The 72,089-nt window shown below is 40.5% G+C and overlaps 1 long non-coding RNA gene across 1 annotated transcript; it reads left to right on the top strand.

Moving 5' to 3' along the window:
* The first annotated feature begins 27,657 nt into the window (after positions 1-27,657).
* Positions 27,658-54,950, top strand: LOC133239161 (uncharacterized). Its single transcript, XR_009733746.1, has 4 exons — positions 27,658-28,011; positions 42,383-42,495; positions 50,817-51,720; positions 54,404-54,950. It is a non-coding gene; the product is annotated as an uncharacterized LOC133239161 (long non-coding RNA).
* The last annotated feature ends 17,139 nt before the right edge of the window (positions 54,951-72,089 follow it).

The raw sequence follows: 72,089 nt of genomic DNA, 5'->3' as shown, positions 1-72,089 counted from the left end.
CACTACGAACAAAGCTAGTGGAGTTGATGGAATTCCAGTTGAGCTATTCCAAATCCTGAAAGATGATGCTGTGAAAGTGCTGCACTCAATATGCCAGCAAATTTGGAAAACTCAGCAGTGGCCACAGGACTGGAAAAGGGCAGTTTTCATTCCAATCCCTAAGAAAGGCAATGCCAAAGAATGCTCAAACTACCACACAATTGCACTCATCTCACACGCTAGTAAAGTAATGCTCAAAATTCTCCAAGCCAGGCTTCAGCAATATGTGAACCGTGAACTTCCTGATGTTCAAGCTGGTTTTAGAAAAGGCAGAGGAACCAGAGATCAAATTGCCAACATCCCCTGGATCATGGAAAAAGCAAGAGAGTTCCAGAAAAACATCTATTTCTGCTTTATGGACTATGCCAAAGCCTTTGACTGTGTGGATCACAATAAACTGTGGAAAATTCTGAAAGAGATGGGCATACCAGACCACCTGACCTGCCTCTTGAGAAATTTGTATGCAGGTCAGGAAGCAACAGTTAGAACTGGACATGGAACAACAGAGTGGTTCCAAATAGGAAAAGGAGTTCGTCAAGGCTGTATCTTGTCACCCTGTTTATTTAACTTATATGCAGAGTACATCATGAGAAACGCTGGGCTGGAAGAAGCACAAGCTGGAATCAAGATTGCCGGGAGAAATATCAGTAACCTCAGATATGCAGATGACACCACCCTTATGGCAGAAAGTGAAGAGGAACTCAAAAGCCTCTTGATGAAAGTGAAAGTGAAGAGTGAAAAAGTTGGCTTAAAGCTCAACTTTCAGAAAATGAAGATCATGGCATCCGGTCCGACCACTTCATGGGAAATAGATGGGGAAACAGTAGAAACAGTGTCAGACTTTATTTTTCTGGGCTCCAAAATCACTGCAGATGGTGACTGCAGCCCTGAAATGAAAAGACACTTACTCCTTGGAAGGAAAGTTATGACCAACCTAGATAGCATATTCAAAAGCAGAGACATTACTTTGCCAACAAAGTTTTATCTAGTCAAGGCTATGGTTTTTCATGTGGTTACAGTTGGACTGTGAAGAAGGCTGAGCGCCAAAGAATTGATGCTTTTGAACTGTGGTGTTGGAGAAGACTCTTGAGAGTCCCTTGGACTGCAAGGAGATCCAACCAGGCCATTCTGAAGGAGATCAGCCCTGGGATTTCTTTGGAAGGAATGATGCTAAAGCTGAAACTCCAGTACTTTGGCCACCTCATGTGAAGAGTTGACTCATTGGAAAAGACTCTGATGCTGGGAGGGATTGGGGGCAGGAGGAGAAGGGGACGACAGAGGAGGAGATGGCTGGATGGCATCACTGACTCGATGGACGTGAGTCTGAGTGAACTCCAGGAGTTGGTGATGGACAGGGAGACCTGGCATGCTGCGATTCATGGGGTCGCAAAGATCCAGACATGACTGAGTGACTGATCTGATCTGACCTGATCTGACTGTTTCCACTGTTTTCCCATCTATTTGCCATAAAGTGACAGGACCAGATGCCATGATTTTAGTTTTCTGAATGTTGAGCTTTAAGCCAACTTTTTCCCTCTCCTCTTTCACACTCGTCAAGAGGCTCTTTAGTTCTTCTTCACTTTCTGCCATAAGGGTGGTGTCATCTGTATATCTGAGGTTATTGATATTTCTCCTGGCAGTCTTGATTCTAGCTTGTGCTTCCTCCAGCCCAGCGTTTCTCATGATATACTCTGTATATAAGTTAAATAAGCAGGATAACAATATACAGCCTTGACGTACTTCTTTCCCTATTTGGAACCAGTCTGTTGTTCCATGTCCAGTTCTAACTGTTGCTTCCTGACCTGCATACAGCCAAACTTAAGGAGTTTCTGGTTAAATATGTCCTTGTAAAGCATTTTTACTCCTCTTTGCTCCCTTAAAACTCATCTAAAGTAGCAAAAGGATGAAAAACAAGGGAAAACAACCCCCTCATATTCAATGAAAGAATAAAATGATCCCAGCTGCAACCTGTCCCAAAATGCCCCAGATTTCTCTCAAATGTCTCAAACCTAAAGACTCATCCTATAATTCTTTAGATTCACAGGATATCTTCTATGCTGTGGTGGTACACAGGTCACCAAATGAGGACTAGCCCATGGAGACCCAGGTTAGTAGTTCTCATTGGTAGGAATGGCATCTCTAACAGAAAAGAGACATCCCTTTTCTAAAAGAAAACTGACATCCCTTTGGGGGGAGGGTGGCGTTAATTTTCTTTGTTGTTGAGATATAGTTGCTTTACAATACAATATAAATTGCAGATGTACAAGATGTGCATGTGTGCATGCTAAGTCGCTGCAGTTGTGTCCAGCTCTTTGCAACCATATGGACTGTAGCCCACCAGGCTCCTCTGTTGGTGGGATTCTCTAAGCAAGAATACTGGAGTGGGTTGTCATGCCCTCCTCCAGGGGATCGTCCAGACCCAGGAATTGAACCCATGTCTCTTATGTCTTCTGCATTGGCAGACAGGTTCTTTACCACCAGCACCACTTGGGAAGCCCAATGTACAGGATAACGATTCAAAAATTTTAAAGATTATCCTCTATTTATAGTTACTATAAAATAGTGGCCGTATTTGCTGTCCACTGTATCTTGGTAGCTTATTTATTTTATGCATAGTAGATTGTACCTCTCACATATGAAGAAACCGAGGTTCAGAGAGGCTAAAGAGTCTAAGCTTACCCTGAGAGTAAGGAAGTAAAAGGTAGAGCTGGGATTAGAGTCTAAGACAGGCTGGATATCACGATTGTCTAAATCTGTCTAAACAACAGCAGAATAAAGGGGAGCAGGGAAGCTCTGTTTTTCACCTACTCATAACCTAGAAAGGACTTGATTGACAGAAGCACTAATCCTCAGAGATGATGGGGGGACGTTTTCCCAGGGCAAAGCATTAAGTCTCCCACCTCTGGACTTGCCCTCTGGCCAATTTCAGCAATCACATCCTCCCTCCCCACCTTGACATTGTCCCCTCCCTCACCCCAACTATGGCTCCTGATCTCCTGGTCTGAGTCAGCTGGGGCTTCTGAATTGCTAGGAATGGCAAGAGGAGGCACTTGGGGAGGAGCAGAGCAATCAGGGCTGTGATTTGAATTGTTCATCTCTTGTTTTTTTTGTGTATAGGTACTAGAAATATGAGTCAGGAGGATAAATGTGGGTAATCAGAACTTCACTGGTTGTCTAACCAGTGGCACAGATCGGTTCTGAAGTTCCGCAGTCCTTAAGCTCTAAATCCCAATATTAGAATTTCTTACACACTTACCTCTGCCTCCTGCATAATTCTGGATGTGAGTCATCCCCTTTCTCCTTCTCCCAAGCATTGCTTTCAGTTACATATCTTTTGGTTCTAACTCATTTTTACCCTGTTTATCCCTGGGTTTATTACTCACCAGCCGTCTTCATTACCATTTCAGTATTTCACTGCGGACTGGAAAATATTCCATTGTGATGCTGAAAGACACTGAGCAGAAGTGTTACCTCCATGTACTTTCTCTCCTAAGGAAGGCTGGACAGTGAGAGAGAGGGGGCTGTCTGTAGCTGAAAGTGAGGGGTCCATACTAGGGGCTGTATATATTCCAATCTCTTTCGTAATCTATATGTTTTACCAGCCAGGAATGTTGGCAGTGGGCACCCTTTTGAAGTGGATGAAGGTGTCCAGACAGCTGTTTCCTTTCATTCTGATGAAAACTGTTAGCTTAACATATGCACCAGAACTCCTAGCCCGCCATATAAATTGTGATAGATTTACCTACCACCATGAACCTGAACTGACTTTGTGGACTGCTCAAGATTGCTCTCCCCTGTCCACATTATTCCTTAGCTAACAGTTGGCTTCATTTAAAGAAGACTCACTATTTTCATTTTAAAGGAAGCAGAAAAAAAAATCATAAAAGTTACCCCAAAACATAGGAAGAGTTTAGACAAATAGGTGTATATATTTTAAAGAAATTACACTGTGTTTTCTAAAGGACTGCTCAGAGGGTTCTGTGAAGACACTATAATAAATCAAGCAGAAAATGAATGGTGTGTCAGTAGAATTTAGGGAAGAACTGCAAGAAAACAAAATCATTACAGAGATGAAGCACACTTCAGAAATGATAAGAGAGGAAAAAGAAGCAGCACAATGCTGAAAAACGCAGCCAGAGGTAAAAGTGCTGAATAGGCTTGAGGAATCATAAAAGCAAAATGGAAAAGACAGAGGTATTGAAAAGGGTATATGGGAATCCCCGGGGGTCCCATGGCTAGGACTCAGTGCTGTCACTGCCTGGGGCCCAGGTTACATTCCTGGTGGGAGAACTAAGATCCTGCAGTGTAGGGGGAAAAAAAGGCGAGGGAGAAGGGGTATAAAAAAGTGGTCAGAGTGGAAGACAGAGAAAAGGCAATGAACAGAAGTATAATTTATTTTCTGAAGAAAAGAACAGAATAAATAGAACAGAAAAAGTATTCCAGCATATCATTTATGCATTCAAGGAATATTGATTGAGTACGTATGTAAATTATGTACTTATGTAGCAAGACTTTTTCTTGGGGATGGTCTTTTTTTTTTTTTGTACATGTATTAGAATTTTTTTTAATTTAATTTTATTTTTAAACTTTACATAATTGTATTAATTTTGCCAAATATCAAAATGAATCTGCCACAGGTATACATGTGTTGGGGATGGTCTTGACCCCTGTCTCCTGTACAATGTCACGAACCTCCATCTACAGATCATCAGGCACTCTGTCTATTGGATCTAGTCCCTTAAATCTATTTCTCACTTCTACTGTATAGTCATAAGGGATTTGATTTAGGCCATACCTAAATGGTCTAGTGGTTTTCCCCACTTTCTTCAATTTCAGTCTGAATTTGGCAATAAGGAGTTCATGGTCTGAACCACAGTTAGCCCCTGGTCTTGTTTTTGCTGACTGTATAGAGCTTCTCCATCTTTGGCTGCAAAGAATATAATCAATCTGATTTTGGTCTTGACCATCTGGTGATGTCCATGTGTAGAGTCTTCTCCTGTGTTGTTGAAAGAGGGTGTTTTGCTATGACCACTGCATTCTCTTGGCAGAACTCTATTAACCTTTGCCCTGCTTCATTCTGTACTCCAAGGCCAAATTTGCCTGTTACTCCAGGTGTTTTTTGACTTCCTAGTTTTGCATTTCAGTCCCCTATAATGAAAAGGACATCTTTTTTGGGTGTTAGTTCTAGAAGGTCTTGTGGGTCTTCATAGAACCATTCAACTTCAGCTTCTTCAGCATTACTGGTTGGGGCATAGACTTGGATTATTGTGATATTGAATAGTTTGCCTTGGAAATGAACAGATCATTCTGTCGTTTTTGAGATTGCATCCAACTACTGCATTTCAGATTCTTTTGTTGATTATGATGGCTACTCCATTTCTTCTAAGGGATTCCTACCCACAATAGTAGATATAATGGTCATCTGAGTTAAATTCACCCATTCCAGTCCATCTTAGTTTGCTAATTCCTAGAATGTTGATGTTCATTCTTGCCATCTCCTGTTTGACCACTTCCAATTTGCCTTGATTCATGGACCTAGCATTCCAGGTTCCTATGCAATATTGTTCTTTACAGCATCAGACCTTGCTTCTATCACAAATGCCATCCACAACTGGGTGTTGTTTTTGCTTTGGTTCTGTCCCTTCATTCTTTCTGGAGTTATTTCTCTACTGATATCCAGTAACATATTGGGCACCTACTGACCTGGGGAGTTCATCTTTCAGTGTCCTGTCTTTTTGCCTTTTCATACTGTTCATGGGGTTCTCAAGGCAAGAATACTGAAGTGGTTTGCCATTTCCTTCTCCAAGGGACCACATTCTATTAGACCTCTCCACCATGACTCATCTTTCTTGGGTGGCCCCACAAGGCATGGCTTAGTTTCATCGAGTTAGACAAGCTGTGGTCCATGCAATCAGATTGGCTAGTTGTCTGTGATTGTGGTTTTAGTCTGTCTGCCTTCTGAAGCTCTCAGGCTTCAGTAATACATGAACCATGAACTTCCAGATGTTCAAGCTGGTTTTAGAAAAGGCAGAGGAACCAGAGATCAAATTGCCAACATCCTCTGGATCATCGAAAAAGCAAGAGAGTTCCAGAAAAACATCTATTTCTGCTTTATTGACTATGCCAAAGCCTTTGACTGTGTGGATCACAATAAACTGTGGAAAATTCTGAAAGAGATGGCCATATCAGACCACCTGACCTGCCTCTTGAGAAACCTGTATGCAGGTCAGGAAGCAACAGTTAGAACTGGACATGGAACAACTGACTGGTTCCAAATAGGAAAAGGAGTACATCAAGGTGGTATATTGTCACCCTGTTTATTTAACTTCTATGCAGAGTACATCATGAGAAACACTGGGCTGGAGGAAGCACAAGCTGGAATGAAGATTGCCGGGAGAAATATCAATAACCTCAGATATGCAGATGACACCACCCTTATGGCAGAAAGTGAAGAAGAACTAAAGAGCCTCCTGATGAAAGTGAAAGAGGAGAGTGAAAAAGTTGGCTTAAAGCTCAACATTTAGAAAACTAAGATCATGGCATCCGGTCCCATCATTTCATGGCAAATAGATGGGGAAATAGTGCCAACAGTGGCTGACTTTATTTTGGGGGGCTCAAAAATCACTGCAGCTGGTGACTGCAGACATGAAATTAAAAGATGCTTACTCCCTGGAAGGAAAGTTATGACCAACCTAGAGAGCATATTCAGAAGCAGAGACATTACTTTGCCAACAAAGGTCCATCTACTCAAGGCTATGGTTTTTCCAGTAGTCATGTATGGCTGTGAGAGATGGACTATAAAGAAAGCTGAGTGCTGAAGAATTGGTGCTTTTGAACTGTGGTGTTGGAGAAGACTCTTGAGAGTCCCTTGGACTGCAAGGAGATCCAACCAGTCCATCCTAAAGGAGATCAGTCCTGGGTGTTCATTGGAAGGACTGATGCTGAAGCTGAAACTCCAATACTTTGGCCACCTGATGTGAAGAGCTGACTTGTTTGAAAAGACCCTGATGCTGGGAAAGATTGAGGGCAGGAGGAGAAGGGGATGACAGAGGATGAGATGGTTCGATGGCATCACCGACTCAATGGACATGAGTTTGGGTGGACTCTGGGAGTTGGTGTTGGACACGGAGGCCTGGCGTGCTGTGGTTCATGGAGTTGCAAAGAGTCGGACATGACTGAGCGACTGAACTGAACTTATGTAACTCTAATACATAAGGGGAAAAGTATCAAGTAAAAATATAACAGAAGACAATTTTCTTAAACTAAATAAAAACATGAATTTGCAGATTAAAAAGGCACAGTTTATCCTAGGAAGAAAAAATCTACAATCTTGATATAGAATAATTAAAATAAGACACCTCTGGCTCAGATGGTAAAGCGTCTGTCTACAATATGAGAGACCTGGGTTCGATCCCTGGGTTGGGAAGATTCCCTGGAGAAGGAAATGGCAACCCACTCTAGTACTCTTGCCTTGAAAATCCCACGGATGGAGGAGCTTGGTGCAGGCTACTATCCATAGGGTTGCAAAGAGTCGGGCACGACTGAGTGACTTCACTTTCACTTTCAGGGGAAATTACTGTTTTAGGAATAAAGGAAAATTTAGTGGTAAGAAAATTTAGATCTTAACAGGGGAAAAATATGTTTGGTGCCATGTTTCTTAATGGGATCAGTCACTGTCTGAAGGCAATGGAACAAGTGTCTACCAATATCAAGTGGATTGGGTATACAAGTGGAAAGTTGTAAAACAGGCATTCTGAATTATATGGTCTCAGTGATACAATCTTGAAAAATCTACGTGATGACAAAATGTAGCACATTAAGAGATAAATGACAATGTCATGATGTATGGAGTAGTGGTGAAACTCATGGAATTAGCAAATGATCTGCGTTCGATCTCTGGGTTGGGAAGATCCCCTGGAAGAGGGCATAGCAACCCACAGCAGTGTTCTTGCCTGGAGAATCCCCATGGACAGAGGAGCCTGGTGGGCTACAGTCCATGGGTTCAGAAAGAGTCAGACCCAAATGAGCGACCAAGTACAGCAGAGCACAGTACGAGGACTATGATCACAATCAGACTGTCACGTTACCAACTTTTACAACGTTAAAATAATTGTGTAATGAATAAAAAGTAGGAATTGAGGGAGGGATGGTGGGAGAAACTATGGTGTTAATTTTCATATCTTTCAAGAAGGGAATGAATAGGCATTCATTATACTTAAAATAAGTAATTAAAAAAGAATCTTGGCATAATTTAAGAAATAACTTTATGTCTTTTTATAAATGAAATCTCATAAATATTACTTGGAGATTTAGTAATTTTTCAGTTGCTCTTTGGTACCCTCTGGCAAATTTTGGGGACACTAAATTTATACTGAAAAATTATATCTTGCTTAAGCAATAGATTTTAAGATGATCCCAGAATGTGAATATTACATGCAATCAACATTTTCTTTGAAAATCTCTTTAGAAAGTTTAATCTCCCACTTTGGAAGAAATTGGTATTTTCTCGTTAGAGTACTAGATAAGGTAGTAAGTTGTGTATGTGGAGGCATACTGTGCAAATGGTATCTCCTTTTGCGTGCCAACTCGCCTATTCAGTTCAATGAGATGCTTGCATTACAGAGATACATTGTGATTGACCATGAGTGAGGAACAGATGGAAATCTCTCTTATGCTCCTTGAATGAAGGGGAAGGTAAGTTGAAGCGTCTGCACTATGTAAATTTTTCCTCTTCCTCTCTCTCTTTATCTAAGTGTGTGGCTCTATCTATGTAAGTTAACTAAATGCTTAGTGTCGACTTAGAAAAAGATAGCATAAGAGTTGTTGTGAGTTTCAGTTTTATTTAGGCTCTTGCTGAGGACTAAAGCCTGAGAGATAGCCACTCAGTAGCTCTGAGGAGACTGCTTTAAAGAGGAGCCAAAGTATATATGGTTTTTGGCTGGGAAATTCATGCAGTCAAGTATGTTGCTGTTGAGTTGCTAAATTATGTCTGACTCTTTTGTGACCCCATGGACTGTAGCCCACCAGGCTTCTCTGTCCATGGGATCTTCCAGGCAAAAATACTGGAGTGGGTTGCCATTTCCTTCTCCAGGGGATCTTCCTGACCCAGGGATTGAACCCTGCGTTAGCAGGTGTTGGCCTGCATTGGTAGGTGGATTCTTTACCACCGAGCCACCTATATATATCTTAGTAAAAGATTACTGCTAATCACAAAGAATAGACATCTCAAATTAATTATTTTAGGGCTTTTCTGTGTATGGGGAGATGCAAGAATCTGGGGTTATTGAAATTCTTCCTGAAGTATGCATCCAACTATGTAAGGGCTTGCTTTCCCAAGGCACAGAGTGCCTCATCTCTTTTCCATCCTGGATTCCTTTCTGGGTGCACTGTTGGGGTCAGCTGCAGTGGATTACAACTTAACCCTTGTAGAACTGAGTGGTGAGTAATGTTCTTTGTCTTAGTGATCTTAGTTTTTAATGTATCCACATTAGATAATGTGACTCTATGGAAATATTTTAATTAAAAGCAGTAGGTTGTGTAAGTTCATTTTGCAAAAGTTTTCATTACTCCTCTCTCTTCTCCTTCCTACCTTCCTTTTCATTCCTTCCTCCTTTCTTTCTTTCTCTATCTTTTATCTATTTGTTTTGTATCTTTCTGTGTACATCCTTCTATTCATCCAACCATGTATACAGTAATGTGTGTGACATATATGTGTATGTGTGTTTTTAGAGAAGTGTGTGTGCTTGTATATATATGTTTATGTATGTATGTACATACATATATATATATATGGGGCTTCCCAGGTGGTGCTAATGGTAAAGAACCAGCCTGCTAATGCTGGAAATGTAAGAGACAGGTTTTATCCCTGGGTCAGGAAGATCCCCTGGAGAAGGGCATCTAGTATTCTTGCCTGGAGAATCCACGGACAGGATCCTGGTGGGCTACCATCCATAGGGTCACAAAGAGTCAGACATGACTGAAGCGACTTAGCAAGAGCTAGATAGATATATTTATCTGACTTACCTGAAAAGGTGTCTACCATATGGTGACCATGCTAATCTCCAGTAGGTGGGATTTGGGTAGTATTGTACTGTCTTTTTTCCTTCTATTCAGTATTCCTAGAACTGTTTTACAAGAAAGTATAATTTTATAAAACTGTTAAGTCATTCTTTCCTATTCTTTATACATAAAGAATTATATAAAATTGACTCCTAACATGTTATACCATTATATCTGCAGGTAGAGCTGCACAAACACTGCATTTTGTACTTAGATCCGTAGGGAGCTGGAAAAAGCTGATTAGCCAAAGAAGCAAGGCTTGGTCTGTCTCCATGCTCCAGCTCCTCCCCTGTTAGCCTTCTCTGTTGGTTTCTCCTATAGAGCTCCCGTTCCCAAGCTTTACTGGTTGTGTTCTCTTTGGGCTGTCATCCTGGAGACAACCCACTCTCCCTGGGGACCATTCGCTGTCAGCTTGTCATTATCAGCTTTCTAATCATTTCTTCTCATGTTCTCTCACTTTCTTCTTTCATTTTGCTTTTATGCTGCTCTCTGCCTCACCTCCCTTCTTTCCCTCCACTTCTCCCTACTCTTTCTGTGGTACCATGCTTTCTTTATTTTCTTATTTATTTTTATTGAAGTGTAATTGATTTGCAACGATGTTAATTCCTGTTATACAACAAGTGATTTGATTATAAGCATACATATATTCTTTTTCTAATATCCTTTTCCATTATGGTTTATCATAGGGTTTTTTAAAATTGGACGATAATTGCTTTACAATATTGTGTTGGTTTTTGTTGCACAACAATGTGAATCAGCTACGTGTGTACATATGTGCCCTCCCTCTTCAGTCTCCCTCTTACCCCCACCCCCATCCCACTCCTCTAGGTCACCACCGCTGAGCTCCCTGTGCTATACACCAGGTTCCACTAGGCATCTCTTTTGTGCATGGTAGTGAACATACACCAGTTCTACTCTCTCAGTTTCTCCTGCCTTCTCCTTCCTCTGTGTCCATGATGCCATGCTTTCTATACTATGACCTCAGTTTATTTCATCTGGACTTTCTTTTCTATTTTCTCACTCATAGGGTGAGGCTCTTCTTGGCATTCCTAAGGATAGTTTCTTATTTTGCCCAGGAAGGACTGATGTAGTGGACTCTGCCATCAGAATCTTATCTCTTTCCAAAAAAATCATTATCTTGGTTCTCAGGAATAACTGAAAGCATCTTTAGTAGAAGCTACAGGGCATGGGCTCAAGGAAGAAAGGCTATCGGAGCTGTCCAATGACCAGTGGCAAATGGAGTGGCCAGCAGGCATACCCCACAGGCGCCTTATCTCACATGTGCCCTCTCCATGCAGGTACAGTTGCAGAAGTGTTTCTGTACTTCACTGACTTATGCTCGCTGTCTTTATGCAGGATCTCAGTCTGTTGTTGACAGGGCCTTCCCATAATTTTTGAGAATTCCTAGAGGTATTCTTGAGAAATTTGTATGCAGGTCAGGAAGCAACAGTTAGAACTGGACAAGGAACAACAGACTGGTTCCAAATAGGAAAAGGAGTACATCAAGGCTGTATTTTGTCACCCTGCTTATTTAACCTATATGCAGAGTACATCATGAGAAACGCTGGGCTGGAAGAGGCACAAGCTGGAATCAAGATTGCTGGGAGAAATATCAATAACCTCAGATATGCAGATGACACCACCCTTACGGCAGAAAGTGAAGAGGAACTCAAAAGCCTCTTGATGAAAATGAAAGTGGAGAGTGAAAAAGTTGGCTTAAAGCTCAACATTCAGAAAACGAAGATCATGGCATCTGGACCCATCACTTCATAGGAAATAGATGGGGAAACAGTGGAAACAGTATCAGACTTTATTTTTCTGGGCTCCAGAATCACTGCAGATGGTGACTGCAGCCCTGAAATTAAAAGACGCTTACTCCTTGGAAGGAAAATTATGACCAACCTAGATAGCATATTCAAAAGCAGAGACATTACTTTGCCAACAAAGGTTCATCTAGTCAAGGCTATGGTTTTTCCTGTGGTCATGTATGGATGTGAGAGTTGGACTGTGAAGAAGGCTGAGCACCGAAGAATTGATGCTTTTGAACTGTGGTGTTGGAGAAGACTCTTGAGAGTCCCTTGGACTGCAAGGAGATCCAACCAGGCCATTCTGAAGGAGATCAGCCCTGGGATTTCTTTGGAAGGAATGATGCTAAAGCTGAAACTCCAGTACTTTGGCCACCTGATGCAAAGAGTTGACTCACTGGGAAAGACTCTGATGCTGGGAGGGATTGGGGGCAGGAGGAGAAGGGGACAACAGAGGATGAGATGGCTGGATGGCATCACTGACTCGATGGACATGAGTCTGGGTGAACTCTGGGAGTTGGTGATGGACAGGGAGGCCTGGTGAGCTGCGATTCATGGGGTCGCAAAGAGTGAGCGATTGAACTGAACTGAACTGAGAGGTATTCTCATAGGCACTCATGTAAACTCCTCTGCTTCTTCTGTTCTGGACTGTAATCAGTGTTTGCTTCCCAAGAAGCCCCTTGAGAGAGGAGCTTATATGACTGCAGTTGCCAGTACCTTTGTCCAAATACTAAAGACAAATAGATTTCCTGGGATGCTGCAAAACATTCTGAACCCAGGTGCAGACATTGCTCAGGGAAGAGAACCAGACTTGAGACCAACATTACGCTGTTGTCCTATTTCCTTCATCTTTCTTCTTCAGCACTTACAGAAAGACCAACTTTCTCAATATCCTCCCAAAACTATCAATCAGACAAATTAGTCTTATGGAAATGAACTGAGGGCAGCTACCCACCAGTCCATTACATATGATCAGGCCTGCCTAAATCCTAGTTCAGACTTTCCTCCTGAATTTTTTCAATGCACAGTTGAGTCAAATGCCCTAGATAAATCCCAACCCTTTCAAAAATCAATAACAAATAAATATAATTTAAAACATACATAAATACATTAAATCAATAACAAGGTTTTGGGTTTGAATGATATGGAACAATTGCTAATTTACCTTGGTCTGAATATTTTATCCATAAAATGTTACAACCTCGGATGTACAGTTAGCCTAAACAACAAAAAGATGTTCAATGAAAGCATCAGTTTATTTTAGTTACTTTTCCTCTTGTCATTCTAAACATTTAAAATCTGTGAGTATAAAGTCATTGAAAATTCTCAGGTTTTGTCTGTCTAGAAATGTCTTGGTTTTATCCTCATTATTGAAAAATAATTTCTTAAGATATGACATTCTAGGCTGACAGCTCTATCTTTCAGCGCTTTGAAGATATTATTCTGGGAAAATACTGGGAATTATACTGGGAAATAATCTGTTAATTTAATTTCAAATCATTTATAGACAGTTTAGCTTTTTTCTCTTACTAGTTTGAAGGTCTCACTGTCTTTGGAATTGCACTTGGTCTTAAGTTATGCTGAGGTGTGTCTAGCCTGCTATTTGCTAGGCTTCTTGAATCTGAGGTTGGTGTATTTCATCTTTCTTGGAAAATTCTTAAACATTGTATCTAACCTAAATGGGGAAATAATTTGAAAAAGAATATATATATATATATGACTGAATCATTTTGCTGTACATCTGAAACTAACACAACATTGTAAATCAACTATACTGAAGTATAAAATAAAAATTAAAAACCAAAACATTGTATTTTAAACACATTGTTTCTCCTTTTTTTATCTCTGCTCTCTCTTCCTGAATTACCAATAGACATTTTTGGAACTCATGCTATTTTTATTGCCTCTTCACTTTTCCATGTTTTTACCTCTTTCATCTTCAGTTTAGTTCAGTTTAGTTCAGTCGCTCAGTCATGTCCGACTCTTTGTGACCCCATAAACCGCAGCACGCCAGGCCTCCCTGTCCATCACCAACTCCCAGAGTCCATTCAAACCCATGTCCATTGAGTCGGTGATGCCATCCAGCCATCTCATCCTCTGTCGTCCCCTTCTCCTCCTGCCCTCAATCTTTCCCAGCATCAGGGTCTTTTCAAATCAGTCAGCTCTTTGCATCAGGTGGCCAAAGTATTGGAGTTTCAGCTTCAGCATCAGTCCTTCCAATGAACACCCAGGACTGATCTCCTTTAGGATGGACTGGTTGGATCTCCTTGCAGTCCAAGGGACTCTCAAGAGTCTTCTCCAACACCACAGTTCAAAAGCATCAATTCTTCAGCACTCAGCTTTCTTTATAGTCCAGCTCTCACATCCATACATGACTACTGGAAAAATCATAGCCTTGACTAGATGGACCTTTGTTGACAAAGTACTGTCTCTGCTTTTTAATATGCTATATAGGTTGGTCATAACTTTCTTCCAGGGAGTAAGTGTCTTTTATTTTATTTATTTTTTTGTTTACTTATTTATTATTTTTTTATTTTTTTAATTAATTTTATTTTATTTTTAAACTTTACATAATTGTATTAGTTTTGCCAAATATCAAAATGAATCTGCCACAGGTATACATGTGTATACACAATGGAGTATTACTCAGCCATTAAAAAGGAGTAAGTGTCTTTTAATTTCATGGCTGCAATCACCATCTACAGTGATTTTGGAGCCCAGAAAAATAAAGTCAGCCACTCTTTCCACTGTTTCCCCATCTATTTGCCATGAAGTGATGGGACTGGATGCTTTAAGTCAATGTTGCACTTTAAGTCAACTTTTTCACTCTTCTCTTTCACTTTCATCAAGAGGCTTTTGAGTTCCTCTTCACTTTCTGCCATAAGGGTGGTGTCATCTGCATATCTGAGGTTATTGATATTTCTCCCGGCAATCTTGATTCCAGCTTGTGCTTCCTCCAGCCCAGTGTTTCTCATGATGTACTCTGCATATAAGCTAAATAAGCAGGGTGACAATATACAGCCTTGACGTACTCCTTTTCCTATCTGGAACCAGTCTGTTGTTCCATGTCCAGCTCTAACTGTTGCTTCCTGACCTGCATACAGGTTTCTTTCCTCTTATTGTGCTGTGTTTCGCGGGCTCAGCTGGGTACGCACCAGCACCCAGGTGACACTGCTGGGTGCATTCAGTTCCTTGCCCGCTGTTGGTTGGAGGACCTCAGTTTCTCTTTGACTTTGGCTGGAGGCTACCTTCATCTCCTTCTTGCTTGGCACTTTCCATATGGCTTCTCACAATATGGCAGCTTTCTTCCTCAAAGAAAGCAACACAGAGAGAGACTTCTGGTCATATGGGCTACAGTTTTATATAGCATAATCAAATATACATGATTACCTACATTCTGTTACCTTTGGTATATTCTGCTGACTAAAACAAGTCACAGGACCCTCCCACAGAAGGCATGGGAACCATGGGCTCACCCTAGATTCTGTCTGTCACAGTGCACACCTCTATAATTTAATGCAAAATGAAACCATGTAACCCCCAAAATAGAGTTAGTCTGTATCCTAAAAGTTCCCTTTGTCTCCCCTCCCAATCATTTCCCCCCTTCTCCCTAATGATAACCACCCTGATGAAGTTTATGATAAAACAGCCTCATTTTTTAAAAGAAACCATATTTGTTTATATTCCACCTAGGAATGCATTCCTAAATATTATGAATTAGTATGGGCTATTTTATTTATATTTTTATTTGACTTCTTATTTATTTTACACTTATAGAAAAAGAACTTAAAACTCATGTTTCCTCTGGTCCCCTACTGCCAAGCATAGCATCTTCCAGATACAACATGGAAATTCACTCATGCATAATAACTTTTTTCGCATTATGACCACTTTATCTTCCTGACCCCAGCGGCTCTATGTGGCACATGGCACTGCAGCATGAGTGGTATAATTTATTTCTTCCCCAAATTACACTGGGCTTCCCTGGTGGCTCAGATGGTAAAGAATCTGCCTGTAATGCAGGAGACCCAGGTTCAATCCCTGGGTCAGGAACCCCTGGAGAAGGGGACAGCAACTCACTCCTATATTCTTGTCTGGGAAATCCCACAGACAGAGGAGCCTGGTAGGCTATGGTCCATAGGGTTAAAGAGTCGGACACGACGGAGCTACTAATACTTCCATGTCTTCATACACTCTCATCGGACAGTTTGCCTGTTAGTTTGCTTGGATGTTAAGCTTCTCTATGGTTTGTTCCTTTATAGTGTTTACTAGAAAACTTTTTATAGGGTCATAACTCAATCTATTTTTTTTTTCTTCTTTATTGAAGTATAGTTTATTTACAATGCTGTGTTAGTCAGGTGTACAGCAAAGTGATTCATTTATATATATGTATAGTGGTTTTCTGGAGAAGGCAATGGCACCCCACTCCAGTACTCTTGCCTGGAAAATCCCATGGACAGAGGAGCCTGGTAGGCTGCAGACCATGGGGTCGTGAAGAGTTGGACACGACTGAGCGACTTCACTTTCACTTTTCCCTTTCATGCATTGGAGAAGGAAATGGCAATCCACTCCAGTGTTCTTGCCTGGAGAATCCCAGGGACGGGGGAGCCTGGTGGGCTGCCATCTCTGGGGTCGCACAGAGTTGGACACGACTGAAGCGACTTAGCAGCAGCAGCAGCATAGTGGTTTTCAGATTCTTTTCCATTATAGGTTGAATATAATTCTCTGTGCTATACAGTAGGTCTTCGTTTATTTTATATATAGTAGTTTGTATGTGCTAATCCAAAACTCCTAATTTACTCCTTCCCCACCTTTTCCCCTTTCATACCTGTAAAATTGTTTTTTATGTCTGTGAGTCTGTTTCTATTTTGCAAATAAATTCATTTGTATCATTTTTAAAGATTCTACAAATAAGTGATATCATATATTTATCTTTCTCTGTCTGACTTGAAAGCTCAGTCATGTCTGACTTTTACTGACCCCATGGACTGTAACCTGCCAGGCTCCTCTGTCCATGAAATTCTCCAGGCCAGAATACGAGAGTGGGTAGTTGTTCCCTTCTCTAGGGGATCTTCCCTGTCCAGGTATCGAACCCAGGTCTCCCACATTACAGGCAGATTCTTTACCATCTGAGCCACCAAGGAAGCCTGAGAATACTGGAGTGGGTAGTTTATCCCTTCTCCAGGGCATCTTCCCAACCCAGGAATTGAACCAGGGTCTCCTGCTTTGCAGATGGATTCTTTACCAGCTGAGCTACCTCACTTAGTATATTAGTTAGTTAGTTCAGTCGCTCAGTCGTGTCCGACTCTTTGCGACCCCATGAATCGCAGCACACCAGGCCTCCCTGTCCATCACCAACTCCCAGAATTTACCCAAACTCATGTCCATCGAGTTGGTGATGCCATCCAGCCATCTCATCCTCTGTTGTCCCCTTCTCCTCCCGCCTCCAATCCCTCCCAGCATCAGGGTATTTTCCAGTGAGTCAACTCTTCACATGAGGTGGCCAAAAGTATTGAGTTTCAGCTTCAGCACTTAGTATATTACCCAGCCATAAAAAAAGAATGAAACAATGCCATTTACAGTATTATGGATGGACCTAGAGTTTAGCATACCAACTATAGGCTATTTTAAATAGAACCATCTTGTGTAAATTCTTCCAGATTTGCTTTATTTAGCTAAACTTTAGGTTTGTGAGATTTACTTAGGTTCAGTGTGTAGCTTTATTTTGTTCTTTTTTTGTGTGTTATAATAGTCCATCCTAAAGGAGATCAGGGAGAAGGCAATGTCACACCACTACAGTACTCTTGCCTGGAAAATCCCATGGATGGAGGAGCCTGGAAGGCTGCAGTCCATGGGGTCGCTGAGGGTTGAACACAACTGAGTGACTTCACTTTCACTTTTCTCTTTCATGCATTAGAGAAGAAAATGGCAACCCACTCCAGTGTTCTTGCCTGGAGAAGCCCAGGGACAGGGAAGCCTGGTAGGCTGCCATCTATGGGGTTGCACAGAGTCAGACATGCCTGAAGTGCCTTAGCAGCAAAGGAGATCAGTCCTGGGTGTTCATTAGAAGGACTGATGCTGAAGCTGAAACTCCAGTACTTTGGCCACCTCATGTGAAGAGTTGACTCATTGGAAAAGACCCTGATCCTGGGAGGGATTGGGGACAGGAGGAGAAGGGGATGACAGAGGATGAGATGGCTGGATGGCCTCACTGACTCGATGGACATGAGTTTGGGTAAATTCTGGGAGTTGGTGCTGGACAGGGAGGCCTGGTGTGCTGCGATTCATGGAGTCGCAAAGAGTCAGACACGACTGAGTGACTGAACTGAACTGAACTGTGTAGTTCATTGTATGAACATATGATAGTTTATGAAGTTTACTTTTGAGGGACATTGGTTTATTCCAGTTTGAGGCTATTGTAAGTAATGGTGCAAGGAACATTCTGACACAGTGTGTATGCTTATACTCATTTGTATGGGATATACATCTAGAAGTGGAATTTCTGGGTTATAGGGTATGCATGTTTTCAATTTAGTAATGCCACTGTTTTCTAGAGTGATTCTTCCATTTTACTCCCCACACTAGTAGTGGGTGAGAATGCCTTTTGGTTCCCACCCTGAATAATGGCTTGTATTGTTTTTTTTCTTTCAAAAATTGTTTTTAGTTTTAGCCCTTCTAGTAAGTAAATAGCAGTACCTCATGTGACTTTAATTTTTATTTCTCTGATCATTGGTCAGGCTGCACATGTTTGTATATGCTTTTCAGCATTTTGGATAGACTTTTCATATAGTACCTATTTGAATTTCTTGTTCATTTTTCTGTTGAGTCATCTGACATTTTCTCATTCATTTGCAGAGATAAATTTTTAAAAAATGTTCATCAGTTAAGAGCACTTTATCAGTTATAAATAATATAGATAACTTCTCCCTCTCCATGGGTATCTTCTTAAAGGTATCTTGATTTTAATTTATTCAAATTTGTCAAACTTTTCCTTGATAGTTACCATTTTGTATCAGGTTTAAGAAATCCTTCCTTTTCTTTAAACCATGAAAATATTCTCTTTCATTACCATCTAGCAGCTTTATTTTTGGCCTTTGCATTTAGATCTACAATTTACCTTGAAATTGTTTTTCTGTATCATGTGAATTAGGGGGTCATGTTTCTTTTATTATAATGGACTTACAATTGTTCTGGGACCATATATTGTAAATAATATTGTTTCCCCACTCCTCTGCTGTGTTATTTTTGTCATAAATCAAACTTCCAGAAATGTATGGGTGTGTTTCTGGGCTCTCTATACTTATATTTTTTGATATTTCTATCTTTTCATTATTACAACAGTCTAATTCTTTAAAATAAGCCCTCTTTTTTAGAGCCATTTGTGGCTCAGCGGGTAAGGAATCTATCTGCGATGCAGGAGACCTGGGTTCGATCTCTGGGTTGGGAAGATCCCCTGGAGAAGGGAAAGGCTACCCCCTCTAGTATTCTGGCCGGCCTGGAGAATTCCATGGATTATGCAGTCCATCGGAGAAGGCAATGCCACCCCACTCCAGTACTCTTGCCTGGAGAATCCCATGGACGGAGGAGCCTGGTGGGCTGTAGTCCATGGGGTCGCTAAGAGTCGGACACGACTGAGCAGCTTCCCTTTCACTTTTCACTTTCATGCATTGGAGAAGGAAATGGCAACCCACTCCAGTGTTCTTGCCTGGAGAATCCCAGGGACGGGGGAGCCTGGTGGGCTTCCGTCTAGGTCGCACAGAGTTGGACACGACTGAAGCAACTTAGCAGCAGCAGCAGCACACAGTCCATGGGATTGCACAGAGTCAGACATGACTGAGTGACTTTCACTTTCACTTTAGATTCTTAGCAAAACTGAGTGGGAAGAACAGAGATTTCCTATATTTCCCTTGTCCCCACATATGCATAACCTCCCCTACAATCAACATCTCCTACTAGGGTGGTACACTTGTTACCATTGATGAACCTACACTGGTACATTATTATTAACTAAAGTCCATAGTTTACGTTAAGGATCATTCTATTTGTTGTATAGTTCTGTGGATTTTGACAAATGCATAATGTAATATATCCACCATCTAGTGTTGTACAGAATAGTTTTACTGCCCTAAAAATTCTCTGCATTCCACTCGTTCATCCTTTTTTCCCTTCCCACATCAAGTCCCAGGAAACTGCTGATCCTTTGGCTCTTTCTAAAGTTCTACTTTTTCCAGAATATCGTAATCATAGAATCATATGTGGAATGGAATCATACAGTATGTAGTCTTTTCAGACTGGCTTCTTTAACTTTGCAACATGCACTTAAGTGTCCACTGTGTCTTTTCATGGCGTGCTAGCTCATTCTTGTTTAGCACTGAATAATATTTGGTTGTCTGGATGGACCAGTTCACCTACTGAAGAACATATTGGTTGCTTTCAAGTTTTGGCAATTATGAATGAAGCTGTTGTAACCATCTCTGTGTAGGTTTTTGAGTGGACAAAAGTTTTCAACTCCTTTGGGCAAATACCAAGAAGAGCAGTTGCTGAGTCATATGGTTAGGGTATGTTTAGTTTTATAAGAAACTGCAAAACTGTCTTTCAGAATGGCTGTACCATTTTGCATTTCCACCAGTAATAAATGAGAATACCTGTTGCTGTATATCCTTACTAGTATTTGGTGTTATCAGTATTCTGGATTTTGGCCATTCTAATAGGTGTGTGGAAGAAAAGTTATGACCAACCTAGATAGCACATTAAAAAGCAGAGACATTACTTTGCCAACAAAGGTCCGTCTAGTCAAGGCTATGGTTTTTCCAGTAGTCATGTATGGATATGAGAGTTGGACTGTAAAGAAAGCTGAGCACTGGGGAATTGATGCTTTTGAACTGTGGTGTTGGAGAAGACCCTTGAGAGTCCCTTGGACTGCAAGGAGATCCAACCAGTCCATCCTAAGGGAGATCAGTCCTGGGTGTTCATTGGAAGGACTGATGTTGAAGCTGAAACTCCAATGCTTTGGCCACCTGATGCAAAGAGCTGACTCACTGGAAAAGACCCTGATGCTGGGAAACATTGAGGGTGGGAGAAAGGGACGACAGAGAATGAGATGGTTGGATGGCATCACCGACCCAGTGGGCATGAGTTTGGGTAGACTCCGGGAGTTGGTGATGGACAGGGAGGCCTGGCGTGCTACAGTCCATGGGGTCGCAAGGAGTTGGACACAATTGAGCGACTAAACTGAAACTGAATAAGTGTGTAGTAGTTCCATTGTTTCAATTTGCATGTCCCTGATGACATATAATATGAAGCATCTTTTATAATGCTTTTTTACTATCTGTGTATCTTCTTTGACAAGATGTCTGTTAGGTCTTTGGCCCAGTTTTTAACTGGCTCATTCATTTTCTTACTGTGCACAATCTAATTTTAATGTGGCTTTCTATCTTTATAAATAAAGTCTCCTACGTTTGTTCTTGTATAACCCTCCTGCACTGAACCCAACCTTTAAAATAAAGTTGCTAGGCTTCTTTGACTGATATTTTGTTTAGGATTTCTTGTGTTGTGTTCAAGACAGGTTCGGCCTGTAACTCCTTTTCTTGCAATGTCTTGTCAAATGTTGACAATAAAGGTATTACAGAATTGCTGCCAAACACAAGTCCACATCCTGGCACATGATGAGGCCAAACAAACCAAAATATCAGAGTTTGGAGCAGAGAAAGGTTCATTGCCTGCCGTGAAGGAAACAGGTGGCTGGTGCTCAGAAGACCTGAACTCCCCAGGGGGTTTCAGGGAAGAAGGTTTTATAGGCAAAATTTGGGAGGAAGGTTGCAGGGTGTGTAACCCTCCTTTAACTGGTTAGTGGTGATGTAGCAGGATGGTGTTCCAGGAATCTGAGTCATTAGTCTGGGTCCAGCTGGTTTGGGATCCCTGTGCAGTCTTCAGCCTATAGTTAACATTCTCCACCTGAGTGAGGGCCTTAGTTCCTATAGAAGAACTCAGAGGTGTGTATCAGATTGCTCTGCATGTCCCCAAGGAGGAACTAGGATCTTGCCGTATCCTTCACTATCATTTCTTTCTTCATTCCCTTGCTCTTTTAATTACTAATTGTTTGAACCTACCATTTGGAACTCAGATCCTAGACCTCCAAAGGTCTAGGAGGATGAAACCTTTTCCCTGCAAAGAAGAAATGAAGGACTCAGAAAGCCCTTTGTACTTGGGAGGGCTCCCATAGTATCCTGCAAGGTTTCAGAATCACAAAATGATTTGGGTTGTGTTCATGCCTTGTGTCGGAGAAGGCAATGGCACCCCACTCCAGTACTCTTGCCTGGAAAATCCCATGGACGGAGGAGCCTGGTAGGCTGCAGTCCATGGGGTCGCTAGGAGTCAGACACAACTGAGCGACTTCACTTTCACTTTTCACTTTCATGCATTGGAGAAGGAAATGGCAACCCACTCCAGTGTTCTTGCCTGGAGAATCCCAGGGATGGGGGAGCCTGGTGGGCTGCCGTCTATGGGGTCGCATAGAGTCAGACATGACTGAAGCGACTTAGCAGCAGCAGCAGTAGCACGCCTTGCGTATATGCTTTGGTAATATTTTCCTGTGAGTCAACTTTCTATGAGCCCCCAGGGGTTACAAGGTTTTTAATTATAGAATTAGACTTTTGAATTGTCAGTAGATGGCAAATTTACTGGATTTTCTTTATCAGTTTTTGTAAGTTTTATTTTTCTAAGAATTTATATACTTCATCTCTTTTTTATTGACTAATATCTCTTAAGAGTTGATAAGTTTGTGTCTTTTTAATGCACACACCTTTTGTCTTGGTTGATATTCTCTAGTTTTTTAATTTCATTACTTTTCATCTTCTGATTCTCCTAACTTGCTAGGTTTTTGTAATTTCTTGAGATGGATGTTAGGATGTGTAACTCATTGATTTTCAGTCTTCTTTTTTAACAAATACTTGAAAATTATAAATTTGTCTCTAGTTGCTTTTCACGTTTTGATATGTCATTAAAAAAACAATTACATACCTTCTAATTTCCATTTGAATGTTTTTCTTTGACTCAAAGTTTACTTAAAAGTGGTGTTTTCTGAAACTGCCAACACCTGAGGATTCTCTTATCTTTTTGTTATTGATTTCTATGTGGAAATAATTGTTTGTGAAAATAACGTTAGATGATAGTGTCTTCCTCCAGTGAAGATCTAAGCTTGTTTTTGCTAGGCATCCAGGGACAGAGGAATCCAAGATAAGCTTCAAAGGCTGATGTGATTCGAAACTGAGCTGCTGCCTCTGTGAAAATCCTATTGATTTCTAGGAAACTCCTACTCCTCGAGTGTTGCTCCTTAGGGCCCTCGAACAAAGCCAGAGGCGTTCTCACCAGTCTTCATCTTTGGCATGCCCTGGACTTACTATTTAGCTCTTTTGGATGATTTTGTTCCTGCCACTCAGTTTTCTCCTGGGATGTGCCAGCAGTCACAGCAGAACAGCATCCTCCAACACTCAGACCGCTGATTATCCCCGAACCTTTGTATCACGCTCCCTACTGTGCCGAGAGCTCGCCAGGGCCCCTAAGCAGATGCGTTTTAAATTCCACCCTGCTCTAATTTTCCCTGGTGGAAAAGTTTGTCTGTATTCCTTAGTCTGTAATTGTTGAAAGTAGAAGTTTTATTTAATTCTATTTCCCATCTGTCTGGACAATTTTGATAGTATTAATAACTTGTTTTCATCTTATACTTATACCTCTTTTATTTCTTTAAATATGTTAGACATACTTATTTTATATTCTACATGTGATAATTCCAGTACCTGAAATTTTATGGATTCGACTCTATAGGCTTTTTTCGCCAAGTATTGATTTTTTACTATGGTTTCTTCTTACATCGTAAGTTTAAGGAATTTTTTCATTGTATGCTCAGTTTCCTAGGAACCTTATCTTGAATTCTTTGGGTCCTGTGCCTAAAATATATTAATGCAGAAAGGATTTTCTTTCACTGCTGCCATGTTCCTGGGACCATAACAAACCTAAAACCACTTTAAAATTTTAGTTTAGGTTTTCCTGGGTCACACAGATGATTTGAGTTTTGGCCCCAAATTTGCCTGGTTATGAACTGATGATTAGAAATTCAAAGGGGTCTTTTCCCCAGATCTTTCCACAGCCAAGGCCAAGAGAGTCAGGCATTTCTGTTGTCTCCTTCAAGGGTGAAAATCCCCGGTGTGGGGAGGGGTTCCAGGTTTAGAGTCTCTGATTGGCCTTTTTTTGTATTCTAATGGGTCTGTTTCAAGTCTCCTTAGGCCTGTTGAGTCCCAGCTCTAGACCTCCCATGATTAATGGGAGATTGGTACTTTACCCATATTTCTTCTTTCCCCACAGCCTCAGCCATAAATTTAAAAGAGTTTTAAAAGATTTCATCCAGAATTTTAACTTTCAGGGCTGTTTCTGGAGCAGTTTCTATACAAATCTGCTCAGCCATATCATTGAGAAGTCTCCTCCTTGTAATTCTATACTCTGTGATTCTAAAATGATTTTTATTAGTGATTATTACATTATGGTTCCATTTGTTATACCCTACTCCTTCCCTGTCTGCATTTGCCTGGGGTCTGTATTTGTTGAAATCATTTTGACCAAAACAATGGGGGATCCAGCTTTTACTCTGGATGTTTAGTATATTGCACAGGCCAAATATTTAGGTCATTGATTAGATTCTTCATCACTAAAATGTGCAGGACTATTTATATACATCAGCAGTTTGCATGTCCTAATTTGCTGCTGTCATTTTAGATATGCAAATAATTCATTTATTTCAATTTTGGTTCATCTTGTCATCTCACTGCTGCTTTACTGGAGGCATTATTTTAGACCTAGATGTTGGTGTAAGAATATGGCTAAGTAATTCTGATTATAATCAGTTCTTTTCTTGACGTATTCTCCTGAGGATGGGATTACATAGCAGAGGACATTAGCATCAGCCCTTACACTGGTGTATCTATTTTGGAGCATTAAGAAAAACGCAGAATCTGAAGACTAATGTGGGATTGTTAAGGAGTTTACTTATTGAGTGATTTAAAAAATATATTAATCCCATTTTATCCACAAGGAATCTCATAATAGTAATCAAATTACTCTTATATTGAGAAGTTCCATAAGCTAGGAGAGAATAGAAGCAAGCATTAATTCTTATAGATAAACCAAGCTTCTTCCTAGACTTTTGTTCAGATAGTTTCTAGAGAATGAGATGTGCCAAGTTCACAGTAGCGAGGCCCATAGTATTTATGGCTCTGCTTGTTCTACAAGTTGAAGTACAATGGAAACGTATTCTGTAACTCCATCTGAGGTCAAGGAAGCACAATGAGCACTAGAACAAATTTGTCTTTGTTCTAAGCTCTCACTGGTTTCCACAAATATGGTTTGCACCTCCTTATATGAGAGTGAGAGACCATAATAATTCACCTTAAGGTGATGAGCAAGCGGGGCTTGAAAGGGAGTGAAGATAGATGTGGCCCCGACTACCCGTGCTCTGCCATTTGAACTTGGCCCACACTTCATCTGATGATGGTAATAAGAGGAGTAACAATTTTAAAAAATTATTATGGTAAAAGTCACATAATGTAAAACACTTTTAAAACCGTATTTAGTTGTACAGTTCAGTGGCACTAAGTACATTCACTTGCTGTGCAACTCTCGCCATCATCCTTCTTCTGAAGTTTTTACCTTCTTAAACTGAAGCTCTGTCCCTTAAATACCAACTTCCCATTCCTCATCCCCATCTCCTCCCAACCCAGCATTTGCGAATGTACTTTCTGACGCTTATGAATTTGACTATTCTAGCTATCTTGTGTAAGTGGGATCAAATAGCGTTTGTCTGCAAGGAGGAGTAACAAACAGTTATATGTTACTGTAGCATTTTGCAATTTCCAAAGATGTTTTTATTTGCCTTCTCTTAATCTGATCCTCCCAAGAGCCCCCTGAAGTCGAGGAGGCAATTAAGAATTCCTCCTTTCATAAAGAAGGAAACCAAGGCTCAGATTCCATGACACAGCTGAGACTGAGCTCCAAACATCCTGATTCTCAGCAGAGTGTCCTGTGCCTCCACCAGTCTAGTGATTTGGCAGGAGTCTTGCTGCTACAGGAAGAGAATCCTGTAAGCAAAGTGAACAGGACATCTTGGCCACATGCACTTGATGTGGTCTGTGACACGATTCCCTAACACTCTCGTGAATTTCCTGGGGATTCTCATGTTATAACCTCTCTGTGCTTCACCAGTACCTTGAACCTTTGTTATTTTGGAATAAAACAAACAGATCGAAAATGTTTACCAAAAAGTGTTTGGTGAGTGCAGTGAGTGGAAGGTTTGGAAAAGTGAGACGGAGGGATGTTTTGGAATACTTTTCTTTTATCTCTGGTTTCTCTGTTTCTATTAGTCCAGTTAATTGTTTCCTTGCTTCTCAATGATATGGCACTCTCTGGAATATTCCTCCTTTTCCTTGTCCCCCTCTTTTTAAAAATCCTGCTGTTGTTGACCGTGGATGGAAGTGGCTAATGCTGTGGAGAACAGTGAAGTGAACAAGTAACATTCCCTGAAGAAACCTGAACCAACTGATACAGAGGTTTGACAGCTTTCCCTTCTCTTGTGTGAGAATCTAAGCTCTCCTGTCATCAACTTTTCTAAGCCCTTTCCAGGTTTTGCCTCGCTGGCCCATGTCCAGGAGGAGATTAGCATCTTGAAACATTACTTTAGAAATTGTCCATTACAGGGATTTAGAGTGGCAACAGAAGCCAGCACCCAGAGACTCGTCAGATTGGGCATGTTTGGACCAAACATTTCTAGTTTTCATAGAATTTTATTGAACTTGTGTTTCTTTTTTTTTTTTCTTTTTAAATAATGGTTGCTTCTCTTTTTCAATTACGATATCCAACCTGTCACAAGCCCTGTATGGGCTCTTGGACTCTACCATCTACTTGGAAACAGTAAGCAGAATAAGTGGAATAGCAGTACCCATGACATCTTTGGGAGCAGAAGCAGATCACTTTCTAAGCCTTCGTGGTTGGGGCTATTTTTACCTTGCCTCTGGATTTCCTGGTGTTTTATCCACAAGTGCATCACAGAAGGGAGTGGCGTCATCACTTGCCACAGAATTTCTAACCTTATGTCAGAATTTCCCAATATTGTTGAAAATGGTTCTTCCTTTTGCTAACTAGAAGATTTTCTTTTAAAAAAAGAAGACCAGGTGGGTTTTTCCTAAACATATGAAGCTTTCAACTTAAGTAGAAAACTATTGAAAACATCTTGCCTATAGACCAGAGGGTGCAGTCTGTCTCTAGTAAGTACCATTTGTGGCATGTCCTTTTCCTTATAGGGTGGTTGGTTCTTTTTTTTTTTTTTTAATTTTATTCTTCTTATTTTTTTTACTTTACAATACTGTATTGGTTTTGCCATACATCAACTTGCATCTGCCACGGGTGTACATGTGTTCCCCATCCTGAACCCCACTCCCACCTCCCTCCCCATACCATCCCTCTGGGTCATCCCAGTGCACCAGCCCCAAGCTTCCTGTATCCTGCATCGAACCTGGACTGGAGATTCATTTCATATATGATATTATACATGTTTCAACGCCATTCTCCCAAATCATCCCACCCTCGCCCTCTCCCACAGAGTCCAAAAGACTGTTCTATACATCTGTGTCTCTTTTGCTGTCTTGCATACAGGGTTGTCATTACCAGGGTTGTCGTTACCATCTTTCTACATTCCATATATATGCGTTAGTATACTGTATTGGTGTTTTTCTTTCTGGCTTACTTCACTCTGTATAATAGACTCCAGTTTCATCTACCTCATTAGAACTGATTCACATTGAAGAGTGAATGAATATATCACTTCAGGCTGACGGTGACCTTACTGAAAATCTGATCCAACCTTTATATTTTAAAGCAAGGAAATGAAGGCCAAGCAGCAGATGATCAAATATGAGGGTATCAGGTGCCTATGAATAGAGGGTGCCCTGAATAGGAAGAAAGGCATCATGTTTCAAAAGGCATAAGTGATTCTCTGATTCACCAATTTCACAGGCTGGCATCCATCAGAGCTACAGGTCCACAGGACTGACACATCACTGAACAGGTTGGTTCTGACATTCTTCAGGGTTTTGAAATCCAAGAGATCTCTTTATGCCTTTCTCAGCATTTTAATTTAATTTTGTATTTGTTCATAAGCATGTGATATAGAGAAGCAGAGGGCCCATGATTCAGAAGGGCAGCAATTTTGGGCACATTTGTAGTTCAGTTCTTCTGAAGAGAGGAGTTTGGGGTTCCAGCAAATAGTAGGATAATTTATCTTTGACAGAGAAGGGAGCCTCACTTTAATTTACCCTGGGTGTCAGTGTTAGATATATGTATATATATTCACAAACACTATAGGTATGATATATGTATCAGATCAAATCAGATCAGTCACTCAGTAGTGTCTGGCTCTTTGCGACCCCATGAATCGCAGCACGCCAGGCCTCCCTGTCCATCACCAACTCCCGGAGTCCACTCAAACTCACGTCTATCGAGTCAGTGATGTCATCCAGCCATCTCATCCTCTGTTGTCCCCTTCTCCTCTTACCCCCAATCGCTCCCAGCATCAGAGTCTTTTCTAGTGAGTCAACTCTTCGCATGAGGTGGCCAAAGTACTGGAGTTTCAGCTGTAGCATCATTCCTTCCAAAGAAATCCCGGGAATGATCTCCTCTAGAATGGACTTGTTGAATCTCCTTGCAGTCCAAGGGACTCTCAAGAGTCTTCTCCAACACCACAGTTCAAAAGCATCAATTCTTCAGCACTCAGCTTTCTTCACAGTCCAACTCTCACATCCATACATGACTACTGGAAAAACCATAGCCTTGACTAGATGGACCTTTGTTGGCAAAATAATATCTCTGCTTTTGAATATGCTCTCTAGGTTGGTCATAACTTTCCTTCCAAGGAGTAAGCGTCTTTTAATTTCATGGCTGCAAGCACCATCTGCAGTGATTTTGGAGCCCCCCAAAATTAAGCCTGACACTATTTCCACTGTTTCCCCATCTATTTGCCATGAAATGATGGGACCAGATGCCATGACCTTAGTTTTCTGAATGTTGAGCTTTAAGCCAACTGTTTCACTGTCCTCTTTCACTTTCATCAAGAGGCTTTTGAGTTCCTCTTCACTTTCTGCCATAAGGGTGGTGTCATCTGCATATCTGAGGTTATTGATATTTCTCCTGGCAATCTTGATTCCAGCTTGTGTTTCTTTCAGCCCAGAGTTTCTCATGATGTACTCTGCATAGAAGTTAAATAAGCAGGGTGACAATATACAGCCTTGACATACTCCTTTTCCTATTTGGAACCAGTCTGTTGTTCCATGTCCAGTTCTAACTGTTGCTTCCTGACTGCATATAGGTTTCTCAAGAGGCAGGTCAGATGGTCTGATATTCCCATCTCTTTCAGAATTTTCCACAGTTTATTGTGATCCACACAGTCAAAGGCTTTGGCATAGTCAATAAAGCAGAAATAGATTATTTTTCTGGAACTCTCTTGCTTTTTTGATGATCCAGAGGATGTTGGCAATTTGATCTCTGGCTCCTCTGCCTTTTCTAAAACCAGCTTGAACATCTGGAATTTCACAGTTCACATATTGCTGAAGCCTGGCTTGGAGAATTTTGAGCATTACTTTACTATATATATGTGTATATGTATATATATATGTGTGTGTGTGTGTATATATATATATATATATATATATACACATACATATTAGCACATGCACACACACACACTCTGGGAGATGGAGAAGGACAGGCAAGTCTGGTGTGCTGTAGTCCATGGGGTCACAAAGAGTTGGACACAACTTAGCAACTGAAAAACAACACACCCTAAAAATGTCTGTCTATCTCCGAGGTTGTGGATGTTGCCTGATTTTACGGTGTCAGTGTCTCTTGTCATCTCTTAAGGACTCCCCATTCTAGATTTCAATCCAGTGGAAACTGGACTCTTTCTCTGCCCCTCAGTGACTTTTTAAACAACGACAGGGCTAAGGGAGGTAGACTAGACACCCATGGAGACTTAGATGAGCGTCTCATTAATTACGCTAAAAGGATCATTTTTCTATCCTCCCCTAAATTATAACATTTTAATCTCTTTATCAGAAGAACAGGAATTTCAATAACCTCAACTATACCTTTAAAAGAGATAGTAATAAAAAACAAAGCTTTCAATGGAAGCTAAATATAATAGCCATAATAGCCTTTAATGCTTTCCCCCTTCCACCCCCCATTGCTTTTCTTCTGGTTTTAAAAATTGTCCAAGAGTCAAATTCCAGGGAAGAGACAGCATGAGCTGACTTATCCGTGCAGTGTCAGGGCATTCCTGAGTTGTTCACCTCTATTATTCAATCACATTCCCTCAGCGATCTGTGGTTTGCTCCCATCTCTCCTTCAGGGCTCTGCTCAAACCTCCCCTTAAAAAGCAAGGCCTTCCCAGACTGTTCTTCATAACACAAGGATCCCTACCCACCCCTTCTCAGCACTCCCTAGCCTCCTTTCCTGCTGTCTTTTCTTATTGCCAACCACCCTGCTAGTTTGAAGGTTGTCAGCTGGTTCCACTAGACACTGAACTGCCTAAGGATAGAGGTTTTTATGTTTTGTTCACTGCTGTGTCTTTAGCACCAGGAAGACTCTCTGGTGCATAGCAGTTGCTCAATGAATGTTTATTGAATGAATGAAATGTAGGAGGGAATCAAATAGTTAAATAAAGTACTGCTAGAGCAAAGAATAAAAAGATAACCTTAAGCTGAGCATCTTCTCCGCCTCCTGCTTCCAGCACTCCTAGATGCCATCATATAGGACAGAAGAAGAGAAAGGCGTTCACCAGTGTGGGACCAGAGTCCGTGTTAGACAAATAGGTTAAAGACAAAAAGATGCAGACGCTCTACTGTCTCTTGTAGCTGGGAAACAGGAATGGGTCTGGGGATGCAAAACGGCTGAAGGACTGTGGGTCTCTCGCTCTTCAGCACTCTGCTCAGCTTCAGTAGTACGTCTTGACCTCATTCTTCTAGAGCCATCATGAGGCAGTGGACATGGCTGCTAGGAGCTTTGGGATAGTATCATTATAGCTCTCAATCAAGGGGAAAGAAGGAATTCTTTTTTTCACTGTCTGCACATGAAATTCTAAAAAATAATTCCAATTGGTCTAATTTGACCCATTCTTCCAAATAGGTTCTAAGCTCCAAGAAAGCAGGGATGTATTCATTTTCTGCTCACTGCTGAATTCCAAGATCCTAAAGTAGTCCACGGCACAAAATAGGTGCTCACTAAATAATTCTTGAAGGGAGACTGGGAACTGTGCTCTAATAGGTAAGGGGCAGGTGTTGTTACCCCGACACGCCACCAAAAACATTAAATTAGAGAAGAAAGGGATGCTGGGCAGCTAAAATTGTAGGTTCCCATCTTAGAGTATAAAGATTAAAAAAAATAATTTTTACTGGAGTCTAGTTGGTTTAGGACTTCCCAGTATCTCAGATGGTAAAGAATTTACCTGCGTTATAGGAGACCTGGGTTCAATCTCTGGTTCAGGAAGATCCCCTGGAGAAAGGACAGGCAACCCACTCCAATATTCTTGCCTGGAGAATCCCCATGGACAGAGGAGCCTAATGGGCTATAGTCCACAGGGTCACAAAGAGTTGGACATGACTGAATGACTAACACACACACACACACACACACACACACACACACACAGTTGTTTTATAATGTTGTGCTAGTTCTTCTGTACAGCAAAATGATTCTGCCGTATGTATACATGTATCCCCTCTCTTTTGGTAGAGATGGGGAAACAGTAGAAACAGTGTCAGACTTTATTTTTGGGGGCTCCAAAATCACTCCAGATGGTGACTGCGGCCATGAAATTGAGACGCTTATTCCTTGGAAGGAAAGTTATGACCAACCTAAATAGCGTATTGAAAAGCAGAGACATTACTTTGCCAACAAAGGTCCATCTAGTCAAGGCTATGGTTTTTCCAGTGGTCATGTATGGATGTTAGAGTTGGACTGTGAAGAAAGCTGAGCTCTGAAGAATTGATGCTTTTGAACTGTGGTGTTAGAGAAGACTCACCTCATGCGAAGAGTTGACTCATTGGAAAAGACTCTGATGCTGGGAGGGATTGGGGACAGGAGGAAAAGGGGACAACAGAGGATGAGATGGCTGGATGGCATCACCGATTGGATGGACATGAGTTTGAGTGAACTCCGGGAGTTGGTCATGGACAGGGAGGCCTGGCGTGCTGCGATTCATGGAGTCGCAAAGAGTCGGACATGACTGAGTGACTGAACTGAACTGAACTGAACTGAATTGAAAGTCCTTCTGATTTTTGTTTTCAAACAGAAGGGGTGATTTTCCATTTTCATCTTAGAGTCCCTTCCTGGGAGAGCACAATATTTGTTTGAAGGAATTAAACATTAAGGAAGAAATGAACTGTGGGCCTCTTCCAGTTATAAGGTTGATAGGACAAAATGTTACTTTTCTAGGTGCACACTTTTTACAGAAACAAAAGGATTACAATGTAAAGGGAATGAATACACAGGCAAATAGATTATGTTAGACGTTAGTTAACAATATCACACTTGATTTTTAAAAGTTTTAATGTGGGAAGGAATATATGCAGTACATTTTCATTGATTAAAAGAATGAAAAGTCCTTCATGAGAAACACGAGATCATTTACTAAAAATTCCTAAAGTTGTTTATATAATCTGAGCAGCAAAACTAGGAATTTTTCTAAATTTTCTAGATATGCAGAAATCTCTGCTAAGGAAATAATAAGAGATGTGCAAAAAATTTATGTAAGATTGTAATTACAGTTACTGATAATAGGAAAAAAAACCCTCACAATTGATAAAAAAAAAACAACCAAGAATTAAATAATCTGTGGTATATTGTATATTTATATATTGAACAAGACAAAAATCATGTTTTAGGACACTAATAACATAGGAAATTGTTCACAGTATACTATTAATTGAAAAATGCATGATTTTAAATTATAATGTAGAGTATGATTCTATTTTTATAAAAAAACAGTCATATTAATAGTGTGGGTCTTTGGACAGGATTAAAGTATTATTGCTGGATTTTTTTCTTTGTACTTTTTTGTAAACTTTGAATTTTTACAGTAAACATGTATTTCTTTTGTAACATTAAATTTGGAAAACATTTGTTCTCCAATCTTCTTTGTATATAGAATTGAAGTAGCTAACAAATCTTTTGAAGTGTTCCTACTTATATTTGAAATCCTGAAATTTACATGGAAATATTTTAAAATGCATGTATCCTGTGGATCTTTTTTTATTCTTTTTTATGTTGTTGGAGGAATTCGATCCTGCAGCATTTATTTCTTCAATCACTGCCCATTTCTCCACTTTGAAAATGATGTGCATTGAAAGTTCATGCAAGAAAAAGATGTATATAAGTTATTGCAGGGAGCCAAGGGTACACATCTCTGGATGTGAAACTTTAACTGTAACACAAGTGTTGATTTGCTTTCACTTATAAAATCTACCACCAAATGGGATGCTAGCAAGTACTGTGAACAACTCCACAGCAGGATCTATGGATAGAATTAGAACAATGTGGGAGGAAAGTAAAAGGTGATTCAAGAGGGCTGGTTAATTAAAGGAAGAGCAGAATGGTGCTTTGCAGGTGGGGAATCAGCAACATTTCTGATTTGCATGCAAACAGGCTTGGGGAAAAGAGACAAAAACTAAACAGAAATAGAGCCAGTCTATTGGATTACTCAGGAAAATGTGTTCTTAAATCTGTCTTCAATGCACCAGAGTGATTGCACAGGTCCAGAATTTGTACTGTTTAATCCAACCCAGCCAAAATGCTTTAATGTCACTACTGATTCGTTTTTTGTTTAGTCCTTAAAGACTCCACAACTTTTATTTCAATTAGCATGTCTTATTGATGTTAATGGTTTTGTGTTTGTATAACAAAATGTTGACAGAAAAAATATGTTGTCTACCTGGCAGAGTAACAAGTAGTCAGAAAAAGTTGTGGAGAAGGACTAGTCACTTAAGAATGGATGTAGATTTAAATTAGTGAAAATTGCAGCAAAAATCTTCATTTAGATTTTAATCATCTTAATTTTGCAAAGACTTCTCATAGTTTCAGCAAGAAAGCTCAAACTCAAAAGACGGATTACTCAAAATAGGTTTCCTAAAAACAAACAAACAAAACGGTTTCCTATTGGTAACTTAATGGAAACAACAATATTGAAGTAGTTTTTTGCTCCAAATAGTTGAAAAGTTGGAAAACTCTGTATGTTTAGCAATAGAGCAATATTTATATGGTACATATGATACAGAGAAGGCAATGGCACCCCACTCCAGTACTGTTGCCTGGAAAATCCCATGGATGGAGGAGCCTGGTGGGCTGCAGTCCATGGGGTCGCTAAGAGTCAGACACGACTGAGCGACTTCACTTTCACTTTTCACTTTCATGCATTGGAGAAGGAAATGGCGACCCACCCCAGTGTTCTTGCCTGGAGAATCCCAGGGACAGGGGAGCCTGGTGGGCTGCCGTCCATGAGGTCGCACAGAGTTGGACACAACTGAAGCGACTTAGTAGCAGCAGCAGCACATATGATACAGTCACTCACTGTACTGTGATACAAGTTTCAGAATGATGGTTAACAACACTCTGAGGTAGCATATGAACATTCACACCTTGAAAGTGAAAGTCGCTCAGTCGTGTCTGACTCTTAGCGACCCCATGGATTATACAGTCCATGGAATTATCCAGCCCAGAATACTGGAGTGGGTAGCCTATCCCTTCTCCAGGGGATCTTCCCAACCCAGGGATCGAACCCAGGTCTCCCACATTGTGGGTGGATTCTTTACCAGCTGAGCCACAAGGGAAGCCCAAGAATACTGGAGTGGGTAGCCTATCCCTTCTCCAGTGGATCTTCCTGCAGGTAGATTCTTTACCAATTGAGCTATGAGGGAAGCCCTAATGTTATCTAAAAATCAGAATATTAAATTATATATGTAGATAGACATACCTGTATATTTACCTATAGCATATAAGGAAAAATTAATGAAAGGAAACATTAGTATGTTTGTAGTCAGTAGTTCGGAGAAGGCAATGGCACCCCACTCTAGTACTTTTGCCTAGAAAATCCCAGGGATGGGGAAGCCTGGTGGGCTGCCGTCTATGGGGTTGCACAGAGTCGGACAGGACTGAAGCGACTTAGCAGCAGTCAGTAGTTAGTATATTAGTATATTAATATACTAACTACTAAACATTAGTAGTTAGTATACACTAGTACTCTATTCCTGGAGAAGACAATGGCCACCCACTCCAGTACTCTTGCCTGGAAAATCCCACAGACGGAGGAGCCTGGTAGGCTGCAGTCCATGGGGTCGCAAAGAGTTGGACATGGCTGAGCGACTTCTTTCACTTTTCACTTTCATGCACTGGAGAAGGAAATGGCCACCCACTCCAGTGTTCTTGCCTGGAGAATCCCAGGGATGGCGGAGCCTGGTGGGCTACTGTCTATAGGGTCGTACAGAGTCGGACACGACTGAAGCGACTTAGCAGTACTCTATTCCACTAGTTTTTCTTATCCATGCTAATATCAGTTAGGATAGTGGTGTTTCATTTTTCATTTTCCAAAATTTCCATACCATGATTATATGAGAACTAACTTTAAAAAATTCACTTATATTCATCTCTACAATTAAAGAAAAAATACTCTGAATCAACTCCTCTAAGAATTCTTCTAAGGTTAAGCTGACCTCCTGTTAACTCCCATTAATTTTCTTATCTTGTAAAACATAACAAAAGTATCAAGTTTATCATGTTTATAACACTGGCATGGAATATATTGTTTCCCAAAGAGTCTAAATTTATTTTAAGACATAGGCCTTTTTTTCTACTTAGGATTAGATGAAGTAATGCATTTGGAAATTATTTCAAAATAAAATGAAAGCTAATCATCATAATCTCTACTATTCATGGTGTAAGGTTGTGTATATGATAGACACATGCTTATAAATGCTTATGCGATGGATGAATGAACTCAGGAGGGCAAAGGGCAATAGAGCCAAAAGATGGTTTTTCCTGGGTGCTTAAGGAGCCAGTAGCTTTAGGTGAGAATGGCATTAAAAAGTTGTCTGTAGGGTGACAGAAGGGTCTTCCCAAATCTGTAAATGGAATGAGTCCTCCAAAGGCCATCTAAGGGCAGCATAGAAGGGTGGGGGCTTTGATCTGCTAATCTACACAGAGAAGGGTAGTATTGAAAGGACCGTGTGGGCTTATATGAACTGCAAAGATAAAAATAACCGCAGGAATAAGGTTTTCTCTGAAGGCTCTAGAGTAAATCAGAAGCCTGAAGTTTAGCCATATGCATCTTCCTAATTCGGTTGTTCATGACACCAACTGTGGAATGAGAGCCCAGGCTGAGGATGGACGGCACCAGTCCCTGCCTGTCTTCTCTCTGGGGCTTCCCTGGTGGCTCAGACGGTAAAGAATCTGCCTGCCATACCAGAGACCCAGGTTTGATCCCTGGGTTGGGAAGATCCCGTGGGGAAGGGAATGGCTACCCACTCCAGTACTCTGGACAGAGGAGCCTGCGGGGGCTACAGCCCATGGAGTCACAAAGAGTCCGACACGGCCGAGTAACTAACACTTATCACTGGCACTGCAGGTGAAGAGAGCATCAGGACTCCACACAGGCTCCTCTGTGATGATGGCTCTTCCTCCCATCTCTGCAACTCCTTGACACAGATGCTGACAGAGACACATTGTACTCTTACACATGTACTCGAGTGCACGCTATTATACATTATAAATCAGCACTTAGGGAAGAAACATTTCTCTGCGGGCCAGGTAAACTGTAGAAACATTGATCTGTTCAAAACCTGCCCAACTTAGTGTCTAAACAGACCCCTTGGCTTCTTCAGGTGGAGCAGATTGCATTTGGGTCTGCATTTATGTCCTCCCCAGAGCCGTGGGTGGGCATTGCACAACCAAAAGACTCACTCGGGTGGCTTTTCACAGAACTGAAAAACAGGCATCAAAAACCCAAGCTGCCACCTCTGAAGAGGGAGTCTGCCTGCAACTTTTCCAGCTTGAGAATAAGGTACACTAAAGAAGACTTATAAGAAAAGATTAACCCTACCAACTATTAAAATGCATAATGAAGTTAGAGTAATTAAATCAGTTTATAATCAAGGTAGAAATAGAAAATCAATGAAACAGATTAGAGAGTCTAGAAATAGACCTGAATTTGTTTTCAGATTGGACATGCCGGATAGTATTTAGAATTATAAAGGCAAAATTAGATTTTGTAATAAATTATGTTTGGACAACTGGAAATTTGGAAACAGTGCATAGCTAGATCCTTACTTCATGTCTTACACCAAAATAAATCCCAAGTTATTAAAACATTTATACTTAAAGAATTAGGAATGACAGTACTGGAAGAAAATACCACTAATTAAAAAAAATAATTTTGGAGTGGGGAAACTCTTGGGGTCTGACATAAAACCCAGAAGTTCTAAAGCACAAAGTTGATAAACTGGATTGTTTCAGATCAGATCAGATCAGTCGCTCAGTCGTGTCCAACTCTTTGAGACCCCATGAATCGCAGCACGCCAGGCCTCCCTGTCCATCACCAACTTCCGGAGTTCACTCAGACTCACGTCCATCAAGTCAGTGATGCCATCCAGCCATTTCATCCTCTGTCGTCCCCTTCTCCTCCTGCCCCCAATCCCTCCCATCATCAGAGTCTTTTCCAATGAGTCAACTGTTCGCATGAGGCAGCCAAAGTACTGGAGTTTCAGCTTTAGCATCATTCCTTCCAAAGAACTCCCAGGGCTGATCTCCTTCAGAATGGACTGGTTGGATCTCCTTGCAGTCCAAGGGACTCTCAAGAGTCTTCTCCAACACCACAGTTCAAAAGCATCAATTCTTCGGTGCTCAGCCTTCTTCACAGTCCAACTCTCACATCCATACATGACCACAGGAAAAACCATAGCCTTGACTAGACGAACCTTTGTTGGCAAAGTAATGTCTCTGCTTTTGAATATGCTATCTAGGTTGGTCATAACTTTCCTTCCAAGGAGTAAGCGTCTTTTAATTTCAGGGCTCAGTCACCATCTGTAGTGATTTTGGAGCCCAGAAAAATAAAGTCTGACACTGTTACCACTGTTTCCCCATCTATTTCCCATGAAGTGGTGGGACCAGATGCCATGATCTTCGTTTTCGGAATGTTGAGCTTTAAGCCAACTTTTTCACTCTCCTCTTTCACTTTCATCAAGAGGCTTTTGAGTTCCTCTTCACTTTCTGCCATAAGGGTGGTGTCATCTGCATATCTGAGGTTATTGATATTTCTCCTGGCAATCTTGATTCCAGCTTGTGTTTCTTCCAGTCCAGCATTTCTCATGATGTACTCTGTATATAAGTTAAAAAAGCAGGGTGACAATATACAGCCTTGACGTACTCTTTTCCTATTTTGAACCAGTCTGTTGTTCCATGTCCAGTTCTAACTGTTGCTTCCTGACCTGCATACAAATTTCTCAAGAGGCAGATCAGGTGGTCTGGTATGCCCATCTCTTTCAGAATTTTCCACAGTTTATTGTGATCCACACAGTCAAAGGCTTTGGCATAGTCAATAAAGCAGAAATAGATGTTTTTCTGGAACTCTCTTGCTTTTTCCATGATCCAGCAGATGTTGGCAATTTGATCTCTGGTTCCTCTGCCTTTTCTAAAACCAGCTTGAACATCAGGAAATTCACGGTTCACATATTGCTGAAGCCTGGCTTGGAGAATTTTGAGCATTACTTTACTAGCATGTGAGATGAGTGCAATTGTGTGGTAGTTTGAGCATTCTTTGGCATTGCCTTTCTTTGGGATTGGAATGAAAACTGACCTTTTCTGTCCTGTGGCCACTGCTGAGTTTTCCAAATTTGCTGGCATATTGAGTGCAGCACTTTCACAGCATCGTCTTTCAGGATTTGGAATAGCTCAACTGGAATTCCATCACCTCCACTAGCTTTGTTCGTAGTGATGCTTTCTAAGGCCCACTTGACTTCACATTCCAGGATGTCTGGCTCTAGGTCAGTGATCACACCATCGTGATTATCTGGGTCGTGAAGATCTTTTTGTACAGTTCTTCTGTGTATTCTTGCCATTTCTTCTTAAGATCTTCTGCTTCTGTTAGGTCCATACCATTTCTGTCCTTTATTGAGCTCATCTTTGCATGAAATGTTCCTTTGGTATCTCTGGTTTTCTTGAAGAGATCCCTACCTAGTCTTTCCCATTGTGTTGTTTTCCTCTATTTCTTTGCATTGATTGCTGAAGAAGGCTTTCTTATCTCTCCTTGCTATTCTTTGGAACTCTGCATTCAGATGTTTATGTCTTTCCTTTTCTCCTTTGCTTTTCACTTCTCTTCTTTTCACAGCTATTTGTAAGGCCTCCCCAGACAGCCATTTTGCTTTTTTGCATTTCTTTTCTATGGGAATGGTCTTGATCCCTGTCTCCTGTACAATGTCACGAACCTCATTCCATAGTTCATCAGGCACTCTATCTATCAGATCTACGCCCTTAAATCTATTTCTCACTTCCACTGTATAATCATAAGGGATTTGATTTAGGGTCATACCTGAATGATCTAGTGGTTTTCCCTACTTTCTTCAATTTAAGTCTGAATTTGGCAATAAGGAGTTCATGGTCTGAGCCACAGTCAGCTCCTGGTCTTGTTTTTGCTGACTGTATAGAGCTTCTCCATCTTTGGCTGCAAAGAATATAGTCAATCTGATTTCGGTGTTGACCATCTGGTGATGTCCATGTGTAGAGTCTTCTCTTGTGTTGTTGGAAGAGGGTGTTTGTTATGACCAGTGCATTTTCTTGGCAAAACTCTATTAGTCTTTGCCCTGCTTTATTCCTTATTCCAAGGCCAAATTTGCCTGTTACTTCAGATGTTTCTTGACTTCCTACTTTTGCATTCCAGTCCCCTATAATGAAAAGGACATCTTTTTTGGGTGTTAGTTCTAAAAGGTCTTGTAGGTCTTCATAGAACCGTTCAACTTCAGCTTCTTCAGCATTACTGGTTGGGGCATAGACTTGGATTACTTTGATATTGAATGGTTTGCCTTGGAAATGAACAGAGATTATTCTGTCATTTTTGAGATTGCATCCAAGTACTGCATTTCGGACTCTTTTGTTGACCATGATGGCCACTCCATTTCTTCTGAGGGATTCCTGCCTGCAGTAGTAGATATAATGGTCATCTGAGTTAAATTCACCCATTCCAGTCCATTCAGTTCGCTGATTCCTAGAATGTCAACATTCACTCTTGCCATCTCTTGTTTGACCACTTCCAATTTGCCTTGATTCATGGACCTGACATTCCAGGTTCCTATGCAATATTGCTGTTTACAGCATCGGACCTTGCTTCTATCACCAGTCACATCCACAGCTGGGTATTCTTTTTGCTTTGGTTCCATCCCTTCATTCTTTCTGGAGTTATTTCTCCACTGATCTCCAGTAGCATATTGGGCACCTACTGACCTGGGGAGTTCCTCTTTCAGTATCCTATCATTCTGCCTTTTCATATTGTTCATGGAGTTCTCAAGGCAAGAATACTGAAGTGGTTTGCCATTCCCTTCTCCAGTGGACCACATTTTGTCAGATCTCTCCACCATGACCCACCCGTCTTGGGTTGCCCCGCAACATGGCTTAATTTCATTGAGTTAGACAAGGCTGTGATCCTAGTGTTATTAGATTGACTACTTTTCTGTGAGTATGGTTTCAGTGTGTCTGCCCTCTGATGCCCTCTTGCAACACCTACCGTCTTACTTGGGTTTCTCTTACCTTGGGCATGGGGTATCTCTGCATGGCTGCTCCAGCAAAGCACAGCCTTTGCTCCTTACCTTGGTTGAGGGGTATCTCCTCACCGCCACCCTTCCTGACCTTCAATGTGGGATAGCTCCTCTAGGCCCTCCTGCGCCCGCGCAGCCAGGGCTCCTTGGACGTGGAGTTGGTCCTCCCGGCTGCCGCCCCTGACCTCGGGCTTAGAGGAGTGGGATTGCTCCTCCCGCCCACTGCCCCTGGCCTCCGGCTTGGGGCGTGGGTCATCTCCTCCTGGCCGCTGCCCCTGACCTAGGACGCGGGGTAACTCCTCTAGTCACAGCCCCTGACCTTGGACGCAGGGTAACTCCTCTTGTCGCCACCCCTGGCCTCGGACGCTGGGTATCTCCTCTGGGCCAGCCCCCCTGACCTCGGACGCGGGGTAGCTCCTCTCGGCCGTTCCTGCGCCGTCGCAGTCTGGTACTCTCGGCCGCTGCCCCTGACCTCGGACGTGGGGTAGCTCCTCTTGGCCACCGCCCTTTGGGCATGGGGTCCTCCCGGGTTCTGCCCCTGACCTCGGACGTGGGGTGGCTCCTCTCGGCCGCGCTTTGGCGCACCCGTCACAGTGTTTAAAATATATATAAAACTTTAGAATGTTAACAATACTTGTAAACAAAAAATTCAAAGAACAAAATGGGAAAAATGAATGCGTATGATAAAGATATTATCATTTTGTATATATTTGTGGATATTCTTACAAATCAAGAAGAGTAAATGGACAGTGAATCAAGGATATGAATAAGTAGTTCATGGAGGAAAGGTGTTTCTGTGTGTGTACAAATAAGGCATTGTAAATGTGCACTGAAGATTTATAATGGAGATTAAAACATTAAATACCATTTCCATTTAGTAGTGAATACTGGCATTGGCCAGGTTGTAGAAAAGTGAACACTTTACCTTCAATTATTGTTGAGAGCAATCTGACTTCATCTATCAAAATTTACAATGTACGTATTTTTTTTAGCATAGGGTTCCACTTCTAAGATCTGCTTGCACAGATACACAAAGATACATGTTCAAACAATTTGACTGCAGCATGGCTTGTAATAATAAGCAATGGATAGTCATCCCATGGTCTCTTACAAGAGGACTCATTAAATTACAGTCTGCCCAGACAATATTCAGTTCTTAAAAAGAGTGAATTAGATCTGAGTGTACTGATACGGAAAAATGTTCAAATACATGAAGTTAAAAAAAGCAAGTGATGGAACAGTGTGCTTTGTGTGATTCTCATTTGAATAATTTAAAAAGTACCATCTATAGAATCAGTTGCATGTTTGTAAATCATTTCTTAAAGGATATAAACTATGAAATGTGGTTACTCAAGTAGTAAGGGCACTTGGGGGACTCAGGTGATAAGGAGAGGAATTTTATATCACATACCATTCTGCATAATTGAGGATTTTCCTCTTGATATGTAATATTTTGGACACAACTGAGTGACTAAGTGACTAATCACATACACACATAATATTTTTACATGTAACAAATTTAATCATTGGGACCAGTCTTGGCCAGGGCAGCAGATTATATACTGGAGGTCTAGATATTTGTGTTTGCCTTTGCAGGTCGAGGAAACCAGATGGGGTAAGAAACACATGTGATTACTCTAGAAAGAATGACTTAGCACATGTCACCCTAAGGAATGCAGTGTCACCAAGAACCTTGGACCAGCACTGAGGTGAGATGGGACAGTCTAAGGCATAGAATTCATGTCTTTCCTTTTCTCTTCTGGTGTGGTGCAGAGGGTGGTCCCTGGCATGGCTCTCCCTCTCTGCATTCTCTGGGGAGCCAGCTCTGCCCTGGGGTTTTGCTACCTTGTCATCATACCCTGGGTCTAACCTTCTGCTTGCAAAAAAAGATGGTGCAAGAGAACAGCCACTGTCACTGAAGAGACTCCTCAGCTTCCTCTACTAGGCTCTAGCATGACGATTTTGGAATGGTAAGAAGTCTCCCCTATCTAATTACTATAAATGTGTTTATGCATTAGAAAACATCAGAGTCACTTAATGACAACAGCTTGAGAATTACTCAGGGAGTGTTAGGAAAAATGAGAAATCTTCAACACAGCCTACATTCATTATCACTAGGGCAAGAAAGGACTTACAGAAGGTACTCTGGAATTTGATAGCTCTTGAATGTCTTTTGTCTTTTCCTCTTTCTCCTTTCTTCTCTGGGAAGCCAGACATAATCTTTCAGTTGACTTTTCATAACTGCCTGAGGAGGTGGCAGTTGAATATTTTTTCAACTTTCTTTTCTTTTTCTTCTACACCCAAAGCAGTGTTTAGGCTCCAGTCAATGGTGTGGAAATGATAGGATTCTTGTGACAGGTTGGAAGGTTAAGAAACTGGAAAGCTTCACCAATGATAAGTCACAGCCCTCAGAGAAAGGCTGGAAGGGAGTTCAGTTTGACTTGGCTCATGAGGAGGGTGTCCCGAGTGCCACCGGGCAAGCAGGTAGCTGCCTCTGGCCGGCGTGTTTTCTCAGACCAGGAGCGTGTCCTCAAGAAGTCAGTCTTCACAACTGAAGTAACTCAATCTGAGATGCCCAGCCCCTACTGGTTGGGAAAATTCTAGGGTGTGCAACCCAAATGCTGTGTGTGTATGTGTTAGAAGGTGTATATGTAGGCTGTGGACAGGAAAAACTGGGACCGATGGTATTCTCTCTTCTTTGGACCTTCCAAGCAGGCTCCCTGATACAGGTGGCTTGTCTGGGAAGGAGTAAATTCTCAGTCCCTCTCAATGTGATGCAATGATGGTCATACTGCAGCATGTATATGTATGTGTGTGTGTGTGTGAGACAGGGAGAGACAGACAATAAGAGAAAGTTATAGAGCTGGATATACTCAGAAAAAGAGGCTTGAACTTCATGTTAACTAGTTCAGACAAAAGAATTTTGTCAGATGAATAGCTTCTATTTTATGCAAACTCTATATTAATTAGGGTATAAGCTAACTTCTGATAAAATACTTGTCTATATTTGTTTCTGTAATCAAAGTGTATTCTCCCAGCACTCTTGTCGATATGGCATCATTGGTAGAACTAGAATGTCAGAGCCAAGGAAATGAGAGTTTTTACCTCTTACTTCAGCCCAACTCCTCTCCTCCCTGGATGGTTCTCTGGGAAGGTACATCCATGTGGAACATACAGGAAGTAAGTTGACAGAGCTACATGTTTGAAAGTGGGTTTGGGCTTGAGGTCTCAATTTGTAGAACTCTGGGAAAGCTAATAGGACTGTATCAGCCTAATGTTTCACTTTCCCCCAGATGGTTATACCCAATCTATCATATCTACCAGCAGTAGGGGACTAGAACTACAGAGAGAGGAGGGGAGAGAGAGACTGCAAGGCGAAATGAAAGTGTTTTACAATCCAATGCCTAAAATAACCTAGGCTGCACACAGACTTGGGCTCTGCTGTGGATAGGCAAGAAGAGAGCACAGAGAAGTGCAGAAAACAGCTGTTGGGCCAGCTTTCCACTTTAGCTGCGTGGCTGAGAGCAGGGAAGGAGAGCTGCTGCCAGGTTCATCCCACTCCCAAGTGTGCGTTCACTGCTTGGAGCCCCTGCTCAGCAGGGAATGTGGCCCCGTCAATATCGTGGAGTCTGATCCTCAGACCAATCTGAGTAGTTACCCCCATTTCCAGCAGTTCTTGCAATGGGAAGGGAAGAAGTGATGTATGCGTGGGATGGGAAGTGGGGTGGGGTAGAAGAAGAAGCCTTAGAGCTTGAGGCTTCTGGAGGATCTTGGAAATCATTTTGTCCAACCCACACATTTTGGAGATGAGGAAATATATTGAAATGAAGTGAAGTCTACCAGCAGATCTGGGATTTGAGCTAACCTCTTTAGTGTGGACAGAGAAGGCAATGGCACCCCACTCCAGTACTCTTGCCTGGAAAATCCCATGGACGGAGGAGCCTGGTAGGCTGCAGTCCATGGGGTCACTAAGAGTCGGACACGACTGAGCGAGTTCACTTCCACTTTTCACTTTTATGCGTTGGAAAAGGAAATGGCAACCCACTCCAGTGTTCTTGCCTGGAGAATCCCAGGGATGGCGGAGCCTGGTGGGCTGCTGTCTATGGGGTCACACAGAGTTGGACACGACTGAAATGACTTAGCAGCTTAGAAGCTTTGGTGTGGAAACCCTTCTAGTTGCCCTAAACCAGTTGCATCTGTGAAAGCCGCTGAGGTGACTCTGCAAATCTCAGAATACAAAAGAGCCCTGGTGCAGAATCATATGTTGCATGAGTCCACCTCACAAGCTGGACTGCTTTTTAATGACTCATCATAAAGACAAATATCCCCCCAGTCGACAGATAGCCCCATAGTTTAATGATTGACATTGCTTTTATGGTGTGAATTTATATGTTTATAAGGATTTTTTTTTGAGCATGTCATATAGTTCTGACACTGTAGAGAATTGTTATTAAAGTTGAGCTATCAATGGCTGCTTTTCTTTTAAGTTTGGGCTTTGAGGCCAGGCCCACTGAAACATGTAAGAAATCAATGATTGTATGAAAGGTGGTGATTTTAAAAGCTCATCACTGCTTTTTCACAAACCGCTGTCCTCATTTAGCATACCCATGGAGATGGGTAAGGTAGAATCTTCCCAACTTAATGAGTGTTCTTCAGAATAATTTCATAAAAATAGACCTAGTGCAGCCCAATTATTTCCACTCTTGTCTGCAAAGCAAGTGAAAGGTCTGAAGCGGGTCTTCAGGAACTAGCCCTGGAGGGTGCAATCAGCATTGCCACGATTCTTTTTGTGTTTCTGATTATGAAACCTATTTATGAAAATACAGGCAGATCCCAGAAATACTGCAGGTTTGGTTTCAGTCTACCACAATAAAGCAAACATTGCAATAAAGCAAGTCACATGAATTTTTTGGTTTCCCAGTGTGTATAAAATTATGTTCACACTATACTGCAGTTTGCATGCATGCTAAGTCGCTTCAGTTGTGTCCGACTCTTTGCAACCCCATGGACTGTAGTCCACCAGGCTTCTCTGTCCATGGAATTCTCCAGGCAAGATTACTGGAGTGGGTTGCCATTTCCTCCCCCAGGGGATCTTCTCGACCCAGGGATTGAACCTGCGTCTCTTAAGACTCCTTCATTAGCAGAAGGGTTCTTTACCACTAGCTCCACCTGGGAAGCCATACTGTAGTCTATCACCTGTGAAATAGCATTGTGTCTAAAAAAAAATTATCTACCTTAATTAAAAATCTTTTATTGCTAAAAAATGCTACCTATTATCTGAGTCTTCAGTGAATCATCTTTTTGCTAGTGGATGTTTTGAAATATTATGAGAATTACCAAAATGTGAGCAGATGATGTTGGAAAAATGGAGCTGATGGACTTGCTCAATGCAGGACTGCTACAAACCTTCACTGTGTAAAAAATGCATTTTCTAGCATCTGAAAATGGCTAAAACACATGGCTAAGGCTGCTGCTGGTCCAGAAGAACATTTTGACACCCCATCCCCTTTTTTCCTTTTAAGAAATAGGGGATGTGGGTTTGTAAAAAGAAAAAGAATATATATATATGTATATGTAGAGAGAGAAATATCCCGTTGACCATTTTTAAAAGGCTCCAGATTAGGTATTGTGTTTTAACCAAATTTTAAAGATTACCAGGGGAATTGTGGGAGGGTCAAAGACTTGCTACAACTATGCAGATTTTATAAATGTGCAATAAAAGTATTTGTTTTACCTTAAAAAAATGCAATATCTGTGAGGTACAGCAAAGCGAAATGCAATAAAATAAGGTATGCCTGTTAACAGAAAAGGTTTTGGAGGAAAAATCAAGAGTTGGGAGTAATTGGTGAGCGAGGAAAACTTACTATGTGTAAGCAGTTGATGTAAAACTGGACCATGATACAAACACAAAAAAATCATTATAAGTGGAGACTCCAGAAGTTTAGAGTTCTGTTGAAACCAGTTGATCTCTAGAGAGATTAAGATCTAGCTTTTTCCTTATCTGACAGACTATTTGGGATGCATCTTCATTTTGTGTTATAAATAGATCATGAAGTTATCCTCCTGTATGATAATGTCTGTTGCTGTATATTAGTCAGAAAATGAGATCCTACACCCCTACTTACTCAAGTTGTAAGAGTAAAGATTTTACCATCTGCTGAATTCAATAGTAGGAAACACGAAATGGTAGCATGAGAAATCTTAGACTTCAAATCTAGATTTCAGGGTTTAAGTTCTGAACTCACCACTTCTTCATTAAGGAACCTTGGACAAGTTAGCTTTACCCTGCAGTTTTCCAAGTTGGAAAATAGGATTTGTTTTTACCAACATCAAAGAATAGGTGTGATGAGATTAAATGAGAGACTATGGGCATAAATATGCTTCGCAGAGAGCTTGACACAGGGGAAACTCAGTGAGTGATGGTAGTTAAATATACTAGCTTCTGGTATATTATATGAGTTTTAAAACTTGAATCCAAGAGTCTGCTTCTTTTAGGATCGCTAGTGATAGCAATCATCATTGTATGCTTATTAAATGGTTTGATAGGAAAGACATGTTTTTTATATTTTATATCTTATGGCCCATATCATCAAATAAGCACAAATATTTTCTGTGCATAAGTCATATTCTCAGTACAGGAAATAAAATTCCTGATGAGGACCAGGGTAATCTAAGAGGCTGCTCCATATATTATCAAAACAACATGTTAGATTAGAATCTTCAGAATATGAGATAGTCAAAGGTTCTTTCTTTAAAGTTATTTGGGAAGGAGGTCTGAGAGTAACATCAAAGAGAACCCCAGCCTAAAAGCAAGCTAAGTATTTCTGGAAACTACATAAATCCTTTAATTTAGTGAAATATAGTTTCATTATGAGCATAACACAACTGACCTCCCAATACTTTGGTGATGAGCCCTGCTCTGGCCAAGGTTCCCTTGGCGCATTGCTGGAAGATACCACAATTCTTCTGAGAGATTCAATGATATGCAAACTATTTGAAAGACAAATTGACAGTTACCTAATCCTTGAGCTCTTGGTGATAAAAGTGAGGATTTTAAAAAGGTATTTGTTTGGTCAAAAATGTTTTCTAATTCTTACAACAACTCTGGTATGAATTGTTGTTGATGATATTCAGTTGCTCAACTCTTTGTGACCCCATGGACTGCAGCACACCAGGCTTCCCTGTCTTTCACGATCTCCTGGAGTTTGCTCAAATTCATGTCTTTTGGTTGGTGATGCCACCCAACCATCTCATCCTCTGTCATCCCCTTCTCCTCCTGTCTTCAATCTTTCCCAGCATCAGGGTCTTTTCTAATGAGTCAGTTCTTTGCATCAGGTGGCCAAAGTATTGGAGCTTCAGCATTAGTCCCTCCCATGAATATTCAGGATTGATTTCCTTTAGTATTGACTGGTTTGATCTCTTTTCAGTCCAAGGGACTCTCAAGAGTCTTTTCCAGCAACACAGTTCAAAGGCATCAATTCTTCGGCACTCAACCTTTTTTCTTGTCCAGCTCTCACGTCCATACATGACTACTGGAAAAACCATAACTTTTACTATACGTACCTTTGTAGGCAAAGTAATGTCTCTGTTTTTTAATACACTGTCTAGTTTTGTCACTGTTTTTCTTCCAAGATGTAAGCGTCTTATAATTTCACGGCTGCAGTCACTGTCCACAGTGATTTTGGAGCCCAAGGAAATAAAGTCTGTCACTGTTTCCATTGTTTCCCCATCTCTTTGCCATGAAGTGATGGGACAAGATGCCAATGATCTTAGTTTTTTGAATGTTGAGTTTTAAGCCAACTTTTTCACTCTTTTCTTTCACCTTCATCAAAAGGCTCTTTAATTCCTCTTCTCTTTCTGCCATAAGGGTGGTGTCATCTGCATATCTGAGGTGGTTGATATTTCTCCTGGCAATCTTGATTCCAGCTTGTGCTTCATCCAGCTGGCATTTCACATGATGTACTCTGCATATGAGTTAAATAAACAGGGTGATAATACACAGCCTTGAAATACTTCCTCAATTTTGAACTTCAGTTTATTGCTCCATGTTTGGTTCTAACTGTTGCTTCTTGACCTGCATACAGGTTTCTCAAAAGGCAGGTAAAGTGGTCTGCTATTCCCATCTCTCTAAGTATTTTCTACAGTTTTTTGTGATCTACACAGTGAAAGGCTGTGCATAGTGAAGCAGAAGTAGATGTTTTTCTGGAAATCTCCCCTTTTCTATGATCCAACGGATGTTGGCAATTTGATTTCTAATTCCTCTGCCTTTTCTAAATCCAGTTTGTACATCTGGAAGTTTTTGGTTCACATACTGTTGAAGCCTAGCTTGAAGGATTTTGAGCATTACTTTGCTAGCATGTGAAGTGAGTGCAATTGTGCAATATTTTAAGCATTCTTTGGCATTTCCCTTCTTTGGAGTTAGAATTAAAGCTGACCTTTTCCAGTCCTGTGGGCACTGTTGAGTTTTCCAAATTGCTGGCATATTGAGTGAAGCACTTTCCCAGCATCATCTTTTATGATTTGAAATAGCTCAGCTGGAATTCCATCACCTCCACTAGCTTTGTTTGTAGTGATGCTTCCTAAGGTCCCCTTGACTTCACACTCCAGGGCGTCTGGGTCTGGGTGAGTGAGCACACCATTGTGTTTATCTGGGTCATTAAGGTCTTTTTTGTATAGTTCTACTGGTATGAATTATTATCCTGATTTTTAAAAATGAGAGAACAAGTTAAGAGAGTTTCAAAATTTAGCTCAAACAATGGTGTTTAGATTTGAATTTAAGCCTGATCCTCAAGACCAATTACACTAAATTACTTTGCAAGTAGGTTGCGGTAAATGTTGTGGGTGGCCAGAGGCCTTTACTTTTAGCCTCTGGTCAAATGCTGGTCTATAGTCAACAAGCCTTGTGGCTACTGAAATAGTCTTAGAGGTATATGTTTGAGCAAAGATTTTCCTTGCCTGCTATGTTTCAGGTTGCATATCCTGCTGCAGTTCTAGAATAAATTGGAATAGGAGTCTTACCTGGTTCTCTCAAAGCAGGAATGGAACCAGACTCACAGGGCTCTCTTGTCCCAACTCATTCATTCATCCATGTTCAGTCAGTATATTCAGTGCCTACTATCTATCTGCTAGGCACCTGCAACCCTTTTGTGAGCAAGATAAATAGACACCAGCTCTCATTATACTCTGATTTATATTTTAGGCTCTGAAAGTTTCAGAATTGTGCTGGGTTTCCAAGGAGGAATGAAATATACCTGCTTGAAACTTTGCAGTGGAGATGGTACTGCAATGATTTGATTGTTTTTGTAGATTACAGTGATATTTCTCCTCCATTCCTCCAGTCTAAGTAAATGTCAGGAATACTGAAAAGGTTGAAACTGACATGTTTCTATCAACAAATCCATATTGGTTGGATGTAGTGGGATAAAACAGGCTTAGAAATCACCCACCTTCCAGGTACACTGCTTTGCTTGTATCATTTGTGACTTGTGTTGATGCTTTTGGTATTCATTGAATGCTTAAAGTGTCAGAACTATAAGTGCAAATGCAGGCCCCAACTCTTATTTATTTCTACCCTGAAAAGTCAGATAAATGTGTCCAAAGGTTCTCTGCTAGACAAACATTATGCTAATTTTTATAAGGAGTCTTTTTTCAGTAACAGTAACAATGGTCCTCTCCCAAAACAAAACCAAACAAGAGCCCCCAGAACTGAGCTTTCTGAAATCTACCCTTCCCACAGCTCCCCAGGCAAGCAAGTAGCTGACTGTTTCTTATCTCTGAGGCCTGGAAGAGGATGGCATTCAGCACAAAACTTCCACTCTGAGAGGAGGCTGAGATATAGTGGTTGTGCTAAGTTGCTTCAGTCGTGTCTGACTTTTTGCGACCCTGTAAAGAATAACCCACTAGGCTCCTCCATCCACGGGGTTCTCCAGGTGAGAATACTGGAGTGGGTTGCCATGCCCTCCTCAAGGGGATCTTCCCAAGCCAGGGATTGAACCTGCATCTTTTACATCTCCTGCATCTTTACCACTAGTGCTACTTGGGAAGCCAGAGCTGGAGTTCCTGGGTCCAGATGTTTGGCTCCCTAGCTAAGAAGCTACGTGACCTTGGCAAGTTACTTATCCTCTCCCTTCTTCAATGATCTTCTCTGTAAAATGTGAATGATAAGAAGAGTACTTATCTCATTCCCGGTGAAGACTAAATGTGTTAAAACATGTAAGGCATTTAGAAAGGTGCCTGGCATACAGTGAGTATCCAAAGCTAACTATTATTGATTATGAGGTTTATTGTGTTGTGAAACTTCTTCATGTGTCCTGCTAGACAAATACCTGTGGGTCTCTCCAACAAGTCATGTACTTAGGACTAGTCTGAGACTTCTCTGATCCTTTCACTTCCATAAACCACAGGACATCATCTGTGAGAGGCTTCCATCTCTAGGGTCAAGGGGCAGATGGGCATGGGGGAAGGGAAAGAAAGGGCGTGTTGCTTTGTTTCCAATTCTAAATGGGCCATTGTTTTAAAAACTTGGGTATCTAGAATGCTTCGTTGAATTAGCCTCAGTATTTGGGGAGGAAAGTGGGAACTAAAATACAAGCTACAGTGCTATAAATTTTCTTCGTTGTACATATTGGAATCTGAGGCCATTTGTTAGCTAGAATTTTAGCTAGGATTTTAAATGTGATCCGTATAACTGGTTTAGGTAAAAGACTCACTTAAAATTCGTAAGAGCTTTGCACCTAGTGAAGGAAGCAGTGTGTAACTTTATTTAAAGCTACTGCTCTTTCTAAATTGTGCTTTTAAATGTTCCAGAAGCAAGGCCCCAGTAAGGAACCATTTTTGTGGAGCACGGCTAAGCCAGAGAAGTCATGTGGCATAGCAGGCAACTCCTGGGCACTGGGAAGAGGACTGTTTGAATGAACCAGCAACTTGGTTCCTCAGTAAGTTTTTGGGTTGAGACATGGTAATGGCTAGAATAACTGTTTGGGGGAAACTCTTGGGGATTTCAAAAGTCTCAATTTTTCCGTTTCTTATGAAGAAAGAATATAGAATCACCACAGGTAGCACAACCCATAGGCAAAGATAGCCGTTTTCTTTACCCATAGCATGAATATTCAGGGAGAACTAGCTTCAGCTGAGGGCTTCCCTGGTGGCTCAGATGGTAAAGAGTCAGCCTGCAATGCAAGAGACCCAGGTTCGCTCCCTGGGTCAGCAAGATCCCCTGGAGAAGGGAATGGCAACCCACTCCAGTATTCTTGCCTGGAGAATCCCGTGGACAGAAGAACCTGAGGGGCTATAGTCCATGGGGTCTCAAAGACACGACTGAACGACTTTCACTCACAGCCTCAGTTGACCTTTGCCGGTAGGCGGATGCAATCTGTCATAACACGCAAACTGCAAATCAGAGGGAAGCCCTGGCCTCAGGCATGGACTTTTTTTCATTTTTTTGAGAAAATTTTCCTAAGCCAAGGTTTAATTAGGTGCTGAAAGAAAGAAAATTTAGTAGCACGAGGTGCTATTCTTCACCTATCCTTGTTTCAATATTGTTTCAAAACACAGTCGGTCATTCTTATCTGCAGAATGCCCTTATCCACTGGTTCTGCAGATAAGGAGGGAGAATGGACTGTGCTTTGCCATCTTATATCAGAAACTTGAGCATCTGTGGATCTGGGTATCCATGAGGGCCCTGGAACTAATCCCTGATGGATACTGAGGGATGACTGTACCTACTTGACATGTGACCTTAGATAAGCTGCTTTGCCGCTCAGTGCCTTAGTGTCCTAATATGTAAAGTGACATTAATAGTAGCTTCTGTGGCATGGAGTGGGGGTCTTGTGAGTGTTAAATAAATTGATACATAACAAATACTTAGAATAGTGCCTGCTCACCCATAGTCTTTGCTTTTATTGCTATTATAATATATATTATACATTATGTTTAATAAGTATTGTTTAGATGATCAAATACATTATTTTTCTAATAGTTCCTCTGAAGATAAAAATCATTAAGTAGTGTGGAAGCATACGTGATTTCATTTTCCCCCATTACCCATGCCGAATGGGGACCTACTTGGTCTGGTCCACATACCCACAGCAGACTAGGTTTTTGAGAGGAACAGAGCAATCTATGTAGGACTGTTCTTCTATTTTTAAACCTATTAAGCAATGGTAAACATCTCTGACACAGAAAGAAAACTCTAAACAAATGATTGTTTTATTTATCAGCATCATGTAGTGCCACAAGAATGGCATTAGAAGACCATTCTAGAGTGTTATTTATGTCTACTACTTGGGATTTTAAACAAGGATCTAAACGTTAGAAATTCAGTAACACCACTGGGGATACATGAAAAGCGTACCTCTCCTGTATCTATAATAATTCTCCACTTATTGTTCCTGGAGAGACACATAGGTTGCACTGTTCCTGTCACTTCTGTCTTAAAAGAATGGTTGAAAGACGAAAATGGTAAAATAGCAGAGAAAATAGCCAAGTTGTATTTTGATAAGCAAACTGCTGAGCCATTTTTTATTTAATGGAAGCAGAGGAAGTGGGCTCTTTTCTGCTTATTTCAAGGCTTCCTTGAAGTGATCAAGCATCCTTGTTCTCACCTTCTTGTCCCAGCTGCTTGGAGATTTGGGCTCCTACTGAGAGCAGCATAACATAGGGAGAGGGAGTTCTGTTTTTCTTAGGAGAATGATGAAAGGAAAATAAGATGGTGACTCAGCTGGCCAGCAGGCAGCCCTTGCCTGGGGAACACTCGGTACCGCCCACTTTCTCCTCCGCCCGGTGTTCTGGCTGAACCTGAATTAAGTCCGATGGCTGCATACAATGCGGCAGACTTGATAGAGGGGTTCTAGGCTCACCCCACCTCCCTCATTTTCTAAAATTCTTGACGTTGACTGTCCTCTGTGATTAACTCAGAAATATCAGAAACTGCATGAAGAACATGGCTACTCTAAGAAGGGACTGGAAGCATGGAATTCCTCCCCAAGGCCCCCTAATGATGCAGTAGAATGGTTGACAAAGTGGTCTTTGACTTAGAGAGAAGAGATGTTACCTCATAGTGATCCATTAAAATGATGGAGTTGAATGTTCCTGCCGCCACTGCAGAATTAAAATAATCAGGGTTAAACAGGATGGAGGGAAATGTAGGGAAATAGCCATCAGTGAAGAGTAGTTATGCATAGTTGGTCAGTGTAATTGCACTTATACATTCTGGAAGCCTTGCCACCGAGCCACGGGGGAGGTTACCTCCATTCAGCCACCCTCAGCTGAACACAGAAAAGGAATTGAGTGATGATTTTCTCAGATTTCCTGAGGATAATAGAGAACACTCTAGGTGCATGAGAAAGACATTAATTTATGACATACAATGGATGCCATGGGTCAACAAAGCTTAATTTTCTCAGGTTGAGAAAGGTTCCCCACTATTCTTGGCATGGCATGTTTCAAAGATGGGGCTAGTGAAACAGACAGCCCATGGCTGGGGATGTCTCTGTGGTCAGGGTGTAGGATACTTTTATTTATATCCTTGACTCAGGTCAGGCTTTAGAGTATATGTAATTGTGAAATGCCATTCATTCATTCACTCAACAAACAACTGAATCTCTTGCTCTTTTCTAGGCCCTGTGCCAGAAGAAGGGGATGCCATGGTAAACAAGAAGCAGATGAACAAAAGTAAATGCTAATCTGTGCTAGGTTTTGGAGAAACTCTAAGGGACCAGGAGAGAGAAAAACAATGGATTTGGGAATGTGCATGGTAAGTCAAGAGGCAGGCATGCTTCAAAGAGGGATATTCCTGAACACACATTTCTCTCAGCTTGGCGGATTCACCTATCTGGCAGGTGGTGGTAGCCATTTAGGCAATGTTTGTGCCTTTATGCAGAGAAAAAAAAATGTTATCTCTCTGCTTCACAGTTCTTTTATAAACACAAGCAATTCCCTGCTACGACGCTGGGAATCTCTGTATTGCCAGCACATGAGGGAGGGCTTAGGACATAGCAGGTATGTGACAGTGTTCGGTAACAAAAATGGAAGGGGCTTTTAGAACAGTAGGATGTTGAATCTGTGGTGTCATAGAATAAATAAGTTCCACATTTTCTCTACTTATTGTTGAGTTTTTGGCAATAGTAAAGTACTTTGACTTTTTTTCTTGATCTTTCTGAAATCAAAGTAAACTCCTGAAAAAATGTTGGGTTTCTCTTTCATGTGAAAGGGGAAAAACCCCTCCAGTTTCTGGTGTAGTAGATATTATGTATATGTTGATTTTGCCTGTGTTGCTTCAGTTCAAGTCAGGCACTTCTGTCGTGATATGGTATTCGATATCTGACCTTAGGATGCTTTCAAAAGCATCCTACAGATTTATTCCTGTATGTATAATGAAGAACCCTGCAATATTTTAGAGCTTTTTTTAATTAAACTACACTAAAGCTAACTTGTGACATAATTTTCTCATGTACTCCTAAAAGGACTATGAAACAATTATTTTGACATTTCTTGAATTTATTTTAAAACCAGAAAAATTATATATTTATTAATCTGGTGAAATGATGTGTAAATAATTAAATTCTAGAATGTCCACATTTTGAGACATCAGTAGGACTTGGTGATCATGAAATTTTATGTGTCAGCTTGGTTGGAGTATAGTGTCCAGTTGTTTGGTGAAACGCTATTTTGGATACTGTTGTGAAGGTACTTGGTGGACGTGATTAACATCCACAATTCCAGTTGACTTTCAGTAAAAGATATTAACTTTTGTAATGTGATTTTTGATTCATCCAATCAGTTGAAGACCTTAAAAAGCAGAAACTGATATTTCAGGAAAAGATGGAATTCTGCTTTAAGACTGGAACATAGAAATCTTGCTGGAATTTCCAGCCTACTTGCCTGCTGTATAGATTTGGAACTCAAGACTACAACATCACCTCTTGTCTGCATTTCTAGCTTGCTGGTTTGCCCTAGGGACTTTTTTTTTTTTTTTTAACTGAAGCACGGTGGACGAATGGTATTATATTAGGGATTTTGTTTATTTTATTTTTCAAAGATTTTTTTTTATGTAGACCATTTTTAAAGTCTTTATTTAATTTATTACTGTATTACTTCTGTTTTATGTTTTGGATTTTTGTCTGTGAGGGCTGTGAAATCTGAACTTCCTGACCAGAAATGAAACCCATGCCCCATGCATTGGAAGGTGAAGTCTTCACCATTGGTCACCAGGGAAGTCCCTATATTAGAGATTTTTTGACTTATCAGCTCACATAACTGAATAAGCCAGTTCCTCAAAATGCATCTTTTCATATATATATAATAGGGTATACCATCAGTTCAGTTCAGTTGCTCAGTCGTGTCTGACTCTTTGCGACCCCATGGACTGCAGCATGCCAGGCTTCCCTGTCCATCACCAACTCCTGGAGCTTGCTCAAGATCATGTCCATCAAGTCAGTGATGCCATCCAACCGTCTCATCCTCTGTCATCCCCTTCTCCTCCTGCCTTCAGTCTTTCCCAGTATCAGGGTCCTTTCCAATGAGTCAGTTCTTCGCATTAGGTAACCAGAGTATTAAAGTTTCAGCTTCAGCATCAGTCCTTCCAATGAATATTCAGGACTGATTTCCTTTAGGATGGACTGGTTGGATCTCCTTGTAGTCAGTCCAAAGGCATCTCAAGAGTCTTCTCCAGCACCACAGTTCAAAAGCATCAATTCTTCGGGACTCGGCTTTCTTTATAGTCCAACTCTCACATCCATACATGACCACTAGAAGAACCATAGCTTTGACTAGGTGGATCTTTGTTGGCAAAGTAATGTCTCTGCTTTTTAATATGCTGCCTAGGTTGATCGTAGCTTTTCTTCCAAGGAGCAAACATCTTTTAATTTCATGGCTGCAATCACCATCTGCAGTGATTTTGGAGCCCCCCAAAATAAAGTCTGACACAGTTTCCACTGTTTCCCAATCTATTTGCCATGAAGTGATGAGACCAGATGCCATGATCTTAGTTTTTTGAATGTTAAGTTTTAAGCCAACTTTTTCACATTCCTCTTTCACTTTCATCAAGAGGCTCTTTAGTTTTTCTTCACTTTCTGCCATAAGGGTGGTGTCCTCTGTGTATCGGAGGTTATTCATATTTTTCCCAGCATCTTGATTCCAGCTTTTGCTTCATCCAGCCTGGCATTTCACATGATGTACTCTACATTTAAGTTAAATAAGCAGAGTGACAATATACAGCCTTGATGTACTCCTTTCCCAATTTGGAACCATATAAACCATATATAGGTGTATACCACATATAGGATACATATGTTTTTGTGTATATATATCTCCAATGGTAGGGACCTAACAGAAGCAGAAGCTATTAAGAAAAGGTGGCAAGAATACACAGAATAACTGTACAAAAAATATCTTCATGAACCAGATAATCACGATGGTGAGATAACTCACCTAGAGCCAGACATCCTGGAACGTGAAGTCAAGTGGGCCTTAGGAAGCATCACTATGAACAAAGCTAGTGGAGGTGATGGAATTCCAGTTGAGCTATTCCAAATCCTGAAAGATGATGCTGTGAAAGTGCTGCACTCAATATGCCAGCAAATCTGGGAAACTCAGCAGTGGCCACAGGACTGGAAAAGGTCAGTTTTCATTCCAATCCCTAAGAAAGGCAACGCCAAAGAATGCTCAAAGTACCGCACAATTGCACTCATCTCACATGCTAGTAAAGTAATGCTCAATATTCTCCAAGCCAGGCTTCAGCAATACATGAACCGTGAACTTCCAGATGTTCAAGCTGGTTTTAGAAAAGGCAGAGGAACCAGAGATCAAATTGCCAACATCCACTGGATCATGGAAAAAGCAAGAGAGTTCCAGAAAAACATCTATTTCTGCTTTATTGACTATGCCAAAGCCTTTGACTGTGTGGATCACAATAAACTGTGGAAAATTCTGAAAGATGGGAATACCAGACCACCTGACCTGCCTCTTGAGAAATCTGTATGCAGGTCAGGAAGCAACAGTTAGAACTGGACATGAAACAACAGACTGGTTCCAAATAGGAAAAGGAGTATGTCAAGGCTGTATATTGTCACCCTGCTTATTTAACTTAAATGTAGAGTACATCATGTGAAATGCCAGGCTGGATGAAGCAAAAGCTGGAATCAAGATTGCCAGGAGAAATATCAATAACCTCAGATATGCAGATGACACCACCCTTATGGCAGAAAGTGAAGAGGAACTCAAAAGCCTCTTGATGAAAGTGAAAGAGGAGAGTGGAAAAGTTGGCTTAAGCTCAACATTCAGAAAACGAAGATCATGGCATCTGGTCCCATCACTTCATAGCAAATAGATGGGGAAACAGTAGAAACAGTAGTTGACTTTATTTTTCTAGGCTCCAAAATCACTGCAGATGGTGATTGCAGCCATGAAATTAAAAGACGCTTATTCTTTGGAAGGAAAGTTATGATCAACCTAGACAGCATATTAAAAAGCAGAGACATTACTTTGCCAACAAAGGTCCATCTAGTCAAGTCTATGGTTTTTCCAGTGGTCATGTATGGATGTGAGAGTTGGACTATAAAGAATGCTGACCACCAAAGAATTGATGGTTTTGAACTGTGGTGTTGGAAAAGACTCTTGAGAGTCCCTCAGACTGCAAGGAGATCCAACCAGTCCATCCTAAAGGAGATCAGTCCTGGGTGTTCATTGGAAGGACTGATGTTGAAGCTGAAACTCCAATACTTTGTCCACCTGATGCGAAGAGCTGACTTACTGGAAAAGACCCTGATGCTGGCAAAGATTGAGGGCAGGAGGAGAAGAGGACGACAGAGGATGAGGTGGTTGGATGGCATCACTGACTCAATGCACATGGGTTTGGGTAGTCTCTCAGAGTTGGTGATGGACAGAGAGGCCTGGCGTGCTTCGATTCATGGGATCGCAAAGAGTCAGACACAACTGAGCTGAACTGATCCCATATATTTGTCTATATCTCTCCATGTATATGGATACACACACACACACGTATGTACGTGTGTGCTAAGTCACTTCAATCATGTCCAACTCTGTGACTCTATGGACTGTAGCCTACAAGGCTCCTCTGTCCATGGGGATTCTCCAGGCAAGAATGCTGGAGTGGGTTGCCATGCCCTCCTCCAAGGGATCTTCCCACCCAGAGATCAAGCCCATATCTCTTATGTCTCCTGCGTTGGCAAGTGGTTTCTTTACTACTAGCCCCACCTCAAAACCCCTCCCCTTCCATATATATGTATATAGCTGATTCTGCTTCTCAGGAGAACTCTGAGTGTTGTAGACTATTTGGTTCAACTGTTTGATTCTTCTTTCCTACAGTCTAGTTAAACTTGAGTAAAACTGGTAACAGTTTCTAGATTTCTACTGCTCTAATGAGAGACCAGAAAGATTTGAAAGGAAGCCAAGGCAGTGTCCCACTCTTAAAGCTGCCCTCCCAAAAGGAAAAGAGCTTTTGGCACTGGGGAGAGGAGCACTGAGCACGTCCATTTATTTGATTTATTTTGTTGTCTATTTGGCAAAACAGAAAAATATGGATAAGACTTTTTCATATACCATCATATTAATCTGGTAGGTAAGCTGTGAGTCATGAGCCTGTCCTGGAGGGAGAAACAGGGCTTCATGAAATATCTGTGCCCCTCTTCTCTATAACAGGAGGGTCAAGGAGTACAGCAGCATTCATCTCATGACAGGATTTTTATCTCCTCTAATGCATAAAATGACTTGATGGGAAGGGGGAAACTAAAAAAGATACAGTGGATATAGTTCTAGAGTCACAGATTCAAATATTTTGCAGCTAAGATTGACTTGAGATTTTTCTTGGTATTGGAGTGTCTTTTCTTGGTTTGGGGTATTGGTACTTGAGGTGACTCACTTTATTCTATCACCCCAACTTGAGTCTAATAGAACCAGCCAAATACCTGGAGATTCCCAAGGCTGATACCCAGCTGGTTACAGGTATCATTGATTGTGTATGTTACTGACCATCATTTCACTCACCAGTGGGAATAAAATAGCTCCTAAATAGCTAGAACAAAGATGCAGAAGTAGAGTTTCTCTTTCTTCCCCATCCTCTCCTCTTCAATTTCAAGTGTTCCCACCCTGGATCTTCCACCTTTCAGCAGCATTTGTTCTTTCCTTGTCCTGTGCTCCATCAATCTGGATGGAAGGGCTAGATGTATATACCATCTCTTTTTTTTTTCCTTAGGATCTCCTTTGCATTCCCCTTTGACCCAGACCAACTTTACTCACATTTCTAATAACATACATCTTACCAACCTCTTGTGACTTAGTTTTTCTTGTATTTACACAAGCTCTGGGCTTCCCAGGCAGCTCTGGTGGTAAAGAACCTGCCTGCAAATGCAGGAGACATTACAGACACAGGTTCTATCCCTGGGTCAGGAAGACCCCCTGGAGGAGGGCATGGTAACCCAGTCTAGTGTTCTTGCCTGGAGAATCCCATGGACAGAGGAACCTGGTGGGCTACAGTCCATAGGGTAGAAAAGAATTGGACGCAACTGAAGCAACTTAGCACGCACGCAAGCTTTAAACAGACCTTGCAATTATGATCTCTGAAAGGCTGGGTTGAGGAAGGATAGTATAATTCAGAATATGGAGTTTGGTTACAATTTTACAGAATATAAATGGGGTTACATGTCTTTCCCAGGACATACAACATCTATTACTTAAACTTGTACTTGGTTACTAGCTCCTAACTTGACTGCTGACATCAGCACAAAGAATATGATACTTTATTATTCTAGACTACAAAAGATTCCTTGAGCAGTCTCTCCCTGATCCTTGGGGTAAAATGATTTATAGATAAGAATGATTAATAGAACTGAAGTGACTCTTAAGAAGTCTAATTGACCTCACTGCTTCCAGGTGGTCATTGCTAGACCAGCAATGACGAAACAACTTTAGACTCACATAAGCAGTCTAATTAACTGCAGGTGACTGCCTGAAAGCCTATGTTGATAGGAATTGTTTGATCAAATCCAGACTCTGAATTTTCTGTAATTGATATGTGATATCTGATATGGATAAGTGATAGGAAAGTGCTGACACTCCTGACTCATAGATTCCATTCTTGGTTAAAATCAAGGGAGATAGAGAATTACTCCCTTCAGTTTAAAATGACTTCACACAGGGAGAAAGGGTTTCTGGTGAGCAAAGGCAGAGGGAAATTCATCTTGCTACAGAGGAAAGAGGAGGTTGACAAATCGCCATATTTTTTGAGTGTGATAACTTTTCTGAAAATGTGCTAAAATAGAATAATACTCTTAAGATGATTATCTGGACTGTGAGAGAAACTTTAAAGGCTAATAGAATGGCCTGCTTGTTTTCCTAGCTCATAAGGACACGCTACTGAGAGTGAAAGTGTGAAGTCGATGAAAATTGGCCTTCTTCACAGCTGAGTGAAGAGGATGTTTCCATGGTCAGAAAACACTCTTACATTGGACTTTCAGTGCTCTAAATTTAAACATATAAATTAAAAAATACTGTTTTGCCGAACTGTGTGAAATAGTACATTTTCCCTTTAATGGAAAATCCATTCCCACATAAAAACATAACTTGCTGTTCTTGGTTCAGATAGCTTCAGAGAAACTTTTTTTTTGGTATCTTCTTCTAAAATGCGGGCACCCTAGACTTAGCTAAGAAATAAACAGAAACCACAATACATTTGTTTCAGCGATGTTAGCTTGCAAATAGGATTATGTTGTGGCTAAGGCCCAACAAAAAACATCTAAAGGCTAATGAAGTCTTTGTAAATGCAGGCAAATAGACTTACAACCCCCTTCATAATATGTGCAGTGACAGCAATAATACAACCACTTTTTGAATAATAAGCCATCATTTATTATTATATACCTGCTTGTCTCCTGATTTGCTTCTTTCCTTTCTTCCTCTTGCTTCCCGTCTTCTTGTTTCACATATACTGAGTTCCTATTATGTTCTAGGAACTCTGTAAAGCTCAGGATATGATGGCATTGGATTTCTGAATAGACAAGGCTTCTGGCTTCACAGAGTTTACACTCTAATGTAAATTTATACTCTAGTGGGGAAAGCTGGGTATGCATTATTAACAATGATGTGTTGTGTCAGGATGGATTGAATTGTCTATCTATATCCTTTTGGTGGACAAAGGGGAAATTTGGGGACTAGAAGAGAGTGATTTCAATATTTTCCTATTTATTGCTCACTAATACTAATATGAGGAAGGGCTTCCCCAGTGACTCAGTGGTAAAAAATCCTCCTGCAATACAGGAGCCACGGGAGAGGTGTGTTCGATCCCTGGGTCAGGAAGATCCCCTGGAGAAGGGCATGGCAACGCACTCCAGTATCCTTGCTTAGAGAATCCCATGGAGAGAGGAGCCTGGTGGAATATAGTCCATAGGGTTTGCAAAGAGTTTGACATGACTGAAGTGACTTAGCACGCATGCACACTGTATGAGGAAGGCAGAGACAAATGTATCTTTACTATGAAATAACCTAGATGCTATTTTACAAAGAATTGGATTAAGTTCATATTAATAGGAGAAGTCAAACTTTAAAAAAGGATGTAGGTCAGATATATTGATCTTTAGAAAGAATTACCTTTATTGTGGTAGGTTCTGTCCTGTCACCTTGATTCTGATTCACCTGATTACAGCAGGGCTTGATTCTGCTGTAGTGCGGGAACTGCCAAAGAGTGGCTCCAAAATTGCTCACTTTCTCTCTAATCCCTACTTATAGGTCTCTCTTGACTTCAAGGGGCTAGTTGAGGGTAATGAATATTATTGTGCTGGGAGGAGGGCATGCATGGTCAGTTGCAACTCTTTGTGATCCCCAAGGAATGTGTAGCACCAGGCTCTTCTGTTCATGGAATTTTCCAACAAGAATACTGGAGTGGGTTGCTGTTTTTTTTCTCCAGGGTGTCTTCCTGACCCAAGAATTTAACCCAAGTCTTCTACATCTCCTGCATTGGCAGGCAGATTCTTTACCACTGCCTTACCTGCTATTGAATGTTAATTGTTAGTTCAATAATTTTAATAAACTAATTAGTCTATCATTAATCTAGCTATTGGTTAAAGTATTTTAATCAAAATTGCATACTTATTTGGTTTTCAGAGCTGTATCTTAGTTTAAAAAACAAGAAGGACTATTATAAAATTGAAGATGAACAATCAAAGCCCTAAGTTTTTTTTAAGAAAGAGGTAGTTGTGATGATGAAACAATAAATACTTTTTGGATTATTCCAATTTAAGAATATCCAGCTATCTCGACATAGAACCTGTGGCTTCTAACTTTTATTCCATGGACTTTTGTAAACAGAGATTTTTAAGTAATGCCACTGTGAAAATAAATAAAAGAATAATCTAGATATTATACCAGAATCAGAAATATACTTAATAGTTAGAGGTTTTCTGATAAAGAATAAAAAAATCTTGTAGTAAAGTATTTTTACCAAAATTTATACCAAAAATATAAGATGAAACATACAATTTTGATCTTAATAAATTAAGATTATTTATCTCTAACATCTTTGTTACTTCATAAGGTAAAATATTTCTTTTTATTGGGGATGGTCTTGATCACTGCCTCCTATACAACGTTACGAACCTCCATACATAGTTCTTCAGGCACTCTGTCTGTCAGATCTAATCCCTTGAATCTATTTCTCACTTCCACTGTATAATCATAAGGGATTTGATTTAGGTCACACCTGAATGGTCTAGTGGTTTCCCCTGCTTTCTTCAATTTAAGTCTGAATTTTTCAATAAGGAGTTCATGATCAGAGCCACAGTCAGCTCCTAGTCTTGTTTTTTCTGACTCTATAGAGCTTCTCCATCTTTGGCTGCAAAGAATATAATCAATCTGATTTCGGTATTGATCATATGTTGATGTCCATGTGTAGAGTCTTCTCTTGTGTTGTTGGAAGAGAGTGTTTGTTATGACCAGTATGTTCTCTTGGCAAAACTCTTGTTAGCCTTTGCCCTGCTTCATTCTGTACTCCAAGGCCAAATTTTTCTATTACTCCAGGTATCTCTTCCTATTTTTGCATTCCAGTCATCTATAATGAAAAGGACATCTTTTTTGGGTGTTAGTTCTAGAAGGTCTTGTAGGTCTTCATAGAACTGTTTAACTTCAGCTTCTTCAGCATTACTGGTGGAGAAGGCAATGGCACCCCACTCCAGTACTCTTGCCTGGAAAATCTCATGGACGGGGGAGCCTGGTAGGCTGCAGTCCATGGGGTCGCTAGGAGTCAGACATGACTGAGCGATTTCACTTTCACTTTTCACTTTCATGCATTGGAGAAGGAAATGGCAACCCACTCCAGTGTTCTTGCCTGGAGAATCCCAGGGACAGGGGAGCCTGGCGGGCTGCCGTCTGTGGGGTTGCACAGAGTCGGACACGACTTAAGCGACTTAGCAGTAGCAGCAGCAGCATTACTGGTTGGGGCATAGACTTTGATTACCGTGACACTGAATGGTTTGCCTTGGAAATGAACAGAGATCATTACATCGTTCTTGAGATTGGATCCAAGAACTGCATTTTGGACTCTCACAGTAGTAGGTAAAGTGGTCATCTGAATTAATTTTGCCCATTCTAGTCCATTTTAGTCCACTGATTCCTAAAATGTCAATGTTTACTCTTACCATCTCCTGTTTGACCACTTCCAATTTACCTTGATTCACTTCCAAGTTTACCTTGATTTTTCCAGTAGTCATGTATGGATGTGAGAGTTGGACTATAAAGAAAGCTGAGGACTGAAGAATTGATGCTTTTAACTGTAGTGTTGGAGAAGACTCTTGAGAGTCCCTTGAACTGCAAGGAAATCAAATCAGCCAGTCCTAAAGGAAAATCAGTCCTGAATATTCATTGGGAAGACTGATGCTGAAGCTGAAACTCCAATATTTTGGTCACCTGATGGGAAAAACTGATTCATTGGAAAAGACCCTGATGCTGGAGAAGATTGAAGGAGGAGAAGGGGACGACAGAGGATGAGATGGTTGGATGGCATCACTAACTCAATGGACATGAGTTTGAGCAAGTTCTGGGAGTTGGTGATGGACAGAGAAGCCTGGTGTGCTGCAGTCCATGGGGTTGCAAAGAGTTGGACACGACTGAGTGACTGAAGTGAACTGAACTGAAGGTAAAATATGATGAACATTTCTAACATCATTTGACATATCAGAGGGACTTTTTGTCTTTTTTTCTAAGTACTTTCATTCAGTCATAGATGATGTCATATAAAGCACCTCTCTGAATGTGTTTAGTGAACAACTTTTATTCAATTACCATGGTCAAGTGAGTAATGGTGTTTGGTGGGCAGGAGTGGGGTGAGAGTGGGAAATGCTGCTTTCAAATGAAGGCTCTTCAGTAGTCTTACTGACTTCTAGTTTCTTAAGTGTGCAGCAGTGGGATTAGAGGAAGCCTAGAGAAAGCAAACAAACAAAAATTTTAATCATGCAGCTATTTGAAACAGCAACATAGAGGAGTGAAACTAGCCTTTGATGGGGCCCATTGGTGGAGAAATCAAATCAAACAGCATTTACCTGTGATTAATCTGTCCATACCCTCTTATGACTAATGAATCCCAGCTAGAGGGCATTCCCCATAGAAAGTTGCAGAGAAAGATTGTGCAGCAAAGTAGGCCAGGGCCCTGGAAGCATAAATATTGGAGTTAAGGTCTATGCTTCTTGTGCTCTCGACCTGCATCTCACCACCTCGAGTTGGAGTTGGGAAGAGTGATCTCTTAATTCTTTCATTCTATACCTTTCCTTGGAACAATGCAATTTGTTTATTTGTTGAAAATAAACAAATGCATCTTTTAAGATCCATTTTACTAATAAGATTAAAATTTGAACTTAAGTTATAAATTAATTTATATATATATATATATATATATATAACTTTAAACTTCACCTGGATTTTCTTTCCTGTTCTTCTTTCCTGATTCTATTCCCTGACACATGAAATTCCAATATGATCAGATCAGATCAGATCAGATCAGTCACTCAGTCGTGTCTGACTCTTTGCGACCTCATGAATCGCAGCACACCAGGCCTCCCTGTCCATCACCAACTCCCGGAGTTCACTGAGACTCAAGTCCATCGAGTCAGTGATGCCATCCAGCCATCTCATCCTCTGTCGTCCCCTTCTCCTCTTGCCCCCAATCCCTCCCAGCATCAGAGTCTTTTCCAATGAGTCAACTCTTCACATGAGGTGGCCAAAGTACTGGAGTTTCAGCTTTAGCATCATTCCTTCCAAAGAAATCCCAGGGCTGATCGCCTTCAGAATGGACTGGTTGGATCTCCTTGCAGACCAAGGGACCCTCAAGAGTCTTCTCCAACACCACAGTTCAAAAGCATCAATTCTTCAGCTCTCAGCCTTCTTCACAGTCCAACTCTCACATCCATACATGACCACAGGAAAAACCATAGCCTTGACTAGACGAACCTTTGTTGGCAAAGTAATGTCTCTGCTTTTGAATATGCTATCTAGGTTGGTCATAACTTTCCTTCCAAGGAGTAAGCGTCTTTTAATTTCATGGCTAACCTTATATATATCTTCCCATGCTTAAGTATCTCTCTCTTGCATGTTTGTTTTCATCATTGTTTTAGAAAATGAGATATTATACCCACTTCAGTGCATTTGGATTTTATCAATCAATAATTCCTATGGAAAGTTCTCTAGGATAATTGGTCTTCTAGGTATAGAGACATATATCAAGAATAACATTTTCTTTTTTCTTTTTTAATGCTTATATTCATTGTTTTATTTTTTTACTTACTAAATTTTCTAGATGCTTCACAGAAATAATAAAGAATGTTGGTATTATATATCATTCCCTCTGTAATACTGATTAAATACTCTATGACAATAAGGTATGATATAAATACTTTGAGGTGTCATCACATTCTGTTTGCAAATATTTATTTTTAGTTTTGGCATCTATATTCACAAGGAGAACTGGTTTATTATTCACTCAAAAGATGTTTATTGAGTACCTGCTTTCTGTCAATATCAGTCTGGGTACAAAGGCTATAGTATTTATGCATAAGCATCCCTTTCCTTACTGAGTTTACATCCGGGAGAAAGTGTTCTTTCTCTTCTTCCTCCTCCTCCTCTTTTTCTTCTTCTTTTTTGGTTAGTGCTTTTATCAGATTTGATATTACAATGATTTTATCTTCTAAAATTTAACTGAAGAAACTTTCACCCTTCTGCTAGGAATGGAATAGATTAAATATTTGTCTGTTCTTTTAAAGATAGCAAAACATGGCTATGAACCCAGCTGGTATGATGTCTTTTTTGAAGGTGGGCTTTTAATTGCCTTCCCAGTTTTATGATGATTAGAATATTTGAGTTTTCCATTTCTTCTTAGGTCAATTTAAGGAATTTGTGTTTTCAGGAAAAACATTTTCAAATCTGTTTTGAATGCATCTTAAAAATATGTATGTGATATATTCTCTTGTAATGCTTTTAAGTTCTCCTACATCTGTTGTTATATTTCTTTTCTCAACTCTAATGTTGCTCTATTTTGCTCTCATTTTTTCTTATTCAAGTGCCTGATTAAAAAATTATCTATTTTTTTCTTCCAAAGAACCAGTTCATGGATTTCTTTGTCTATTTTTCATCCTTTCTATTCTTTGTTTTCTATTTCATTAGTATCAGTTTTTATCTTTATTCTCTCTTGATTGCTTCTTGGTTCATTTTATGGTTCTTTATCCCCCAACTTCTCAAGATTAGCACAAAGCCCCTTTTGTACTATTCTTCCTTGCTCATTCTTCTTTAATAATAAAGGTATTTCAAGGTATAATATTTCTATGAAATAGAGTTTTCCCTTTATCCTATAGATTTCTGGGAAAAAAAAAGTTTCTCTTTTTGCTTTCTAAGTGATTCTGATTTCCCTTTCATTGTACTTTTTTGATCTAAGACTTATTAGAAATATGTTTCTAAATTTTTTCAGTGGTAATTCTTATGAGTTATTTCAAGTTTCATTGATATATGATCAAAAGATATAGTTTGTAAAAATCTTTACTTTTGGAATCAGTTAAGTTTTTGAGTTGAGTACATGATTAACTTTTCAAAATGTTCAGTGGATATACAAGAAAAATTATATTCTCTATTTGAAAGTAAATGTTCATGTAGAGACTCAGTGGGGTGCTGATAAACATTTAATAGCCAAATTTCTAGATACGATGTTTAGCATTTATAGCATTTCTGTTTTCCATGGTGTATATACACCTGTCATGATCTATTTCTAGTTACTAATGTGACAACACTGAATATGGAGATGGGATGAGATACTCACAATTGGCTTCCAAAAACTAGTATACACTAGTTCATCTATTGATTTAAGTAGCTATTAAATCAAGCTTATTTACTGTATTATTAAATTCTTCTATAACCTTAACTTACTTTTGACCACTAGGTTCTGAAAGAGTTGTATTGAAACCCCCTATTTCAATGGCATTTTTCAAGTTTTCCTTGTGTGTCTAATAGTTTTTGATCCACATATTTATCTGCCATTTTTTGGTACATATCAGTTGAGTTCAGTTGCTCAGTCGTGTCTGTCTGACTCTTTGTGACTCATGGATTGCAGCACACAAGGCTTCCGTGTCCATCACCAACTCCTGGAGCACTAAATTCCTCAATTAAATTTTCTACCACCACATAATGATGCTTTCAGAGAAGGGAATGGCAACCCACTCCAGTATTCTTGCCTAGAGAATCCTGTGGACAGAGGAGCCTGGTGGGCTGCTGTCCATAGGGTCACACACAGTCGGACATGACTGAAGCGACTTAGCATGCATTGGAGAAGGAAATGGCAACCCACTCCAGTATTCCTGCCTGGAGAACCCCAGGGATAGAGGAGCCTGGTGGGGTGCCATCTATGGGGTCGCACAGAGTTGGACACGACTAAAGCAACTTAGCAGCAGCAATGATGCTTTCAATCCTATATAATGTTTTAACCTTAAATTCCACCTTATATGATATTAATGTTGCCATATCTGTTTTCTTTTTGTTTGCATTTATCTGATATCTCCTTGCTGATCCTTTTATTTTCCATCTTTATCACGTCAACTTAAATACAAGTTTGCAAATAGCAAAATGTATACAACCTAATCCAACAGTCTTTATATTTTAGTAGGAGATTTCAGTCTATGAATGATTTCAGTCATTCATTCAATGTAATGACTTTATTTCTTCAATCATTGCATTTCATTACTCTTTCTTTTTTATGTTTAAAAATTAATTTATTTTAATTGGAGGATAATTACTTTACAATATTGTGATTTTTTTTTTGCATACATCAACATGAATCGGCCACAGGTATACCTGGATCCAACCCATTCTGAACACCCCTCCCACACCATGTGGCATACCCAGGAGCCTACTCCTTTTCTTGTTTCTTCTGTTTCCTTTCTTTTAACCTAGCTGGTTTAAGTTGATATTCATTCTTTTTCTTTCCCCCTGTTAAATGATCATCTTCCACCAGATGAATAAACCCAACTATTTCCCTGACTTGGGTACACTTACGGTCTGATGCTCTGTTTCTCCAGTTTTCCCTGCCCTACAGGATGAGGCCATTAAAATACTTTCACTTCTCCCACATTTCTTTTCCCTCTTGCTACCATTAAACTTTTGGAATGTTTTCATTTTTTTCCCCAAGACAAATGCCTAGATTTTGCTATTACAATTTAAATATTTAATAGAGTTTTCCTTCTAGGAATTTACCCTTCTAGGGCATAGAATTAGGTTTCAGTCTGCTCTTAGCTGTAGATTTGATTCTAGTGTTAACTTCCAATATTGTAAATGTTAGTCTGAGTTTTTTCTTCCTGTGTAGGTAGTTGTTGTTTGCTTGGTAGCTTGTAAGGATTTTCTCTTTATCCTAAAGAGATCAAAGATTTTATTATGGCATGCCTCAGTATCTTCCCCTCCCCTCCGCCCCCCCTTATTCCTGGCCTTGAAATCAGAGAGCTTTTTTAATCTACAGAACCAAGTTGTTCATTATATCAGAAACATTTTCTGCTTTAACTAAATACTACCTCCACTCATCTATATCCCTTTATCATGCTAAAATATCTGCTACTCATATATTAGGGCTCCTGGATATAGGCTCTAAGTCTCTGTACCTTTTCCTTCGGTGTTTGAAATATTTCTTGTAGGTCATTTCCTAGGTTACTAATTCAGGTTTCAATAATGATCCCCTATAAAAAAGTAAAATGCTGCTTTTGTTTGATAAAATTTCTCCTTTAAATTTATTCAGACTTCCAAAAGCATAGACAGATTTTGAAGTCACAGAAGCCAGGTGTTGGAATCCTCCTTCGTCTCTTACTAGCTTGTGACCTTGAACAAGGTACTTATTCTCTTAAAGCTCAGTTTTCTTATCTATGGGGAAAGAACTGATATCACCCACTTAACTATAATCATGATTTCAAGATAGGAAATAAACAGCTACTTTTTGCAAGGTATTGGGTACCTAAAGAATATTTCATAACTATTTTAGTGTATCATTTGATTAAGGATCCATATTAACAAAAGTAAAATTGAACCCTGTAGGAGGAAACCATTAGGCTTTTTTTTCAACATTGATTACGCATTCTTATGCAATTTTTGGTGGCTTTTCCGCAAAACATTTTTAAGCTTTGCTAATAGAATTATAATGTCACATTCGTATAGCAATTGACAGTTTATCTATAACCCTGTGATTGAAAACAGTTATTATTATGATAATGATGCTGCTGAGTGAAATGATTTTCCAAAGATTACCTGGCTAACAGGTAGTGTAGACTGCATTTATTCTCTGATCTGAAAACATTTCTCCTGTTGAGAGTCAGTGCCACAAATATCAATAACTGAACTTTTAAAAAATTTAATCATCAGTTTCTGGTTGAATTTTATTCGTTCAGCTATATATACAATGATTAGTAATTCATTCATTCTATGTACCATACATCATTTTGATTGCTAAGGAGAAAATGGTGAGCAAAAACAGATGTAGTTTCTCCTTTCATGAAGCTTACAGTCTAATGAGAGAGATATATATTAATCTAAATTCATATGTGTGTGGTGCATGCTCAGTCGTGTCCAACTCTTTGCTACTCCATGGACTGTATATAGCCCACCAGGCTCCTCTGTCCATAAGATTATCTCAGCAAAATACTGGAGTAGGGTGTAATTTTCTCCTCCAAGGGATCTTCCCAATCCAGGGATCAAACTTGTGTCTCCTGCGGCTCCTGCATTGACAAGCAAATTCTTTACCACTGAGCCACCTTATACATACATATAAAGTTACCACTGAGAAGTACATATGACTAGGAGCTTTTACATTGTCAGGAAGGTTAAAAAGGGCTGCCTGAGGAAACGATGATAAGGTGAGGTCTTAAGGAAGAGTTCTGTTAGCCAGGCAAAGGAGGGTTAAATGGGGAGAGGAGCCTTCAATATAGAGGGAATAGCATACATAAAGATCCCGTGTTGAGAGCAAGCCTTTCAGATGAGAGATTGAACTCAGTGACACTGGAACCAAGGTGAATGGGGAATGTGTGAGGGGAGGCTGCAGAGGGAAGTGGGGACTGGAAGATGCAGGATTCTGAGAGGCATGTTAAATATTTTTGTCTCTGGCTTAGATTAATAGGATGCCAGCTAGAGTTTTAAGGGAGAATGTGTGTGTGTGTGTGTGTGTGTGTGTGTGTGCGCGCGTGCATGTGCTGATTGGTACACATCTCTCTGGCTAAAGTGGAAAGAAGGGATTAGAAGAAGGCCAGAGTAGACACAGGTAAATCAGCCATCTGTTTGGTTTGAAGAAGTTCAGATGGGGGAAAATGGTGACTTGGAGTAGGAGGTGGCAATGAAGACAGAGAGAAAGGGATGAATCTGTGAGGTAATTAGGAGGCCAAAGCAATTGGACTTGATGATAAATTATATAGAGAGGCTGGAGTAGAGAAGCTTGAGATGAGATCTAAATCTCTACCCTAAATAGCTAGGTGGATAATAGGTGCACTTGTTGTTTTACGGAGTTCTGAGAGAAGACTGGACTGGGGGGATTAAGATTATGAATTTGGATAAGTATATTCAAGCTGACACCATATGGAGATGAGAGTTGCAGTTGACTACATATGTCAGATGCTCAAGGAGTAGTCTGGACTGGAGATAAAACATGAGTCATCTACTGTAGATCATTATTGATGTTGTGGGTGTAGCTGGAGTGATGAAAAAGATTCTATCTCTTTTACTTACTGAGACATTTATTTCTGGAACTCTTTTTGACTACTTTATTTAGGAGATTTAGGAGCAGAGGCCAGCATGACAC

The sequence above is a fragment of the Bos javanicus genome, chromosome 26, assembly GCF_032452875.1.
Source record: "Bos javanicus breed banteng chromosome 26, ARS-OSU_banteng_1.0, whole genome shotgun sequence".
Taxonomy (NCBI): Eukaryota; Metazoa; Chordata; class Mammalia; order Artiodactyla; family Bovidae; genus Bos; species Bos javanicus.
The sequence above is the reverse complement of the archived record's forward strand: the minus strand, read 5'-3'. Positions and strand labels throughout refer to the sequence as shown.